This window comes from Ochotona princeps, chromosome X (assembly GCF_030435755.1).
Source record: "Ochotona princeps isolate mOchPri1 chromosome X, mOchPri1.hap1, whole genome shotgun sequence".
Taxonomy (NCBI): domain Eukaryota; kingdom Metazoa; phylum Chordata; class Mammalia; order Lagomorpha; family Ochotonidae; genus Ochotona; species Ochotona princeps.
Window position 1 is genome coordinate 6,615,443 of NC_080865.1, and position 72,089 is coordinate 6,687,531.

Consider the following 72,089-nt stretch of genomic DNA (forward strand, 5'->3'; position numbering starts at 1 on the left):
AATAAATAGCAAATTAATTGAATGCCCAGGGATCAGCCTGGCTGAGTAGTCTCCTGGCTTAGATTCCCAACCCCCCACCCCCGTGACATCCCTCTCTCTGAATTGAGTGAAAGCTGACCAAAGTATCAGCTCTGTATGGTGGCTCCTTAGAAAGAGTTCCCACCCCAGCCTGAGCACTTCCTCCAGAAGCCATCACGTGTGTGTGTGGTGGGGGAGAGTTTCCTAACCCTCTCAGCTCCTCCCATAGCAGATCCCCCAGTCTCAGTGTCTGTTCTCTGTGGTGGTCCAGTTGGTCCAGTTTCAGGAACACCTTGTTTGGGTTTTGGGGAGGAAACTAAGACAAAGTTGGGCATAATCCCTGGGGAGGGGGAGGGTGGCTTCAGACTTTGGGAAGAGACCAGGTTCAGGTTCTCAGCATCCCATCTCTCTCTCTGCTCAGGGTCTGGGCCGATGGTGGACACTATTATGGGACAGGAGTCTACCATCTTGCTACATACATATGTACAGTTTCTAAGCTTCGTCTCCAGAACACCCTCTCTTGCTGCAGCAAATACTCTAGTTTGTCTCCTCTCAGCTGTGTGTGTGTATGTGTGTGTATCCTGTGTATGTCTCCACAGACGGGCATTTGCTCACATGTGTGTACCAGGCAAGTTTTCCTCAGGGGTACTTTCCCACACAAAGTCACACAGACACACAGCATCTCACTCAGGCTGACCTCCCCACCTGTGATCACACAGACAGGACACACAACACACAGATGCAGACACACACACAGATACACAGACACACACAATACACGGTCAGAAAGAGAAAACATCCAATATAGCATTGTTCATTTCCATTTTTCCATTTACAAAATCCAATAGTGAATCCAGGCAGTTAGAAAAAAAGAAATGGAGGAAATCCCTCCTGAATGTGATCCTGTCTTACTCCCACCCGCCCGTGGTCTGCCCACCCCACACCCTTGGAAAGGCACCCCATCACTATCACTGAGAGAACAGGTGCATCCGCCCCCCTCCTGGCCTCTCAGCCACTCTGGCCTGCCTTTCCAGGGCCACTCTCCAGCCAGGCTCATTAATGTCTCTCCTGTGTAGAGCGCCCTTGTCATTTCTTTTAGGTCAAGGCTTCCCCAGTTTGGGGGCTGTCTTAGGATAAGGAGAGAGCTCAGGACAGGGACTACAATAAGAAGAAAAAATGGGGGTGGGTGTGGGGGTGAGGGGTGGATGAATATAGATCATCACTCATGTCCCTCAGGAAATGAGAGGGGGGGAGAGGGGGCTTCAGGAAAGAGCATCTGGGCACGCCCAGGCCAAAGATTAGCAGGTTGGCTCACCAGTCCATGGAACTGGTCTTGCAGTAAACCCAGCATTGGCTCTGCTGCTGGGAGGGACATCTTGGGGCTTCCCCACATCTGAAGTATCTGGCTGCAGGCTGCTCCACTTGAGGAGTAGGTAAAGGCAGAGGGAGGAAGCAGTGAGGGAGGACTGTTGGGAGGAAGGATGTATTGGGCTGAGGGCCCAGAAGTCCAGGGGTCATCCAGGAGGAAGGAGGAGCCTGAGACTGGGATGGCGGGGGGGGGTGGAGGTGAGTAGGGGGACAAAAGAAGTCAAATAGAAATGGACTCAAGTCTCTAATGCCTTGGAGTTTGTACCACTATCAGTTACCAAGACCCCAAAAAGAATTTCCATCTTCAGAAGAGTAGTGTGAACCCAGGCAGCAATTTGGGGCAGGGGGCAGGGGTTGTGTTCAATTATGACTCCAGGTACTAGGGTCTAGTTCCTCTGGGAGGACTTCAGCTCCCTCCCTACAACTCCCCCTCACCCCCAGGGAGCTGTTCCGGCCTGCAGGGCACCCACCACAGCCCTGCCTGAGCAGTGCTGCAATGGGATCTTGTGTCTTCAGGAAGATTTGGGGGTTGGGCATCCAGCGTTAAGAAAATGCAGCCAAACTTGAGGCTCTTCAGCTGGAAGAGTTCAACGCACATTCTGTTCTTCACCTAGCCTGGACCCATCCTGGGGGATGGCAGGGGGCCGCGGGTTCATCCCCTGCCCTCTTGGCTTTTCAAACAGATGTTGAAGATACACTTGGGAGGTCTGGACACGGGAGTGGGGGAGAGGGGAAAGAGGAGACAGGGCTTGGGACCAGGGTTAGCCAAAAACAACATTGCACAGCACATAGCAATTAAACATCCCTGCTCCCTGGGAGATCCAGACCCCCTGCTTTAAGGTCCCTCTTGTCAGTAGCCTTGGATCAGTTTCACCTCCTCTCCAACATCCAGGCCTTGCTAAAGGACATGGGAGGGGAGGGGGCGTGGGAGCAGAGGGGAGGGGGGCAACAGAGCTCTGGGAATCTATTTTACAGGACACATTTGCCCCTTCCGGACAGTGTCAGAAGGAGAGCCACTGAAAGCAAGAAAGCCTGTCTCCTCCACTGTTCGTAGAAAAACCTGCATTTTCAGTTTTGTTTTATTTTTCTGAATTGTCACTTCTGAAAGAGAGAGAGAGAGAAAAGAGAGAGAAAATGAGATTGTAGAAAGTGGAGAAGGAGGTGGTGGAGACAGACCCCACAAAACTAGGAACATCTCTTTCCCAGTCTCCCACCCTGGGGAGGTGTTGGGAAAGGTGCCTGGGTTCTGGGTGGTTCTAAGGACTGGGGCTGGAGCTCAAAAAAAGAAGGCTCCTGTGTGGGGCCCCATGTGGCCCTTCCTGGTGGCCCCCGTCATGGTGGCCATGACTTTTTCCCTGCCTGTCTGCCTAGCAGCCTGCTTCACATGACACAGTAGGGTTCTCTGGGAGCTGGGGCACCTCCTGTGCCCCAGCAGGGGGCGTGAGTCCTCAGGCACTTCTTCAGGTCCTTGTTGAGCAGGAAGCAGACGATCGGGTTGACGGCAGCCTGGGCGAAGCTCATCCAGACAGCGGTGGCCAGGTAGCGGTGGGGCACGGCGCAGGCTTTCACAAAAACTCGCCAATAGCAGGCCACAATGTAGGGTGACCAGAGGAGTAAGAAGAGCAGTGTGATCGCGTAGAACATGCGGCCTAGCTGCTTCTCACCCTTGACCTCGTCCATGCCCAGCAGCCGCCGGCTGGCTGCGTGACCATTCTGCCGGATACCCAGCAGGGTTGGTGGCATGGGTCCACGGCCAAAGCCGGCGATCCAGTTGGCAGCAGCCTGGCCGGTGGCCCCAGGGCCATGGAATGTCCAGTTCTGGCTGATGGCTGGTACCATCTGCACTGGCTTCATCTTGCGGTGACGATACTCGAAGAGGAGGAGTTTGCCATAGACAGCATGTGTGGCTGCCATGAGCACAGCCAACATAAGCATGAAGCCTAGTGTGTCATTGGCTTTGAAGTAGCGATGCTCAAAGATGCATTGGTCCTCCTCCCGGATAAACTTGTAGGTGCCGACATCGAAGACAGGTGGGAAGGCCATGGCCACAGACAGGGTCCAGGCCATGCAGATGACAGCTGCACAGGTCCAGAGTGTCATGCGCTTGGCGTAGAAGCGGTGGTGGGCAATGGCCATGTAGCGGGTGACACTGATGCAGAACAGCATGAAGGCCGCATGGAAGCAAAAGAGCACAGCCATGAAGGCCACGATCTTGCAGCTGAGCGCGCTGAAGGTCCACGAGGAGCCGTGGCGCACAGAAGCCAGCACAAAGGGGAAGCACACGGCAGAGCGTATGCCATCGGCCAGGCACAGGTCCAGCAGGAAGTAGTAAGGAGCCTTGTGCAGGGCACGCTCTTTGAGCACCAGCAGGGACAAGATGGCATTGCCTGCCAGGCTCACGCACATGATGAGTCCCAGCAGCACCAGCTTCACATAAGCCGACGCTGATGGCGGGGACAGGGCGCCGCTCGCCTCCTCGGGCTCTCCGGTGCTGTTGGCCATACTGAGGGGGCAAGGGCTGCTGTCAACCCTATGGGGTCAGCCAGTCCGGTACCTGATGGACCCTGCGGGACTCCATCAGTTATCCTGTGGGCTGCACCTGCAGATGGGGACAATGGTGGAGACACATAGAGACAAAACGAAAAACAGATACAGGTAGGTACACAGAGACGGAGTGATAGAGAACAGGAGACAGAACAAAGAGGAAAAGGGCAGGAAAGCTACACATGGATAGGAATTGACACAGAGACAGAGCGAATGAGAAAGTCACGAGAGAGAGAGAGACAGACAGACAGACGAGAGAGAAATTTTGTCAGTTTGTATCAAGGAGGAGTCCCAGTGCCCCAAAGGATTGGAGTGAGGTGGGAAGCAGAGAACCAGATGACCGAGGGAGGGGGTGGGGGACAGAGGGAAAAACAGACAGAAAGGGATGGTGAGGAAAGAACGGAAAGGTCAGGTTTGTCAGTCTTCCAAGTACTCCCGACTCAATCCCTGGCCTGGCCCACTTTCATCCCCTCTCGGCTGGCTGAAGATGGCCTCATCTCTCCAGATGTCATCATTCCCCATCACTGCCTCTGGGACCCGGGGATATTACTGTGTGGCTCTTCTGCTTTGTAAAGTCTTAAGGTCATGTTCAAACTTTTGACCACTGCTCATAATACAAAATGTATTTTACAGTGCAACCCAGTACACACACACACACACGCCAAACAGCACTAATAGCACATGCAATACACATGTATTGAGACATGCATTCACTGTGTTTACTACTATTCTATAATGGTTCGTGCTATTCTAACGCTTTATTTTATCTTTTAACAAAGAATAGTGGGCTGGTGCGGTGGCTCAACAGGCTGATTCTCCTCCCTGACTCTCCTCCCAGTATTCCATGTGGGTGCTGGATTGTGTCCTGGCTGCTCCACTTCCCATCCAGCTCCCTGCTTGTGGCCTAGGAAAGCAGTCAAAGATGGCCCAAAGTCTTGGGACCCTGCACCCATGTGGGAGACCCAGAAGAAGCTCCTGGCTTCAGATCAGCTCAGCTCTGGGTTTTGCAGCCACTTTTTTGCAGTGAACAGAAAAGCTTCCTCTCTGTCTCTCCTGTCCGTAAATCCGACTTTCCCATGAAAACACATAAATCTTAAAAAAAAAATGGAAATGGCTGGTAACTACTCATTATATAGATTTCTAGAGTGCTTGAGGCATAGTAGAAAGACTAATGTAACTGGAATGAGTGAGGGAAAGAGACAGGGCACAGAAGGGTCTGGGGCCAAGCCATGTGGGCCTGTGATTTTCACTTGACGTGAGGACTTCGGATTCTGCTTTAAGTGAAATCAGAGGTAGGCTTACGTACATTCCATGCTCACCAAAGCAAGCATTTGTTGCACATCAAGTGTGTGTCAGGTACTGAGAGGACAGCTGTGAGCCAGAGAGATGAGGACCACTGCTCCTTGGAGAGGGGACAAACTAGATCATCCAGAGGCGATATCGAAAGTATACAAGTCCAAAGACAGGCTCCTGAGAATAAGCACAATGAAGGAAAGGGAATAGGAAGTGCTAGAGGTAGTTGTGCTGCAGTTGCTGATGAGGTAAGTAAGGAAGGAATCACACTAATCAAGAACCAATGGGCTTGGCGCAATAGTGTAGCAGTTAAACTCCTCGCCTTGAACGCACTGGGATCCCATATGGGTGCTGGTTCTAATCCCACCGGCCCTGCTTCCCATCCAGCTCCCTGCCTGTGGCCTGGGAAAGCAGTCAAGGATGGCCCAGGGCCTTGGGACCCTGCACCCATGTGGGAGACCCAGAAAAGCTCTTGGCTCCTGGCTTTGAATTGGCTCAGCTCCAGCCATTGTGGCTGCTAGGGAGTGAACCATCAGATGGAAGATCTTCCTCTCTGTCTCTCCTCCTCTCTGTATATCTGACTTCCCCCCAAAAAAAAATCTTAAAAAAAAAAAAAAAAAAAGAACCAAAGGAGGCGGAGCAGGGAGACACGAGGGCTATTTGTGGGAACACGAGTCCCGGTAGGGGAGCCAGGCCCAGCCATGGGACTCCATGTTGCCTGTTGGGGAGAAAGAGCAAGGCATTTCTCAGGTATTGGCAGGGACCAGATGGCAGGAGGTTCCTGAGGAGTCCAGGTGAGAGATGAGAGCACCCCTACAGCCCTTTCCCTCCTGTAGTTGGCTTCCAAGAATTTCTCTTTTCTGTTGCATTATATGATTTCCTTTAAAAATTCTGTGTGCTGGGGCCTGTGCAGCGGCTTAACAGGCTAATCCTCCACCTGCAAGCACTGGCATTCCATATGGACAGTAGTTCGTGTCTCAGCTGCTCCACTTTCCATCCAGCTCTCTGCTTGTAGCCTGGGAAGGCCGTGGAAGATGCCCCAAGTCTTTGTGACCCTGTGCCCAAGTAAAAGACCTGAAGGAGGATCCTGGCTGCTGGCTTTGGATTGGCTCAGCTCCGGCCATTGTGAGCCAGCAGATAGAAGACCTCCATTTCTCCTCTCTGCAAATCTGTCTTTCAAATAAAAATAGATAAATCTTAAATAAATCTTTAAAAATAAGTATTGCCTGTATTATCCTATTACAATGAAAGCTTTAGACTCAGTTTCTTCTAGAAGGTCTCCCTATGCCATGGTGGGCACTCTGACAAAATGGCCCCTTAGTTGACTGAGGAACTAAATGGCTGGCAGGTCGAGAGCGCCCCCTGGAAGTCACCAGGTAAAATTGCCAAAGGAGTAGCTGGAGCATTGTATCTAGCAATAGGAACCACCCAGCTAAGCCTGGGGGTGGGGGTGGGGAATCAAGAGCTTCCAGTGTGTGCAGGCAGCAAGTGCAATGATGTGATTAAGCTAATAGGGCTGACCCCAGAGGGAAATCAGCCAGGCAGCGCGGGTGAAGGCGGAGAAGCTCAGGATTACTGTGGGGACAGGGGAGAGCCTGGCATCCCATGAGGTGGGGCTTAAGCAAATGTCTTCCCAGCTCAGGGAATGTCTCCCCTCTTGCACTGTTTTGTAGCCGCACTGTTTTTGGGGGACGAAGTCAGAGTTGGCACCAGTAGGCCATGGGAGGAGACCAGGGAGGGGCTGCTTGGGATAGTAGGGTTGGTGTCCCCCCTTTCAGCCCTTGCAGGCCCTATAGCCTCTTCAAAACTGCGGAACAGCCCTTGGCTGGTGGAGGGTAATGCGTGCATGTGTGCATATGCCTATAAACACGCACACACCTGCTCCTTAAGAGAAAACTGGGAGAAACTGATAGGAGAGAGACTGCATGTTACAGTCAGAGTGACGGAGGAGACGGGAGGGAGGGAGGGAGAGAACGAACAGCCCAGCAAAACAGCATGACAGAGAAGAGAGAGAAATAGACACAGAAACAGAAAGAGAGAGAGAGAGAGAGAGAGAACATGAGGGAAGAAAAAGAAATAGACAAACTGAGGGCAGGGAGCCAGAAAAAGAGAGGGAAGCCAGAGAAACACCGAAATAAAAAAGCAGATAGAAAAGGAAGCACAGAGACACCCCAAGACCAAGAAAGAGGACAATGTATAGCTCAGGGTCTCAGTGAAAACGAAAAGCTAAATCTCCACCAAACCACTATGTAACAACAGTGACAAGCAAACAGAACAGAAACACTGTGGTGCCAGCGGGGGAAGCAGTATAACTAAAAAGAGGGGTCTCTTGAGCACGGACTGGCAGCACAGGCTGGGCAGAGTCGAGGATAAGGATGTGTGCGAACACACGCACACCCCCCCCACACACACACACAGCCCACTGCTATGTAGAGACCTGCAGACAGCAGCAGCCAGCTCAGAGTACAGGCGGGCGCGCGCGCGCGCGCGCACACACACACACACACACACACACACACACACACACACACAGGGGGAGGTATAGCTTGTTCTCTGCACGGGAACACAGTGTACCCTGCCTCCGCACAGGTACCCAGCTTAAGTGCCAGAGCTGTGTCATCAACAAAGGCGCTACTGCCCCCTAGGGGACATTTGGGAAATTTGCAAGACCGTTTTGGCTGCCACTGGGGGCAGGAGATTCAACTAACTCCAGGGCTCACAATCCAATGACAGGTGGAGCTGTCCCACACAGCCAGCACAGCAGCCCACTTCACCTAAGACCTTGGACTTAAAGTTAACGTAATCTAGATCATACATAACTCTAGTTCATACATAAACAATGTATCACAACCCACCCCCCAGTTGTAATATATCTTGAGTGGCACAGAAGTGTGGTTGTCACGCAAGTCAAGAGGGGGATTATATTCTGGTTTGTGACACTCTTTCCTTGGAGTTATGAACCACGTTGCAAAATCTCACCCCAAGGACTGTCGATTATTTTGCTGTACTTTGTGCATCGGACTTTTCTCCTCCTAAATTGATATTTATTCACGATAACGTGTTACAAGCCTCTAATAACTTTCTTGTATTTCCTGGGCAGTGCCACTCTCAAACTTTCACCTGTTAAAATGAATTATTTCTTTATCAAGCACTTCCTTTTATTTCATATTTGAAGTTGCTATCACTACAATACAGATGTTATATAAATATGATGTAGATTTTCCTTTGAATTAGTGTGCAGAGAGGGTATACGATCTAAGAACTTAATTTCCAGAAAGCAAAAGGGTGTTCCAAAATACAACTGGCCCTCTGTATCTGTGGATTTGACCAACTGCACACTGAAAATATTTGGGAAAAAAAGCCCTGTGCCTGTAACAAATATGTTCAGATTTTCTTTTCTTATTATTCCATAAATGACACACTTTAGCAACTATTTACATAGCATTTGCATTTTATTAGGCATTATAAGCCATCTGGAGATGACTTAAAGTACACAAGAGGACTGCACATATACATATATTGAATTATGTTACATGCACATATTACACCATTTTATATAAGGGAATTGAGCATATCAATTTTGATAACTACCTCTACAGGAGGTGCTGGAATCAACCTCCCTCAGCTACCAAGGGACACTTGAATCTGTTACATAAAAAAGGATGTTGAGTACATGAAAATGGCAGTGGCCCACAAAACCACACTCTTGTATGTACCCACTGACCCAATACACTTGGTTATTCAAATCCTCTCACATTTTCAAACTCTCATAACAGTGACATATCTATCACCGTGTATATAAGTTATGTACTTAGATTCTGTCACATAGGCCAGTATGCGCACACACGTATATGTATGTATAGACAGAATTCCCCTAAGATACCTGTAGCTTGTTTGCACAGAGGAAAAAAAAAACAGGCAAATACAAAACTGCTCAGGTTAACCCACACAACGTGCTCTAACAGTGTGCTCTCAGAGAATGCTTCAAACCCTCTCACGTAGATCAGGTTCACTCACCAAAACAGACATATACATTCTACCACAAATACATGCACACCCATTTGCATATGTGCTCACTCATGCACAGATGGATAACAGCTCCAACACACACACACACACACACACACACACACACACAGAGCAATATGCAAGTGTAGTCAAATACACAGCTAAAAATTGCCACAGTGTGGCCAGTGGGGCTGGGTTTGGAAAGCTGGTTAAGATCCTGCTTGGGACACCTGCATCCCATGTAGCACAGCCTATGTTCACTTTGACTCCAGCTTCCTCCTAATGTGTACCCTGGGAGGCAGAAGGCAATGAAGCAAGTTCTTGGATCCCCATCACCCACATAGAAGAGCTGATTGGGTTCTGGGCTTCTAGCTTTGGTCTGGCCCAGTCCCAGCAGTGTGCAGGCACTTGGGGAGTGAACAAGCAGATGAGAAATTTCTCCTTCTCTGTCCATTTCAAATAAAGTTTTTTCATAGACTGCACATACCGATATATACTCACACAGCTGTGGGCAAACACGTGCACATAAAATCGCTCAAACTGATGGATACACTCTCAAAGACGCTCTGTTCTCTGTTCACAGACCAGTTAACTCCTCTTGCCTAAGTGGAAACGTTGCAGGGCTGCCCAGTTGGTAGATACTTATCACAATAAGGGGGCCAGAGCAACAAGGGCTCTAGGGAGCTACAGCTTGCAAATGTTTTTATTACCTCCTGTTGAAACAGCCCAGAGAGTTAGATTATTTGATGCTTATCATCAGCAGGGTTTTTTATTTGGCCTATACCTACACGTGCAATGTTTCTTTTATTTAAAAAAATTTATTTATAAAGCCAAGTTACAGAGAGAGTAATAGAGATATCTTCCATCCACTCATTCACTTCCCAAATGGTGGCCAACAGCCAGGTCTGGGACAGGTGCAAGCCAGGAATTTCATCTGGGTTTCCCATGGAGGTGGCAGGGATTCAAGCGTTTGGGCTACTCTCTGCTGCCTTCCCAGGGAGCTGGACTGGAATTGGAGCAGCTGGGACTTGAATCGGCATGTCAGCATCAGAAATGGCAGCCCAACACACTTGGCCATAATACTAGCTTCCAATGTTTCTCTTTTGATTTCATCTTATTTTTTCTGCAACATTTTTTTCCTGTAAGAATAGAAATGTTGAGTATCCTTTATCTGAAATGGTTTGGGGTACCTGCATACAGATGGGAACCGGAACCAGGTAGAAACCCCAAATTCATTCGTTTTTCATATATACCTTGTGCACACAGCCTGAAGGTAATTCTTTACATATTGTGAGTGTATCTGTATTTTGACTGTGACCCATCACATGTGGTAAGATAAGGAATTTTCCACTGCAGTTTTTATGTCTGTGCTCCAAAAATTTCAACTTTTGGAGCATTTGCAAGTTTTGAATTTTTACATTAGGGATGTTCAATTTGTATCGTATAGTATTAGGCATTCCTAAAGAGGACTGCATTATTTTGTTAATTGCCTTGATTGCTGCTTCTTTACATAAGGACTTTTTTTTTTTTAAATCACACTTGTAGCACTGCTGCAATGTAGCTCAGTGTAGCCAGGTCAGAGTCACTAATGATCTATCCAGAACCAGTCTCCTGTTGCCCAACTCCACCTGCCAGTATGCTGAAGCATATCTGTTATGCCATTTCAAACATAAGTACTTTAGTTTCTGCTTCCGAAAGATAAGGAATCTTTTTTAAGACATGACAACACTATCATTTCTATTAATTTTTAAACTTACTTTGCAATTGCTTTAATGACATTTGACATTAAAAATTAGCCAATTCTGATTCTTAGTGGGATTTCCTAATTAATTATTCTCTTTTGCTTCTAGATAAAATGATTTAACATAATTAAATGAAGCTTCACAATAGTTTAATCAAACTGATTCATTAAAAGGAACTTCAGGTCTTTGCAGTTTTGTTGCAGAATATTATTTTTTTTTCTTTATAAATTTTTAAAATTTATTTATTTTTTTTAAAGATTTATTCATTTTATTATAGCCAGATATACACAGAGGAGGAGAGACAGAGAGGAAGATCTTCCGTCCGATGATTCACTCCCCAAGTGAGCCGCAACGGGCCGGTACGTGCCGATCCGAAGCCGGGAACCTGGAACCTCTTCCGGGTCTCCCACACGGGTGCAGGGTTCCAAGGCTTTGGGCCGTCCTCAACTGCTTTCCCAGGCCACAAGCAGGGAGCTGGATGGGAAGTGGAGCTTATGGGATTAGAACCAGCGCCCATATGGGATCCCAGGGCATTCAAGGCGAGGACTTTAGCTGCTAGGCCACGCCGCCGGGCCCTAAAATTTATTTTAAAGATAGGACAACACAGCGAGAAATCTTCCAATCATTGGTTCATTCTCCAAAATGGCTGGAATGGCAGGGGCTGAACCAGGCCAAAGCTAGAAGCCCAGAGCTTCTGGGTTCCCCATGTGGGTAAAGGGGCCCAAGCACTTGGACCATCTTCTGCTGTCTTCCCAAGTGCATTAGCATAGAACTAGATTGGACATTGAGCACCCAGAACTAAAACTGATGCTCATATAGGATGCAGGTGTCATAGGCAGTGGCTTCACCTGCTTCACCACCACAACGCCATCCCCAAAGTATTGCACCCTTAAGAATGTAGAGAGGAGTTGTGGCTTAGCAAGTTGAGCCTCCACCTGCAACACCAGCTTATTTGAGACTCAGCTGTTCCATTTCTGATCCAGCTCCCTGTTAATGCACCAGGGAAGGTGGTGGAAGATGGCCCAAGTGTTTGGCCTCTGTCACCCACATGGAGACCCGGATAAAGCTCTTGGCTCATGACTTCAGCCTGGCACAGGGCTGGCCATTGTGTCTATCTGAGGAGCAAACTAGTAGATAGAAAAACCTCTCTCTCTCTCTATTTCTATCTCTAACTTCCAAAATAAGTAAATCTTTAAAAAGAGAAGAAAAGAGAGAATAATCAGTTTCAGAAGTTACAGAGGTCTGTTGAGCCCCTCAACAAAAAGACTTGGAATTTTTAAAGTATCTGGAAATGCAAATTAAGAAAGCAAGATCTTAGGCTGGTGCTCTGGCATAACAGGTTAAGCTTCCACCTGTGATGCCAGCATCCCATGTGACCGCCAGTTCAAGTCCTGGCTGCTCCAAATCTGATCCAGCTCCCTGCTTTTGGACTTGGAAAAGTCCAAAAAAGAAGATGGCCCAAGACCTTGGGCTTTGCACCCATGTGAGAGACTCAGAAAGCTCCTGGTTCTTAGCTACAGCTTGGCTTAGCTTTGGCTGTTGAGGTCATTTAGGGAGTGAACCAGAGGATGGAAGATCTCACTGTCTCTCCTTCTAGCTCTGTGAAAATTTGCCTTTCAAACAATAAATAAATAAATCTTGTTAAAAAGAAGTAGAAACTGAGATTTTTGTTTTAAAAGATTTATTTATTTTATTATAGAGTCAGATATACAGAGGGAGGAGAGACAGAGAGGAAGATCTTCCGTCCAATGATTCACTCCCCAAGTAGCCTCAACGGCTGGAGCTGAGCCAATCCGAAGCCAGGAGCCAGGAGCCAGGAGCTTCTTTCAGGTCTCCCACATGGATGCAGGGTCCCAAGGCTTTGGGCCATCCTCGACTGCTTTCCCAGGCCACAAGCAGGGAGCTGGATGGGAAGTGGAGCTGCCAGGATTAGAACCGGTGCCCATATGGGATCCCGGGGCGTTCAAGGCGAGCACTTTAGCCACTAGGCCACGCCGCCGGGCCCACAACTGGATTAAAACATTCTTCGGTAGATCGTGACCAGCTAGTGACAGGGTTTCTCAAAGCTAAGATGCTCCTCTTAGTAGGATTTCATGTCTTAGCCATCTGTCTGGAAATTGTCCACACTGTACTTGGGACCAGTGAAGGAAGTAAAAGGAGCAAGAAAGAAGCTTGTTTCAATTAGTGCCATTAAGAGACACATTGGTGATGAAATTAAAGGACATAAACATGACACTAACATGGAAGATGGTTGAGTCCAGAAAGTTTTAATTTTTTATCTCGATCATCTATGAACACTGACCATGTAAGTTAGAAGCCCTTCAGAGAAAAGTAAGAAGAACCAAAATAAACTAAGATTGAAATATGCAAAGGGATTGGGCCCAGCACAGTAGCCTAATGGCTAAAGTCCTCATCTTGCACTTACCAGGATCCCATATGGCTGCCGGTTCATGTCCAGGTGGCTCCACTTCCCATCCAGCTCCCTGCTTGTGGCCTGGGAAAAGCAGTAGAGGATGGCCCAAAGCCTTGGGACCCTGTGACTGCGTTGGAGATCTGGAAGAAGCTCCTGGCTCCTGGCTTTGGATTGGCTCAGGTCCAGCTTTTGCGGCCACTTGGGGAGTGAACCATCAGATGAAAGATCTTCCTCTCTGTCCCTCCTCCTCTCTGCATATCTGACTTACCAATAAAAATAAAATAAATCTTTTTTTAAAAGATCATGGCTATTTGGAGCTACTATGCACACTCTGCCTAGGTCTGTTCGCTGCTATGGTAGTGGCTGTGACAGCAGGAACCTGCTCTGGAAACACCAAGAAGCAAACGCTCAGCAGCCTCCCCTCCGAAAGGCTGACTGTAGGTCTAATTTCCACAGTAAATGGCGCTAGGTGAACTTAATTACATTCAATTCCCTCCCTAGCTGCTTTTTGGATCCTTCTGTGAAAACTTACGGTCAACACAATCTTTTTTGGTGGTTTTAAACCTAAATGTTAGGGAGGTTAAAAAAATTTATGAGTTAGAAGAGACACTTCAACATTTCTTTTAAAGAACTTTTTTGAAACTTATTTATTTGAATGGCAGAGTGACAGAGAGGGGGAGAGAGAGAGAGAGAATCTTCGATCTGCTAGTTCACTCCTCCAAACAGCTCAATGTACAGGTCTGGGGCAGACAGAAGCCAGGAGCCAGGAATTTCATGTATACCTCCCATGTGGATGCAGGGGCTCAAGCACTTGGCCATCTTCTACTTCTTGTCCAGGTGCGTTAGTGGGGAGCTGGATCACAAGCAGAATAGTTGGACTCCAGCTGGCGCTCTGATACGGAATTCCAGCATCGCAAGCGGTGACCTAATGCATTGTACCACAACACGGGCCCCACCATTTCAGCATTTTTTTGTGAATGATTCTCACATGGCAGCAACTTGTTTCTTATACTGGTTTCAGCAACTCTTTCTTTCTCTCTCTCTCTCTTTCTCTCTCTTTCTCTCTTTATTGGAAAGGCAGATTTACAGAAAGGAGAGACAGAAAGATCTGCCATCCACTGGTTCACCTCCCAAGTGCTGTAATGCCTGAAGTTGAGCCGCCCTGAAGCCAGGAACCAGGAGCTTCTTCCAGGTCTCCCATGTGGGTGCAGGGTCCCAAACACTGCTTTGGGCCATCAAGCAAGGAACTACATGGAAACTGAAACAGCTGGGACTCAAACCGGCTCCCATATGATATCCCAGCGCATGCAAGGTGAGGATTTAGCTACCAGGCTATCATGGCAGGCCTGCAACTATTTTTTCTTTAGCACATGAACAAAATTACATTAGAAAATTTAAAGGCAGTGAAAAATATTGTACATGGAGTATGCAGCACTGATAAAGGTTTATGGATTTAAAGCAAAGCTTAGACTCAGGAAAGGGGAGAATAAGTATCGTTCCCCCAGGTGAAATATATTTGCTGTTGCGATTTGGATACTAAAAAAGACTTAGAGGATGGGTAGAACAGCATCTGCATCTATTTAGGGGGAAAGCGCCATCATGATTCTGAGATGCTTAAAATGAGCACTTGTGACAAGAAATTTCCAATATCACATTTAACTGAAAAGAAAAAGAAGCATTTGATTTAAGAAGAATCTTCTGGGACTGGTGCCAGATGAAAGACTCATTCTCTCTCTCTCATTCTATCTCTCCCAGCACCCACCGCCCCGCTTTCTTTCTCTGTATATCTGCCTTTCCAACAAATATAAACCTTTTGCTTTTTTATTTTATTTATTTTTTTTTAGATTTTTTTTATTATTATTGGAAAGCCGGATATACAGAGAGGAGGAGAGACAGAGAGGAAGATCTTCCATCCGATGATTCACTCCCCAAGTGAGGTGCAATGGGCCGGTATGCGCCGATCCGATGCCGGGAGCCAGGAACCTCTTCCGGGTCTCCCACGCGGGTGCAGGGTCCCAATGCATTGGGCTGTCCTCCACTGCTTTCCCAGGCCACAAGCAGGGAGCTGGATGGGAAGTGGAGCTTATGGGATTAGAACCGGCGCCCATATGGGATCCCGGGGCTTTCAAGGCGAGGACTTTTAGCCGCTAGGCCACGCCGCCGGGCCCAATCTTTTGCCTTTTTTTTTTTTTTAGATTTATTTTTTTATTTTTATTACAAAGTCAGATATACTGAGAGGAGGAGAGAGAGAGAGGAAGTGGAGCTGCCGGGATTAGAACCAGCAGCCATATGGGATCAAGGCGAGGGCCTTAGCCACTAGGCCATGCTGCAGAGCCCCAATCTTTTGCTTTTAAAAAGACTTTTTTGAAGCACAAAATACAATGACCACGAAGTATGCAAGGTCTCATTATAAGTGAGAAAGGCGTTTAAATCAGTGAAAATGAAACACACTGTTTGAGCATCTGCTGTCATCTCACCCAATTTCTTGGTGGTGGTGACCGGTAACCAACAAGAGATAGAAGAGATCATGTAGCTTTTTCAAGCAAAAATCTGAATCTCTGCCTGGTCATTGTAAGAACAAAGAATGATGAAAGAGGATGGAAAGGAGAGACGGAAATAAGCAGCTGTTGCATTTCTAAGGAGAAGCTGGAGTGATGTGTAAGCGCCAGCCAATGTTAGAAACTGCACTTGATGCTTCAGAGAAACCCAATGGCATCTGATGGCCCCAAAGCCACTGTTGTTGAGGTGAGCTTTGCCAATCTGCCTGGACAACTCCCATGGAATATGATCCTATCTTCAAGAGTATGCCTTCCAAGATCAAGAAGTGGCAGGTCTTAAGTGAAGTTATACCTGCATGGGGAGCTTGGACACCAGTTTCTGTCCTGCCTGCTCCACTTCCCATCCAGCTCCCTGCACCTGGGAAACAGCAGAAGATGGCCCCAGGATTTGGGCCCATGCCAACCATATGGAAGAGTTCCAGGCTACTGTCTTCAGTTTGGCCCAGTTCATGCATTTGCAGCCATTTGGTGAGTAAACCAAATGATAGAAGATTTTTCTTTCTCTTTGTATCTCCCTCTCTCTAACTCTAAATTATGAGTTGTTATTTGCTTCACCAAGACCAAATCCAAAGCAAAACAAAACAAAAAAGCTACGATAACTTGGTCTGGAAGATATACACTGTAGGACAAACAGATTTACCAAATAAAGATGAAACTGGCCACCAGTGAGTCAAGTGACCATAAAATAATCAATGCCATCATGACCAAGGCTCAGAAGTGAGTACAAATGTTGACTGTTACAAATTCACATCAGGAACCACAGAATGTTCTGTTTCTAGAAGTGAGCTCAAGCATGTCATGACAAAATCCTGGAAAGACTTCATTTCAAAGTTGTATACAGATTCAATATTTAATAAAACCCTTAAAACTGCATTTTTGTTTTTCTTTCTACAATTTTTGTAATATCAAGAAAATGTAAGAAATTTATTTGGGGGGCATAGCACAATGGCTTAATTGGCTAATCTTCCCCTTCCAATGCCACGATATGAGTACCAGTTCATGTCCCAACTGCTTTACTTCCCATCCAGCTCCCTGCTTATGGTCTGGGAAGGTAGTAGAGGACTGCCCTAACCCTTGGGACCCACGTGGGACTCTGCCTCCATGTGAGAGACCTGGAAGAAGCTCCTGGCTCCTGGCTTTGGCTCATCTCTTGCCATTGCAGCCATTTTGGGGAGAGAACCAGTGCATGGAAGAACTTTTTTTTAAGATTTATGAATTTTTATCGGAAAGTCAGATATACAGAGAGGAGGGGAGACAGAGAGGAAGATCTTCCATCTGCTGATTCACTCCTCAAGTGGCTGCAACAGTTGGACCTGAGCCGATTCGAAGCCAGGAGCTAGGAGCCTCCTCTGGGTCTCATATGTGGATGCAGGGTCCCAAGGCCTTGGGCCTTCCTCTACTGCTTTTCCAGGACACAAGCAGGGAGCTAGATGGGAAGCAGGGCCGTCAGGACATGAACCGGTGCCCATATGGAATCCCAGCATGTGTAAGGCAAGGACTTCAGCCACAAGGCCACTGTGCCAAGCCTCTGAAGGAACAGCTTTCTGGGTCTCTCCTTCTCTCTGTAAATCTGCCTTTCCAATAAAAATAAAATAAATCTTTAAAAAAGAGAGTGTGGATCCTCGGAGCATGCCCCACATCAGGGACCTGGGGTGGGTGGGAGACTGGGTGGGGCTTCTCCCTTAAAATCCCCCTATACCTCAGATATATGAAGGAAACAATATGGAAATAATAGTCTTACCCACTTTCCTGTAGCCCTTGAACCTTTTTACCCTAATTAACTATGTAAAGATTGTCAAAAATATAATAATAAAAAAGAGTGTGGATTAAAAAAATTTTTTTCTTTGGCATTGGCACCATGGTGTAGTGAGCTAAGCCTCTGTGTGGCATCCTATATGGGCACCAGTTCCAGTCCCGGTTGCACCACTTCCCATCCAGCTCCCTGCTTATAGCATGGGAAGGCAGCAGAGGTTGGCGCAAGTCCTTAGGCCTTTGGACCCACATGAAAGACCCGGAAGAAGCTCCTGGCTCCTGGTTTTGGACTAGCCCAGCTCTGGTTGTTGCGGCCGTTTGGGGAGTGAACAGTGGATGAAGGACTCTCATTGTCTCTCTCTCACACACACTCTATCTGTACAATCCTGTCTTTCAAATAAAAATAAATTAAAAAAAAGAAATGTCTTTTTACCAAACTCTAATATCCCTAGATTCTTTTCAGTTTACTCCACATAGTAATTTCATTTTCTTTGTTTGCTGAGTTGTGAAAGCCCCAACACATTCACATTTAGTCACATGGCATAGAAACACCTGCACACAGAGATATGTGCACATCACATGTGTGCATGGAGACTCGAATTGGCATTCATATGCAGACTACACTAGCTGACAAGTATAATTATACACACACACACCCTTCTGCATGTACACACATAGTTTAACATGCCCAGAAGTGCCGCCAAAACTAAAAGATAACACATATGTGCACAGATATAACCGCCTTTCTATAGAAATACAGGCATAAGCCGAGACACAGTCAGCATTCAAACAGGGTGCTAGCAGACACACATATATACAAAACACACTGCATGGACCTACACACTTTCAAATATAGTACTAAGGGTTGATATTCGTAGGTGAAGTCCCACTGACATCCTATAGATGCTCTGCTCCCATGCCACTGGCTCTTACACTAAGACACCAAAATCCATGACCTCGGTACAGACATCCACACTCAGTACAGGCATGCTCATGTGTAGAGGCATCTTGCTCATGCTCACTGCTACCTGCACAGAGGATAAGCAGGCCTGGAGAGCAGGGCACACTGCTGCAAACACACTACCACAGCCACCGAGTCTTACTCACACAGACAGGCATAAACCCTCAGCTGCGCATCTCCATTCACACCTACACATATACCCACATGTCACTGACACAAACATCCTAATGCATGGCTTTATAGACACAAACCTTTTATGCTCACACACACATCTGCATTATCATGTATTGGCCTGGATGCCAACTTTCTGGCATTTCCAAGCACTCACAATGGAGATTCATGTACGCACACAGAGACACACACACACACACACACACACACACACACACACACACACACTTACAGACATGTCCATATGGTCAGATTAATGCTGGCTGGCATGCATATACACACATATGCACACAGACAGAAATATGATCACATGTGTAGGCATACCAGCAACGCAAGCAGCAAGCACCTTCACTCACAAACAAAACCAGCTACAGGGACCAGCACAGTAGCCTAGTGGCTAAAGTCCTTGCCTTGCATGCATCAGGATCCCATACGGGTGCCAATTCATATCCCAGCTGCTCCATTTCCCTTCTAGCTCCGTATTTGAGGCCTGGAAAAGCAGTCGAGGATGGCCCAAAGCCTTGAGACCCTGCACCCACATGGGAGACCTGGAAGAAGCTCCTGGCTCCTGGTTTCAGATCGGCTCAGGTCCAGCTGTGCAGCCACCTGGGGAGTGAACCAGTGGAGGGAATATCTTTTTCTCTGTCTCTTCTTCTCTCTGAATATCTGCCTTTCCAATAAAAATTCATAAATCTTGAAAAAAAGAACAGGTACAGATGTGTGCCCTCATACTTCCAGATGTGTGTCCTACTGGGAAAGATGTTCAAAGGTCCAACCCTCCCCAAACTGTTCCCTGGACACACCTTTCGTTCCTTCACACTTGTGCTTTTATAGGCACACTGGAATATATATATATATATATATTATCTCCACTTTGGGGAGAGAACCAGTGGATAGAAGAACTTTTTTTAAGATTTATGAATTTTTATTGGAAAGTCAGATATACAGAGAGGAGGGGGGGTTTCTCTCCCCCAAATATATATATATATTATCTCCACTCTCCAATATATATATTTACAATTTCCTGTGCAAACACACTCACATATTCCTAGGATGAACAAACTCGTTTTCTCACTAACACATGGACATGGATAATGGGGCAAATAGGCCTTTAGCAGCCTCCCTTTGCACTTGCAACTGGGCACATTCTGTTACTTAGACACTGGTACAGATAATTATCTTAATAGGTAACATCTTCTATGGCACAGAGGCCTCATTACCTGCCAGGCACTGTTTTGAGTGCTTTTGATCTGTTAACTCATCTGATCCTCACCCTCTGAAATAGGGAGTATTTTTAGCCCTACCTGAAGATCAGATACTGGTCTGTGTTGAGGTTCGGGGACGCACCCAAAGCCACAGCTAGTCCATGGCAGAACCAGGATTCAAACTCAAAATCTGCCTCCAGAGGCCCTGTAGACTCACTTTCTCCTATGGAGAAATACACTTACCCCAGGCCCAGGTACAGACACATCCCCCTCTAGTCCAGGCATACACCCACATGGGCCAGTGGCCACACACTGACCCCCTCTGACACCCAGTCACACAGTCACATACACAGACCAAGAGGGACATGTCGATATTGACAGCCATTCCAGCAGAGATACACTGGTATGTGTCATTGAAGGTACATTCATGCACACGTTCATAATCACATACTATCCAGACATAGCCACGCTGCTGGCCACACAAAATATCCAGAAACACCACCGACAAACCATACAGATCAAGTCACACTCACATACCAATATGCCCACTTTGCCACATACAGTTCTCATCCAGAGACAGCCAAACATCCACATACATTTTCCAGTCACACCCACATGAACACCTGCCCAGATTCATTCAAATTCACATCACCCCCACACACAAAGTGACCTAAACACACTCGGTCTCACACCATCCTGATACACCTGTATTATCTCAAACACTGTCTAGAGAGAACTGAATACATCCTGCTTGGTTACTCATGCTTTTCCATAACCCAACTAAGATAAGCTTACACATTCCTTCTCATAGAGACCATTCATACATATATATTCATACTCCCAGTGCCAATGGACTCACACCCTTTCACACATATCCCGTTTAAACACACTTCTCATATGTGTGCACCTTACATGTGTAACCATTCCATCCAGACACAGCCACATAAACTCCCAACTCAGTACACCTGTACTCTCGAGTGCAACACCCACAGATACCTCATCCAGGTACTCCTACAACCTGTCTTTCACACACAGAGTATCAAAACACACCCAAATGATACACTTCTCAAAGGTACCACACATACACACACCCCACCCAGATACACTGACACATTCTAAATCCAAAAACACCCACAGACACACACACGTAAATGAGGTGGATACCCACCCACACATAATCCAGAGAACCCAGTCACGCATAAATCTTATCCAGATACACACCCAGTTTCTCATGTCCTTCTCTGTTTTGCATGCACATGCACATATTACACATGTACACCATAAACACAGCCCCACTCAGATAACACCTTCTCTCTCATAAACACACCACCATTCAGACTCATCCCTTTTACACTACTGAGATCCTCTCAGATCCACACACATTGTCTACATACATCCACGTCCACGCCCCACCCACACATATCCAGCTTTCATTTTTACCAACCAGGGATAGCCTCCTTCCCCCCAGTTCTCATCCCCTCTGCACCATTTGGATGCATACACACACTCCATCCAGATGTACCCCAAAATGATCTCTTTCATATGCCCTATATTGAAACACACATATACAAGCACATACATACACACACTCTCCACCCAGATACACAACCCAAGGTCTCACAACTTACTGTGCAGATATATTTTATGACACATGCTATCATCCAAATACATTCATGCTCTTACCTGTCCGTCATCATTCCAATTTTAGTATATGTGCTGCTGAAGCTAGCACCTGTCCATTATCAAGGCATGCTTACACACAAAACCACCCCATTTCAAGTGTGTAAACACATAGTCTTTTACACAAGTCAAATGTATCCACACACTTTCTTACACAGTATGCAAGGCTATGTATGCCTCACACACACTGCTATCCCGATACACACACTCCCACTCCTATTGTAGCCCAGTTTATCCTCAATTCAGACACACATGCACATTCCTCTCACCAGAGACACCCATGCTCTCACATCCTTGCTACGCTAAGCCACCCACATACGCACACCAAACTACCTATTCTCTCAATCACCTTGATCCAGCTCTTCCCACACTCCATGCACACAATGCAGACACACCATATTCTCTCACACACCATACATACACATAATCTACACACACCTAATTATATACACACTCACTATTAAACATGCTCATCCTCACCCAGATGTACCCAAATTCTGTCTTACACACAGAATCTGGATACATTCCACCAAACACTTCCATTACATAGACACACTTGTGCTCTCACCCACCTCACATCATCCAGATAAGCCCACACTTGAATACCCACACTCCTAATAAATTCACATACCCTCATACATAAACTCTATTCAGAAACAACAACTCCCTCTTACACAATAGATACAGACACTATCAAACACATACACCATCCAGGAAATCCCTGCTCTCAATCGTACCATCCAGATACACACATATTCACATATCCTTCACGTACACACGTCATTACACATATTCCTTCCCCAAACTCTCACTCATATCATTCTCTATCCACATAGGCCAGCTTACACTGACACTCACCCCTTTTCTCTTAAACACACTCAAATATCACACACAAACATCCTGCTCCAAAATATTCATGTTCTCTCTTCTATGCCACAGTGTGTATTCTCTCTCACTTGACATATCATAGCACACACATATACGTCCTACTAAGGTAAACCTTCACTTACAAGTGCATATTTGTATCTAGGTTTCTGCCTGAATGGTACAGTTTGGGTGCTGTCTGTGAAAACCATTTACCAACTTTAGACATTATACAATGTCATTCTGTCCTGGACCTTTGGTTGTAGGGACATTAGAAGAATGGATACTCTTTGCGTTCAAAAGAATCCTTTTATTTTAAAAAAAGATGCATTTATTTTGAAAGTCAGAATTCCAGAGAAAGATAGAGGGAGAGACAGAGATCTTCCATCTGCTGATTCACTGCCCAGATGGCCACAAAAGTCAGCACTGGGTAGGGAGAAACCAGGAGCCTGGGGCTTCATCTATGTCTCCCATATGGGTGGCAGAGGACCAAACACTTGGATTGTATTTCATTGCTTTTCACAGGCCATTAGCAGGGAGCTAGATTAGAAGTGGATCAGGTGGGACTCAAATTGGTGACCATGTGGAATGCTGGCATCGCAGGCAATGGCTTTACCTGTTGCACCACAACGCCAGCCCAAAGGAGTCCTTTTCTAAAGAAGTCACATGCACCTATCCACCAGGACATCAGCAATGACTGGCTTCCACTTAACGAGTTTGACTATTGATATAAATTATTCTACCAGAGGGACTGGCATAGCAGGTAAAGTCACCTGCAACACTAGCATACCACATGGGAGCCGGTTTGTGTCTGGCTGTTCTACTTCCAATCCAGCACCATGCTAATAGCCTAGGAAAAGCAGCAGAAGATAACCCAAGTGTTTTACCTCCTGCTACCCATGCAGGAGACCCGGAAGAAGCTCCTGGCTTCAGCCTGGCCCAATGCTGATCATTGTAGCCATGTGGAAAGTGAACCAGAAGATGAGAGGTTCATATTCTTGCCTTCCCTCTCTCACTTTTTCTTAAAAGTTAAAAAGGAGTTATCATACCAGGAGAAACCCCAGGTTAATGGAGGTGAAGAGATGGGCAGAACATGAACTTTTCAAGAGTTACAGCTTGCCAACTTGTAGGGTGTATACAGTTATAGACAGACATGGTCTAGCAGGGCACCACTGACGCTCAGAGATGCATAAGAAGTCGCACCAACTCACAAGAACCCTTATCACCCTCAGCAAGAAGGCCCTTCTAAGTAGGCCAAATGCCAAGTGTGTGTCTTTCATACACACCATCATACAAGCACATGCCTGCAGACAGGCAGACTCTGCATCACACCCAAGGAGATAATAACCAAATATGGACACACAAAGATGAACTGCCAAAGGTGTATACACATATACATTCAGAGATGACCACCTAAATATAATCACACACATTCATACATCTTGTGTAGTATGTAGACATATTCACACAGATACCCAGCTACACACATGCTCAAAAGGTGATGATGTATACATACACGGGCACTTTAACACATAGGCTTGTATGCACAACTGGGCATGTATGCCTACAAGCATAATCACACACATGTTTATTTTACATCAATTCTTTCCCATCTACACATAATCAGATATGAAAATACAAATGTCCTCACAAAACAAAATCACACTATGACAGCCAGACACGCACACTGTGCACAGTCACACAGGTTATATGTCCCCATAAGAAGTTATGCAAACAAGTCATTTAGGCTTACATTCCCACAGGCAAACATGAACACAAAGGCATGTTTATACACATGTACACACGCATATCTTCTCAGACACACACCACCCTCATCACAGACACACCCATGCAAAGACACTGATATATATATATATATATACACCCAAATGTGTTTATGGGATCAGAATGTCATACACACATTTGTTCACATGTTGGGTAACATATGCTCCAGAGAAAGCATACAGAAATCCAAACACACATACGCAAGCAGAGAGAATTATGCAAAATGGTACACATGCACACCTGTGCACTCAGTCATACAGATAGGCATATTCACACACAGATGAACATGAACACACGTGTGTGTGTATATATATATACACACAAATATGTTCTTTCACACAAAAAAACAGATGTTTATTATACACTAATGTTCACCCATGATGACACAAAGGCATACTCCAGCACACATATCACACATGCTCAAAAATTACAAAACATGAGACACACACACCCAAGTATTATGAAATGTAGTTACTCAAGCGTGCCGCAACCAGACATGCACTTACACATCACAGTGTACACACAGATAGAATTAGACATATTGAAATGCATACATTCACCTGTGCACATAGCCTTTGGTGTATACTCACACATACAGGCATACACATCCCACAGCCACAGTCATCTACATGTTCAGACATTTGCACATAGGCATCTCCACACGGTATCTATTCATTTACACACTCCCTTATCCCCACAATTAGTTCTCCTGATCCTAGTGTGCCAATCTGCCCTAACATTGCTTAAATCCATGTGGGTAATTAGGATTGTCTACAGACAATATACACTCAGATGGGCACACACAAACACCTAACTTAAAATGCTAGAGAATCCATGCATATGCTTACTCACAAATACATGACAGGCACACTTACATAGAAGCATGTTTTCTCTCTCTCTCTCTCTCTCTTACATAGAAGCATGTTCTCTCTCTCTTTCTCCCCAGCAGCCACACACACATATATGCCCTAACACCATGTAGATGCACCCACAGTCATGTGCACATGTGAGCATACATGAATATACACAATTAGGTACACTTGGGTATTCACCTGATTGGCATTCTGAAGCCAATTATATGCATAGAATTAGGCATGTGTGCTCAAAGGCAAATTCACAGCACACATATACACAACTAGACATGCAACAGGCCTAATGGCTAGAGAAACACACCCACATCCAAGGCAGAATGAAACGTACCCCTTTGCTCACCTAGACACACATGCTAAGTCATACCCACCCCTCGTTATACACACACAAGCCTACCAAGGAACTCACACACTCTTACATAGCATCACACAGCCTGATCATACAGACTCAAACACACCTAGTCCGTGCCCATGAAAAATCACACACACACAGTTTCAGTTGCACACAGGCACCCACACTCAGGCCCAAACACCTCTGGACCACAGACTGGTTCCTCTCCCTTTCCATACTAAATGCTTCTTCAGGAAAAGCCTGTGCCTCAAAGTCCAAGCCCTTCTTGCCTCCATTGGGGGTGGGGGCGGTAATCTTCTGGGTTTTAGCCTCCAATTTCCCCCTTTCTCTCCTGACCCATGACCCCTCACCCCATGTTCCATCACATCTTCACACCCACAAACCAGTGAACATCCCGCACTCCAGGCTCTAGGTGAACAAATCTCTGGGACCCAGTCCCCATAGACCTAGCAGCTGCATGGGCCACACCCCAGCTCCATTGGAAGCCCTGCGAGCACAGAAGCTTCAGCCTTGTCTCCAGGCCCTGCCAACCATTGACCACAAGCCAAACTCTTGCCAAGTCTCCCCTCAACAGGGAGACACATATATCACCAAGGCCAGGAATGCTGCAGGCTCTCAAGGACACAAGCTTGTGTGTGTGTGTGTGTCTGTGTGTGTGTATGTGTACAGAGGTAAGAACAGGGAAGGAGACTGGACTGAGGCGGAGACAGGAGGCTGTGTCCACAAGCATCACTCATCAGTCCCTACAAACGAGAGCTAATCACACAGAACTGCTCCTGTCTCCCCTCCACTTCTCCGATTTGCCCACCTGCTGCCTTCCACAGATGCTTGCTGAGATTCTGGCGAGGAATGGACCAGTCTCTCTCCCAAATAATCAATAACAGTATTAATCAGCAACAAACATAGATGGCGTCAGTACCACCTTGAAGCATGCCCCTTAGTTACTTACAACAATTTACTTAATCTCTTCACCCACCTATGAAGGAAGGATTACCAGTCTCTTGGACAGAGGAGAAAACTGAGGCTCGACAAGTAGCATGCTCGACTGAAGTTAAAGAGAGAGCTAGGAGCTGGGGAAGTGGCCCTGGTAGAATCCATCTTCTCCATGTTCTAGGTTTTCCTGCCTTTCCAGATATAGGGACCTCTGGCCACTGTATACAAGGCCACAAGATCTGAGGCCCCAGACACAACATGGACAATCTGAAACACACAGAAAGCCATGTGATGGACCCACAATGTCTCCGTCACTTGCTGTGTGGCTTGGTCCTTGTCTCCCACAGAGCCATCAAGGCCACCAGGGCCTGGAAATGCTCCCCACCCCACCTCACCTTCCTCCAGCCCTACAGTGGCTTCCCCCCTTCCCACAGCTGGGCATCACAGCAATGTCTCCATTGGTGAATGAGCAAAAACCTGTGCTACCTGTGGGGAGAGACAAGGGAAGGAAGGAAGGGATGGAGGCAGGGATGGAGGCAGAAGGGAGGGAGGAAGAAAGGGAAGGGGGAGGGGAGGGAGGAAATAGAGAAAGGGAAGGGAGCAGGAAAAGAGAAAAGGAGGAAAGAAGGGGTGGTCTGGGCTGGGAGCAGCTTCTCTGTCATGTCTACCCACCTGCTTGCTATCCAGGTGCTCACACACACAAAGACATACACACACGTGCACACATGGCAAGCAGGCCAAGGAACTCGGAGAGTGGAGGAGGGAGAGAGAGAGAGGGATGGGGGGGGGGAGAAGAGGCAGCTGCAGGAGGCTGAGCCTGCCCAGGGTGCAGGCATTGTGAGGGGAAGGCAGGCCTCCTAGGCTTCCCTTCCACAGTCAGCACAGCCTCAGGCCCACATGCCACCATAATGACCAAAACAGACCCTGTGAGGGGAAACAGGTGGTGGTTCCCTTTCTCATGGGACAACATTGAGAACTGAGGAAGATGGGGGGAAGGTGAGGAGTCTCCAGGCTTGGGTGCCCAAGTAGCCCCGTGATGGAGCAGAAAGAGAGAGCGAGACTAAAGGGAGTCAGAGACCAGCAGAGCGCAGCAGTGATGGAGACTCTGAAAAAGGTGTGGGGAGGCACAAGGGAAGTCCCAGCCAACATCCTCCCCCGAAATCCAAGCTGACTGCTTACCTGGGCTTTCTCAGCAGGAATGTCTTGGAATCCAGGAAGAGGGCTTAAGCTGTCTCCACCCCCAAGATCGGTCACAGCCCAGGCCACATTGTGGGACCCTCTGTGATGGGAGGCCAGTGACTCTCCTGCTTTGGTTGCCGTGGATACAGCTGGGTTGGTCTAAATCGCAGGCATCAGGGGAAGCAGGCACCGGAGGGGTGCACTCGGCAGCATCGGGGGTGTTGGGGAATACCAAGTGGGCAGCATATTGCCTTGGGATGCCCAACTAGCTGGCAGGTGGGGGTCCCAGAAGGTGCTTCCCCCATTACACACTCTCACCCCATCTTCAAGCCTTCGCCGAGCTGGGAGGGGGGCTACCGCTGTCCCCTGCTGCCTGTCTGTCCGCCTGCCGGGCCCCCTCCCCCCACTACCCCGTCTGCCTGCTGGCCGCCGCCTTTTGTCCTCAGAAGACACAGTCCCAGCGGGGCCTCCGCCAAGCCTCTAGCAGATGCTCAGGGTCCGGGGCTTCTCCCTGGGAGCACCCGGGCCATGGCCTGGGAGAGCCCCAGGTTGGTGGGGGGGCTCCCATCCAGGCTCACCCCGCTCCCCGGACCTGGCAGGGATGGGGAAGAGGTTCAGGTCCACAGCCAGAGGCAGCAGCAGAGGTGGTGTTGGGGAGGGGATGGACGCCAGAAAGAGGGGGTGGGGTAGAGAGAGAGAGAGAGAGAGAAAGAGAGAGAGAGAAAGAGAGAGAGAGAGAGAGAGGGGGGCTGGCCTGACAGCTATGTCCCGGGTTTCAGATCCGGGTTGAGGAGGGTGGCTGAGAGCATCCGAGGGGGGTCCTGATGGAAAAGGAGGGCACAGAGGGGTTGCCGGAGGGACCCCTCTGGTCGCGGAAGTACCGCAGCTCACAGATATCCGGGCTCCGAGATGCTGGGAACACTCAGCCCCAGCAAAGCCTCAGTGGGGAGTCGGAGGTCCTCAGCTGGACCCCATCCTGCCGCTCCGTCCCCCCTCTCCTCGATTTGAAGGATCCCTGCCTCAGGGGCGGGCGGAGGAGGGAGGGAGAGAGGCAGGGAGGGAAAGGGAGGGATGGAGACAGAGCCGACAGGGAGACTCCCAGCCGCCAGCCTGGTCCTCCCCGAGGCAGGGCGGGGCGTGGGGGTGGGATGGGGGTGCGCTGAGGCACGGGAGCCAGTGGTGGGCTTCACTGGGTGGGGGTCCTGGTGTGGTGGCTGTGTCGCGAGGACAATAGCTAGCTGGGCAAGTCTGGCCTGGCCTTGTTGAGCCGCTCCAGAGAGGCATGCGTGGAGGTGGGGAAAAGTGGCTGAGAGGCTGCCTTGCCAGCAAGCAACTCACGTGGGCTATAAGTAGAGGAGGCGGGAGGGGGTGGGAGGGGGTTCTGGGAGGGACGGAGGTCCTGTAGAAGTTTCTCAAAAGCTGAGAACTCAAAGAAGTAGGATAGATCATAGTATTTAGAATGGGGTTCTGTAGGCAGAGGCTTTTTTGCCGGGAGGAGGTTGGGGAGGTTGAGGGATAAACACAACTCAACTCCAAAGAACCCCTTTCAAAAAATATACCTGATCACCCTTACTGTTTCCAGCAGGCAGACGCAAGCCCATGCTGAAGGCCAGGATCTGGAGCAGCAGAATGGGGGGGAGGGGGGAGAACACTTGAAAGGTTGACCTAAGATAAGGAAACACTAGTTCCACTCTGAGTGGGATTAAGTCGAGACCAAATGATGCCACAGTGATTCTGCTTATTTACAGCACTCAAGAATTCCAATGCTCTAGATAGATATAAGAAATTTTCTTTTTTTGTTTTCGCTTATACATTGATTCGTTGATCTATTCCACAGGGCTTTTTGTGAGGTCCAGACAGGATTCTGATCAGACAGGTGATTCAGACCTATTCCTTTGTCCTTTAGATAACCGGCAACCCTCTACCAAAGTGTGGGCCTGCAGTCCATCTGCATCTGAATCCCCTGGAGAAATTGTGAGGTGTAGACCCCAGACCTACCTGCCAGGAAGGCTCATCTAGTAGTTTTGAGATAGGACCGCCAATTTGCATTTTGACCAGATTCTCAGGTGGTTAAGGTCCTTGGGAGTTTATGCACCATGCTTTGTGAAGAGACACACACGCACACAGAGGAAAGTGCAGATTCACAATGGAAACTAGACAATATTTTGGATGAACTGATAATGAAACTATTATATATGGATTTCAGTGGGATTCTGATGAGACCACGTTTCCAGAAGTTTATAGCATTGAATACATATATTATAAAAAGAGAGATGGGATATCCATCTTCAGAAGTTAGACAAAGAGAACAAATTACACTCAGAGTGTATATACACACACACACACACACACTCATATATATGATATCATAATGGAAAGGACAGAAACAAATGAAGTAGAAAAAGAACAAAATGGAGAGGATCAACAAAGCAAAAAGTTGCTTTTCTGAAAAAATAAGAAAACTGAGAAATCACTGAGAACAATCCAGGAAAAAAAATGTAGGGAGTGCATAAAGAGTATCAACAACAAAAGGAGACACCATGATACAGGTCACAGAGACATGAAATAGTAATTTTAAGGAAGATTTATTTTATTTTTATTGCAAAGTCAGATATACAGAGAGGAGGAGAGACAGAGAGGAAGATCTCCCATCCGATGATTCACTCCCCAAGTGAGCCGCAATGGGCCGGTACACGCCGATCCGAAGCCGGGAACCAGGAACCTCTTCCGGGTCTCCCACGCGGGTGCAGGGTCCCAAGGCATTGGGCCGTCCTCGACTGCTTTCCCAGGCCACAAACAGGGAGCTAGATGGGAAGTGGAGCTGCCGGGATTAGAACTGGCGCCCCTATGGGATCCTGGCATGTTCAAGGTGAGGACTTTAGCTGCTGGGACACTGTGTCGGGCCCAATAGTAATATTTTATACCAGCATATTTTAAAAGATTTATTTGAAAGGCTCAGGTACACAGAGAGGGAGGGAGGGAAGGAGAGAGAGAGAGAGAGAGAGAAAGAGAGAGAGAGAGACCTTTCATTTGCTGGTTCACTTTCCAAATTGCTACAAAGTCAGGGACTGGGCCAGGCCAAAAGCAGGAGCCAGGAATTCCATCTGGGTCTCCCATATAAATGACTGGGGCCCAAGGATTCAGGCTGCTTTCCCAGGACATTAGCAGGGAGCTGGTTAAGAAGAGCAGCCAGGAAGTGAGCCAATGCCCATATGGAATGGTGGCTTTGCAGGCAAGAGCTTAATTCAATAAATGGTAATGTTCCATCCCAACAAATTTGAATATTTAAAAAAAAAAGCTGGGCCAGGTGCAGTAGCATAGCAGCTAAAGTCCTTGCCTTGCATGCACTGGGATTACGTCTGGATGAGTGCCCCACTTCCCATCCAGCTCCCTGCTTGTGGCCTGGGAAAGCAGCTGAGGATGGCCCAAAGCCTTGGGACCCTGCACCCGCGTGGGAGATCGGAAGAGATTTCTGGCTCCTGGCTTCGGTTTGGCACAACTCAAGCAATTGTAGCCACTTGGGTAGCGAATCAGCAGATAAGATCTTCCTCTCTGTCTCTCCTCCTATCTGTGCATCTGACTTTCCAATTAAAAAATTTAAAAAATAGAAAACTACAGTTCACTAAATCTTGTACAAGAAAAAATAAAGTCTGAACAATATTGTAACTATTATACATACTTAATAAATTGAAATTATAAACGAAAGACTATTCACAAAAAACCTCATTTTACAAAATATTTAAAGGATAAAACCCTCTATTTTCTGAAGTTATAGAGCTTCTTCCTAGGAATTGGAAAAAAATATATGATCGATTCAAAAGATGCAGAGAAGGAAAACCCAAACATGACACAACTTAAGTTTGCTAAGAATACAGAGGTATTTCTATTTTTAAAAGTATACTGAATATCACACCTGATGAAGAAATACTCAGTATTCTCTAACATTAGACATGGATGACTCACTGTAATAACTTTTAATCAAATTATACTGGAGGTGCTGATCAAAGAAGGAAAATACTGGAAGACATAAGGTGGAGAAAGAAAACATAAGTATGCAAATATTTAGACATGATTTTTATTTGTGGGAAGTCAAAAGGAAATTATACAGAAATTATGATAATAAGTTAATCAGAGTTGTGAGACACAAAGCCAATGTCTTTATTTAAGATTAATTTATTTTGGGGGCTGGCACAATGGCTGAGTGGCTAAATCCTCACCTTGCACGCACTAGGATCCCACATGGATGATGGTTCGTGTCCTGCTGCTCCACTTCCCATCTAGCTCCCTATCTGTGGTCTGGAAAAACAGTAGAGATTTATTTATTTTTATCAGAAAGACAGATGAGATTTATGGAAAGAAATTTATGGAGAAAGATTTTCCATCCACTGGTTCACTCCCCAAGTGACCGCAATAGCCAGAGCTGAGCTGATCTGACCTGAAGCCAATAACTTGTTCCAGGTCTCCCATGTGGGTGCAGGGTCCCAAAGGTGGGCCATCCTTTACTGCTTACCCAGTCCACAAGCAGGGAGTTGGATGGGAAGTAGAGCAGTGAGGACATGAACTGGTGCCCATATGGGATCCTGGCATTTGCAAGGTGAGGATTTAGCCATTGAGCCATCGCACCAGGCCTGAGATATTGAAATTCTAACAAAATTGCAATGTGTTTCTGTGTGTGATTTGATAAGTTCATTCTAACATTTTTATAGTATTTCAGACATTCAAGAATAGACAGCACAAGAGAGACTTTCCTCTTCTAGATGTTAACACTTTTAAAGCTACACTATTGGGCCCGGCGTGGTGGTCTAGCCTCGCCTTGAACACGCTGGGATCCCATATGGGCGCTGGTTCTATTCCTGGCAACCCTGATTCCTATCCAGCTCCCTGCTTGTGGCCTGGGAAAGCAGTTGAGGATGGCCCACCTTTGGGACCCTGCACCCACATGGGAGATTCGAGAGACCTCCTGGCTCCTGGCTTTGGATCGGCGCTGTACCGGCCGTTGCGGTCACTTGGGGAGTGAATCATCAGACGGAAGATCTTTCTCTCTGTCTCTCCTTCTCTCTGTATATCTGACTTTGCAATAAAAATAAAATAAATCTTTTGTTTTTGAAGCTACACTATTTGAGATGGAGCAGCATTGGTGCAAGGATAGAAAATAGAAGAGTCTAGGAGGCAACCTATGCATATATGATCACCTGATGTATGATTAAAGTAGGCACTGTAAAGCAGTGTGAGCATAGTCTTTTGGTTATTCACATTAAAAAATTTTTTTTGACTCCTGCCTCATAGAAACACCACTAAAACCATTTTTTATATGTTGAAATACTAATATAAAATATTAAACAATAAGGCTTCTAAAATATGAAATATAAGAATATATTTTTAAAGATTAATTTATTTATGTTTTTATTTAAAAGTCAGATATACAGAGAGGAGGAGAGACAGAGAGGAAGGTCTTTTGTCCACTGATTCACTCCCCAAGTGGCTGCAACAGCCAGAGATGAGCTGATCCGAAGCCAGGAGCCAAGAGCTTCTTCTGGGTCTCCCATGTGGGTGCAGGGTCCCAAGGCTTTGGGCCGTCCTCCACTGCTTTCCCAGGCCACAAGCAGGGAGCTGGATGGGAAGTGGGGCCACCTGGACACAAACCAGCGTTTATATGGAATCCTAGCGCTTGCAAGGTGAGGGCTTTAGCCACTAAGCACTGGGCCCGAGAATGTTTTAATCACCTTGGAGTAAAGAAAGATTTGAGTGAGACAAAAAGTAGTTACCATAAAGATTGATACTTAAAAAAAACATTAGATTAAAACATCTGTTCATCAAAAGACACCATTAAGAGAACGAAAAGGGAAGTAACAGGATAGGAGAAAATATTTCCACAACGTATATCCAACTAAAGAATCACATCCAGAAAATCCCAAAAACTGAGAAACGGAGAAACATAAGAAAAAAGATAAACCACCCACCAAAAACAAGACAGGCAAAACACTGGAAGACAGAGATTAAAAAAAAAAAAAAGGTATCCAACTGGCCAAAGCATGGAAAAATCTGCTTGTGTGCAGTGACTAGGATTCTTAGACAATGCTGGTAATTGTATCAACAGATATCGCTTTGGAAACTGGTAGAATCTACTAAAGGTGATCACCTATGAACATTATAATGTAGTAATTCTACTTTTTGGTATATGCCCATCAGAGACCTGCCTATGTATTTACCAAAAGGTATTTCCAATTAGGTGAATACAAGCACTATTAGTAGCAGCAGAAACTGGAATCAACCCAAACGCCATCAACAGAAAAATGATACATAAATTATGTTCTATTCTCATAATGAGAATCGTGAGAAAATGACTCCACGACCACTTACAACAACATGGATGAATCCTGTAATAAACTGGATGCAAAAGCAAACCTATTATAGGATTCCATTTATACAAAGGATTTTTTAAAAAAGATTTATTTATTTTTATCACAAAGTCGGATATAGAGAGAGGAGGAGAGACAGAGAGGAAGATCTTCCATCCGATGATTCACTCCCCAAGTGACCGCAACGGCCAGTGCTGCGCCGATCCGGAGTTGGGAACCAGGAACCTCCTCCACGTCTCCCACGCGGGTGCAGGGTCTCAAGGCTTTGGGACAGCCCAAAGCCTTGGGACCCGTCACCCATGTTGGAGACCAAGAAGAGGCTCTGGGCTTCTGGCTTTGGATTGGCTCATCCCTGGCTATAGCAGCCACTTGGGGAGTGAATCAGCAGATGGAAGATCTTCCTCTCTATCTCTCCTCCTCTCTTTATATCTTACTTTCCAATAAAAAATAAATAATAAATCTTCAAAAAAGAAAGTAATATCTGGAAAGTGTTCGTAACAGTGGCAAGACTTAATCAACACCATGCACCTCTTAAAGTTTTAGAAAGTGCCTAGGGGAGTGAAACAGCCTTACAAAGGCTTGAATGGGGATTCTCAGAAAGCAAGATGTGTTTGATGTATTTATAGAAGCAATTTGGTATAGGCTGGTAATGGTGCTCGTCAGGCAGGTGGCCATCCCCGAATGGTAGTCTGTAAGTTTATCTCAAAAACAGAAACCTTGACATGAACTCTTGTTAACTCTGTTTGCTCTTAGATAGCCATCACCTGTAAGTTTCCAAGACCCTCAACAGAAGGGATTATTCTGTTGAGGTTGCAGGCAATGGTGAGGATGAATGATGAGGAAAGGAGTGGCTTGCAGTGGAGGGTGACAGAGGCTTTGGGGACTTGGGGGGCGGGGAGGGGTGTGTCAGACTCAAGCCCCTTCAGGCTTGATCTGCTAATCCTCCCCCTTCTCACTGAAGTAGCATTCCTCCTTTGGCAAATGGAAGAAAGAATTCCCCATAAGACTTGCCCCCTCTGTAAATCTGCCTTTCCAATAAAAATAAAATGAATCTTTTTTTAAAAATATCAACTTTGTAGAAGTGAGAGTTTGACCTGGTGATTAAGAGCCATGTCATATCCTGTCGTTGGTGTTCTGATTCCAGCTCTGGAGTCCAGCTTCCTGCTAATGTGCACTGTGAGAAGCAGCGGGTTTATGACTCAAGTAGTTGGGTTCTGTCACTCATGTGGGAGACCTGAATTAAATGCTTGGCTAGCAGATAGGAACTCTTTGTTTCTGTCTTTTAAAATTGCAATATATGAGGTACAGCTAGAAATGTACATAGGAACAAATTAAAAAATATAGAGCACACATTCAATGCAACCACTACTCAGCTCAATAAATTGAAAATTAACAGTATTCAGAGTTCCGCAATACAAATGAGTTTCTTATTTTAAATAATAAAAGCACATTCCTATGATAAGGAGTTTTCTGTTTGGTGTATGAACAGCTGGGAATGGCTTGTACATGGTTTGGTATCCATTTTTACTGTCCAAACTACCAAATCAGAACAAGGTATTCATCCAAGGCTTGAATAAAAATGCTTGTTTCCATGGTGGACATTGATTGAGCAGTTAAGACACTGGTTGAGATAGCTGCACATTACAGTGCCTGGTTTCATGGCTGTCTCCAACTCCTGACTCCAACTTCCTGACAACGCACATCCTGAGAGGCAGTGGGGATGGCTCCAATGATTGGGCTTCCACCACCCATATGGGAGACTAGGGTTGAGTTTTCAGATCCCAGTTTCAGCCACAGCCCAGCCCTGGCTGGCATGGGCATTTGGGAAGTGAATCAGTGCATGAGACCACTCTATCTCCATGCTTCTCAAATAAAGAGCTTAAAAAAAAAAAAAGCATTTCTTCCCAATTTATTTGAGGATATTCTAAGAGTCATGATCTTCATTTTCTCAAAAATTTTAATTTGAAAAGTTATGAGCATTTTAAACATACAGAGAGTGATTCCATAACAACATACATGTACACACACAAAAACGCTAAGAAGGAAGAACAAAACAAAAACAAAAACATGTCACTGAACATGATTTGATTCCCAGCCTCATGAAAGTCTTTATACTGAACAGCCGTAAGTCGATGGTACAAAGAGGGATGGAGCTTTAATGAGTTCTGGTGTTTTATTGGTTACTCATTACTATGTCAATTAATTCCATAATGATGTAAACTTTTGCTGATGGTATGTTGGAGCTTTCAATTGACTGGGATGATACTCTGCTGGCTCTGTCATCAGACCAGAGAGGGTATACCTAAGAAGCCGTTGAACTTGACTGGACAACAAGATGCTGGACTCTATGTTTGGTATACGCTTGCAATGGGGAAATCTCAACTGAACTTGAGCTGTGGTTATGCAACAAGGTGGAGGAATCCACCATGGTGGGAGGGTTTGGGGAGGGGTGGGGAGAACCCAAGTATCTATGTAACTGTGTCACATAATACAATGTAATTACTGAAGTTAAATAATAAATAATTAAAAAAAAATGAGTTCTGGTGTTTGGCAAGTGGGCCTAGACAATAATCAGGTCACAGGGGGCTTGCCCTTGGAAGGTAAACGAGGGACGGTTACAATAGCCTGATTGGGCCCGGCCATTCTCTCTACAACCTGGTTTGCCATGTCATCCTTCTTCACGTGCTCTATCTTCCACCGCCCACACCAGATGTCAAATCCATGGGGCAGCCCCAAATCGTGAGCTAAATAAATCTCTTTTTCTTCAGAAGTGGCTTTCCTAAGGTACTTTTAGAATGATGGAAAAGCTGACTAATATGACCATCCTGATTAGACAGTGAAAAAGATTTCACCATATTTACTTCATCTGTTCTTTTTTTGTATTCTGTGGCAGCATTTTAAAACAAAGCCCAAGCATCGCATCACTTGCCTGTGTGCTTCAGTATGCAATCTTTCATCGTTCCCTGCTTTCTCTTTGCCTGTGTCATTTCTCCAAGGACCAATGGCGCCTTTTAGCTGGGATGTATTCTTATTAAAGAATTGAAAATGGAAGTGGTTTTGATAAAGCAACTGTGCTATTATCACACTTAAGCAGAGTAACTATTACTTGGTAATACCTAATAATAGCAAGTCCACAATCATCCAACTGCCTTCATAATCACATGGCTTTATGCATTGGCCTGTTCTAATCAGAACACATTTAATTGTTCAAAATGTCTCTAGAGGGTCTCTTAACCTGGAGTAGGTCTTCTCTTTCTACTATTGTGTTTTATGCCACTGACTCATCATAGTTGTCCTTTGGAAGGACTCATTTTCTGGATTTGTCTGCTTCCATGTGAAATTATGTAACATGTTATCTGTTTTTCCAGAGATAGGAGCAGGCTCTTAGAATTCTATGGCACTTGGGCCCGGCGCAGAGGCCTAGCGGCCAAAGTCCTCGCCTTGAACGCGCTGGGATCCCATATAGGTACCGGTTCTAATCTCGGCAGCTCTACTTCCCATCCAGCTCTCTGCTTGTGGCCTGGGAAAGCAGTCGAGGACGGCCCAAAGCTTTGGGACCCTGCACCCACATGGGAGACCCGGAAGAAGCTGCTGGCTCCTGGCTTCAAATTGGCTCAGCTTCAGCCGTTGTGGCCACTTGGGGAGTGAACCATACGACAGAAGATCTTCCTCTTCTCCTCTCCTCCTCTCTACATAGCTGCCTTTTCAATAAAAATAAATAAATCTTTAAAAAAAAATCAAATGCCCATCCAATCAATAACCCTTACCAAGCTGGGAATAGAAACATTTCTTCAGTTTGCTAAAAATTATCTATTGTAAAAAGCCTGCAACTGGGCCTAGCAGCTAAAAGTCTTCAACTTGCATGTCCAAGGTTCCCATATGGGCGCCAGTTCTAATCCTGGCAGCCCCACTTCTCATCCAGCTCCCTGTTTGTGGCAGGGGAAAGCAGTCAAGGACGGCCCAAAGCCTTGGGACCCATCATCCACGTGGAAGACCAGGAAGAGACTCCTGGCTCCTGGCTCCTGGCTTTGGATAGGCGCAGCTTTGACTGTAGTGGCCGCTTGGAGAGTAAACCTTCGGACAGAAGATCATCCTCTCCGTTTCTTTAGCTTGGTCCAGCCCTGGCCCTTATAGTCATTTATGGAGCAAAGCAGTGGGTGGGAGGTCTCTTTCTGTTTGTCTCTCTGGTTCTCCCTCCCTCACTATAACTCTGCCTTTCAAATAAAATTTTAAAATCTTTAGAAGAAAACCATTTCCAGCATTCCAGAAAGCCTTCTTGGGGCTTCCTACTTCAGACCTCAATGTTAATCACTCATCCTACTTCCATCACCACAGTAGAGTTCTTCCTGTTTTATAACTTTATATAAATGATACCTACAATATCATGATACACTTAAATATCAGGATGATGGGATTGTGACTGTTGCTGAAGGACTATAGGGGAAACAGTGGGGGTGAGAGATAGAAAGGGTGGCAGGGGAAATTCCTAAGTCTATGGAACTGTATCATAAAAAATTAAAAAAAAATCTTGAACCAATGCAGGAAAGAAAAGATTGTCAAGAAAGGTATGCTATTCAAAATGTGAATGCCAGGCCCGGCACAGTATCCTAGTGGCTAAAGTCCTCACCTTGCATGTGCCAGGATCCCATATGGGAACTGGTTCATATCCCAGCTGCTCCACTTCCCATCCAGCTCCCTGCTTGTGGCCTGGGAAAGCAGTCGAGGACAGCCCAGGGCTTTAGGACCCTGCACCCATCCATGTGGGAGATCTGGACGAGGTTCCTGGCTCCTGGCTTTGGATTGGCTCAGCTCCAGCTGTTGCAGCCACTTGGGGAGTGAATCATCGGATGGAAGATATTCCGCTCTGTCTCTCCTCCTCTCTGTATATCTGACTTTGCAATAAAATAAATAAATCTTTAAAAATAAATAAAGAAATAAATAAAAACTAAAAAGCCAACAGTTAACATCATACCCGAGGAGGTGGGGAAAGGCTGAATGTTTTCTCTTTAAGATTAACAACAGGGCAAAAACACCTGATTTTTCCGCATTTCTGTTCAACCTTGTGCTGGACATGCTAACCCATGAAATATGCTACGAAAAAGAAATGAAAGCTATCTGGACTGCAAAAGAAGTAGTCGTTTAATAATATATTATTGTCTGGGGCCAACATTCTGGCACAGCTTGTAACACTGTCATCCCACATTGAAGTCCTGGGCTGCTCTACTTCTGGTCCAGCTCCCTGACAAGGCATTTAGGAAGGCAACAGATGACGGCTCAAATGCTTGGATCACCTACTAGATTCAGATGAAAACTACTATAATAAAATCAAGTACAACTCCAAGAAGAGACAATGGAGAAAAACTGACCTGAATTTACAAGGAATTGCAAATTGCAGTGTATACATATTTATATCAAGGTCACTATCAGCATAAAACAATGAAAATGTCATCACTGTGCAAAAGAACATGTTTTATTGGGAAAATGACTTTTCTCTCTGTCTTTATGTCCTACACTAGGTAGGATAATTCAGTAAGAAATATGTGAATTTTTAGCAAGATCTATTTATTTCATCGGGAAGTCATATTTACAGAAAGATCTTCCAGTCACTGGTTCATTCTACAAGTGGCCACAATGGCAAGAGCTGAATCGATCCAAAGCCAGGAGCCTCCTCCAGGTCTTCCACATGGGTGCGAAGTCCCAACGCTTTGTGCCATTCCCTGCTGCTTTCCCAGGCCACAACAGGGAGGTGGACGGGAAGTGGAGCAGATGGGACACGAACCAGCACCCACATGGGATCCTGGGCATGAAAGGCAATGGTATATATATATATATATATATATATATATATATATATATATATATTTTTTTTTTTTTTTAATTTTTTTTTTTTTACAAAAAACTTTGCAAGGGCCCAGTGCAATGACATAGTGGGTAAAGTCATTGCTTTGCACATGCTGGGATCCCATATGGCTGCCGGTTTGTATCCCAGTTGCTCCACTTCTCATCCAGCTCCCTGCTTGTGGCCTGGGAAAGCAGTTGAGGGAGGCCCAAAACCTTGGGATCTTGCACCTGCTTGGGAGACCCAGAGGAAGCTCCTGGCTCCTGGCTTTGGATCAGCTCAGCTCCAGCCATTGCAGGTACTTGGGGAGTGAACCAGCAGGTTCACAGAGGATCTTTCTGTGTCTCTCTTTCTCTCTATAGAAATCTGCCTTTCCAATAAAAATACATAAATCTTTAAAAAATTACATAGGTACTGAACAGGCACAGATATTTTTCTTTTCATTTATTCCCTGAAAAATATGGTGTAATAGCTATTTACATAACAGTCATATGGTATTGGGTATTACAAGAAGCCTAGAGATGATTTTTTTTAGATTTGCTTATTTATTCGAATGACAGATTTACAGAGAGAAGGATACACAAAGAGCAAGGTCTTCCATCCTCTGGTTCACTTGTCCAGAGCTGAGCCGATCCAAAGCTAGCAACCAGGAGCCAGGAGCCTTCTCTGGATCTCCCAGGTGGGTGCAGGGTCCCAATGCTTTGGGCCATCCTCCACTGCCTTTCTAGAGCACAAGCAGGGAGCTGGATGGGAAGTGGAGCTGCCAGGACACGAATTGGTTTCCTCATGGGATCCCTTGCACTTGGAGATTGAGGATTAGCAAATTGAGTCATCGTTTTGATACCAATATTTGATTATCTCTTATTTTTCACTGATGAAAGTAGAATGAATTTTCAGGGTTTTTTTGGTGGTACATTGCTAAGTATTTGAAATATACAATCTAATAATGCTTTATTGATTATGGGGAATTTAAAACATTTAGGAAATCCTGACAAGTTCAATACAAGGCACATTACAATATTATCAAATACAGAAAATATCCTATAAATACATGCGGCAATTCCATACTTGTACCAAGATGAAGATGGTGCTCATGCATTATTGTTATGTAACTGAAAGAATATGAACAAAACTTATAATAAAAACTGCAATAAAATAAACAACAGCATACATACATTTAATAGTAAACATAGATTTAAATAAATGGATTATTTTTTTAAAAAAAATAAATAAAATTTACATAGTTGAGAGTGAAGCATGCACATCAGGGCTTCTGATTGGTGGGAAATAATTGAGGTCCAGAGGAAAGTGTGTGGGACAAATGGTTCCAATTTTCTTTTTCTTTTTTTTCCTATGTCTACAGGGTAGGGAAAGGGGACTGGGCCAAATCTTGTTGCCAATCTATATCAGCATTCAGGGATAGGGGACAATCATATATCATTTTAGAGACCCTGATATGAGGAATAGTGCTCCAAGGATGGTACTTGGGTGGTTTTGATAGTTCTGAGACTTTTTTTAAAAAAGATTTTATTATTATTGGAAAGCTGGATATACAGAGAGGAGGAGAGACAGAGAGGAAGATCTTCCATCTGATGATTCACTACTCAAGTGAGCCGCAACGGGTCGGTGCTGTGCCGATCCGATGCCGGGAGCCAGGAACCTCTTCCGGGTCTCCCACGCGGGTGCAGGGCCCCAAAGCTTTGGCCCGTCCTCGACTGCTTTCCCAGGCCACAAGCAGGGAGCTGGATGGGAAGTGGAGCTGCCAGGATTAGAACTGGCACCCCTATGGGATCCCGGGGCGTTCAAGGCGAGGACTTTAGCAGCTAGGCCACGCCGCCGAGCCCAATAGTTCTGAGACTTTGTCAGTTACGCTGCTCCAGAATTCAGAAAATCTTTCTAATATATATTGGTTGACAAAATCTACCTTATTGTGTCCACAGACTCAGGAATGAGTCTGTGCTCATACGTTCAGCAAAGCTTGGCCAGCAGAATTGTCTAATATGTTCTGCTTTCCACCCTCTGATGAGGTAGTTGATGTCTACTGCTGGCCTGGATGAGCTGGCTGTCATGTCCCCAGTGTGCATCTGGGCATGCTGTCCACCACACACACATCAGCAACTAAGAAGGCCCAGGCCTGACACATGTACTCCAACACTGGACTACACATCTTGTGGTTTTCCCTGTGGCTGGAGTTCGAGTCCGGTTGTCCAGTTGGGGATTCCCCCCAAGAAACTTTGCCTGGGGTGACCTCAGACTTGACTCTTGTGTGTACCAGTTAGTGCAAGATCAGGTTCAATCTGTCTGTCACCTGCAGCAGCCAATACACATATTGCATATCAGTGGATGTCTGGTCAGTTCTGCCCCAGCCCCATATCTCATGCAAAAGTAGGGGCGCTGCCAATACGTTCAGCAAGCCTTCCACAGCCCCAATTTTTACGCATGCCAGTGGGTGCCGTGGCCTAGTCGAGGCAACCCCCAGTACCCCCATGAGGCCTGCCTCAAGCCCAGTTTTGCACATGACAGCCTCTGCTGAATCCCATCTGTCTGTCATGCACACGCATGGTTGCTGTGGCTTGGCTCAGTCAGAGCTGCCAACACGTGCTGCTGCCTTGTCCAGTCTGTCCCATTCCCAGCCCTGGCTCTTGTGCTCATTAGTGATAGGTACAGTCTAGCAGGGGAGTGCCCACAGTTCCTTTGCCATGCAGTTCCCAGCCCTGGATCTGCACCTGCCAGGGGTACTGCACTCCAGACTGACACGACTTTTGCACCCTCTTCTGGCAACTGCTAGCACTAGCTGGCAGCTGACGCAGCTGTTGCAGAACCTTGGCCCATTTGACCCACAGCTGTTCTGGTTCTTGTGTGTGCCAGTGGTTGTGGTAGCTTAGCCCAGCCTGGCCCACACCCAGACTGGTTTTCCCATAGCTCTCTCACTCACAGTGAAAGCAGCAGACCAAAAGGAAGTCCTTGAAGTTCCCCCACAAGATCTACTCCCAGCCCTGGGTCTTGTGTGTACCAGCAGATGGTAAGGCCCAGTCTGATATGGCCTGTCTCCAGTCTTGGCATTCACCAGACATTCTACAGCCTGTCTCAGCTTGGCCTTCCCCCAGTTCCGGTTCTTATTGGTGGGTGCTGCAGCCTACCTCAGCCTGTCTCACACTCATTCTGGTTCTTGCCAAGTTACAGTGGGCACTGGAGCCTAGTCCAGTATGGCCCACCCCAAGACCCAGTCCATATATATGCCTACAAGTGTTGCAGCCTTACCCACCCCCAAACACCCACAATCCCAGCTCTTTATCACACACACACACAAACCCCAATAAGAGCTGTAGCCCAAGAGGGGTATCCGCAGAGTTCTCGCGTCAGGCCTGGATGTGGTAAGTGCTTCAACCCAGGCCCTGGATCTGGTGAGTGCTTCAACCCAGGCTGGCATGGTTCACCCACAGTTTCAGCTCTCTCTAGGGGGTGCTGCAGCCTGGCCCAGCCATGCATAGCCCACACCCTGTCCTGGCTCTCCTGCGTGCCAGCAGGTGCTGAGGTCTGGTCCAGCCAGCCTGGCCCTAGACCCAGCCCATACAAACACTGAGACCTACAGACTTGCCTGGCCTGACCCTCCATCAGCTCTGGCTCTTGTGCTCCCTGACAGAGGGCTGTAGCCTAGTAAAAGAGTTTCCCAAGTTCCCCTACTGGGAATGCTGCTAGCCACAGATCTCACATGGGCCAGCGGGGACAGAGGCCCTGCTTGGCATGGTCTGTCCTCAGTCCTGGCCTATGCATGTGAAGGCAGATGCTGCAGCCTGGCTCCACCTGGCCTCTTTTCAGTCCCAGCTCCTGCGTCGGGTGGATTCTTGTCTGGTTCAACCCATAACTGTCCCCGGCTCTCTGCGTACACTGGCAGGTGCTACAGTCCCACAGAGGCGAGTCCACAAGTCCCCTACGGAATCTTCCCCCAGATATGGTTCTCTAGTATTCTAGTGGGTACTGGGGACCAGCCTGACATGGCCCATCTCCTGCTCTGACACTTGTGGGTGGACACCGTGGCCTAGCCCAGCCAGGTATGGCCCTGAGCCCCAGCTTTTACATGCATCAATGGGCAGCAGGCCATGTTATTTAGCTCAGTCCAGGTCTGCCAGGTGGGCAAGTGCCTTGGCCTGACTCAGACATACTCTCTGGTTTCCCCCCTCAAAACCATTCTGTCTCAGCTCCCATGCCTACCTGCAAGTGCAATGGCCTGGTTCCTGGACGACCCCAGAAGTTATTCCTTCCCTGTCAAACATGCCCTTAGCCACTCCCATTCCAATAGTCCCCAGACTCCCTTCCTAAGGCAATCTACCTGGTCAGGGTGGTATGTCCCAGCCCAGAGTTTCCTGCTGTCCCCAGAGTTTCCTGCTGTCCCCAATTATCTTAAAAAAAAAAAGAAAGAAAGAAAAGAAAAGAAAGTAAGAAAGAAAAACTAACAATAAGCAACTATGCTGGCATAATGGTATAGTTAACACATTTGGCATTAACCAGACTCAGAGTGTCTGCAGCTATTGGCTGCTTTTCTCCCAGCAGTGTAACACTTGCCTAGGAACAATGCAACCTAGACAGTTGCCTACAGCTGGGGGAAGCAATGATTTTTCTCAAGTACATTTCTGCCTCTATTGACTTGTTCACATAGATTTTTATTTTGTTAATGTGGTGAACTGGAATATTAATTTTGGAATATTAAACCAACTTTGTAATCCCCAAAAAACCCTCTTTTGATTATAAGAATTTGCATATGTTTTTGAATTATATTTGTTAAATATTTGGTAATTTTTGAATTATTTTTATTTTTAAAACACATAATAAGTTGTGACACACCACCCTTTCGTGCTATAAAATAATTGAACTAATTCCTCCTTGCTATGTTTTGGTGCTCCCCTCCCCCACTCCTAGCCTCTTTTGACCCATGTTCCAACATTTATTTTTTGAGATTGATATGTTAAGTTTCACAACTGAGTAAAAACATGCAATGTTTGTTTTCCTGTGTCTTATTTGTTTCCCTTAGCATCACGTAATCCAGTTCCATCCATGCTGGATGAGTTTCAGTAGTTTATGTATTTCATGGATTATATGTTTTTTTCTAGGTTGTCAAATTTGTGACCTAACATTGATCACAATATTTTACTGTTATTCTTTGAAAAAATGTAAAGATACGCTTATTTACTTTGAAACTCAGACTTCAGGTGGCCACAATGATCTGTTCTGGGCCAGGCAGAAGTTAGGAACCAGGAGCCTCATTCAGGTCTCTCATATGGCTGCAGGGGTCCAAGGGCTTTGACCATCCTCTGCTGCTTTTCCTAGGCCATTAGCAGAGACTCTAATAAGCAGCCATATGAGATGCTAGCATTGCAGGCAACACACTTATTCGCTATGCCACAATGCTGGCCTTAAACCTAAAATTATTTTTTAAATTTATTTACATTTTATTTGAGAGACAGAAGAGACCTTCTACCTGCCATTTCACGTCCCAGATGCCCACAAGAGCCAGGGCTAGACCTGGTCAAAGATAGAATCTGAAACTCAATCTGGGTGGCAGAACTCAAGTGCTTGAGCCATCATTTGCTGCCTTGCAATGTGCACAATAGGAAGTTGTATCCAGAGTGGGGTAGGCAGGACTTGAGCCAGGTTCCAGTGACTTAGCTGCTGTAACACACACCTGCTCCCACTGCTATGGGAGTCTGTGGGACCTATTTTCATTCTCAATATTGGTAATATGTGCTTTCTTTTTTTTTCTCATTATTCTGTCCAGGAGTTTATCAAATTTATTGATCTTCTAAGAGAATCAACACTTGACTCCATAAATTTTTTCTACCACCATTTTCTTTTCTGGAGGAATTCTAGTCTTATTAATTTTTTTCTCCCTTTTATTTTGGATATTATTTGCTCTTATTTTTCCAATTTATTCTGTCATAAGCTGAGATCATTGCTCTGACTGGTTTCTTTTGTGATTGACTTATTTCATTTAAGATAACATTTTCAAGGTCACACATACTGTAGCATGTATCAATATTTCATTATTTTTCATTGCCAAGATAGTTATTTTGTTAAATTGATATAGCAAACATTATTTATTCATCAGCTAAGTTCTTTATTGTTTCATCTTTGAGGTTATTATAAATAATGCTGCCGTAAACATTTGTGTGAAGTTTTTGTGTGGACTTTATGTTTTCAGTTTTCTTGAGTATATGCCGAGTTGTAGAATTTCTGGGTCATATGGTGATACTATGATTAATATTTGAAGACTTGCCAGTCTGCTTTTTTTTTTGAAAGATTGTTTTGGAATTCATAAGAGAATTTGGCATGGTAGCAGGGTATAAAATCAATGAGCATAAATCAACAATCAATATACACAAACAACTCGATGACTGAGAAAGAACTTGTAAGTACAATCTCCTTTAGAATAGCAGAGATGAAACTTAAATAGTTTGGAATAAATATAACCAAAGATGTGGATGAAAATTAAAAAACATTTAAAAAAGAAATAGAAGACATTAAAAGATGGAGAAATATATCATGTTCCTGGATCGGTAGTATCAAGATTATCAAAATGTTCATATTACTGAAAGCAATATACAGATTCAAATGTGATCCCAATCAAATCCCCAACAACATTCTTCTCAAAGCTAGAGAAGATCACACAAAAATTCATCTTGAAACACAAGAGACCACGAAGAGCCAAAGCCATCCTGAAGAATAAAAATCAAGCTGAAGGAATCACAATTCCAGACCTCAAGACATACTACAGGACAAAGGCAATTAAAACAGTCTAGTACTGGTACAGAAACAGAGAAGATAAATGGAGCAGAATAGAAACCCCAGAAGTGAGCCCACATGTGTGCAGTCAACTAATCTTCGACAAGAGAACTGAAAAATAATAATCCAGGGAAACAGGGTGGTCTTTCAACAAATGCTGTTGGGACAACTGGATAGTAGCCTGGAGAAGTGAGAAGCAAGACACCCGTCACCCTATACAAAAAATAGCTCTAAATGGATCAAGGACCTAAATCTGCACCCAGAAACCATCAAACTATTAGAGGAAAACATAGAAAGCACTCTACTAGATAAAGGCATTGTAGAGACTTCCTAGTCTTTTTTTAATTTATTTTTTAAATATATTTTTATTTTGAATTTTGAATTATGTGGTACAATTTCATATAGGCTGGGATTCCCCCCTAAACCCCCAACTCCCGACAGATTTTCCCCATTTTACTACAATGGTGTAGTCCCTCATAAGGAATCATAATTCTATCAGTCCGTTGTTTAAGTGTACCCCGACATTCCTGGTACAGACAATGTCAGGCAGTCCAGCATCCCATTGTCTGCACATGTCCAACAGTTTCATTGGGAGTCCATCTTTCATCTGAAAGCAGGGATGCATGTTTCATTGTTCCCCCACATCTGTATGTGATAGACCCCAGTATTCCATAACTGTACATTTCCATAATTGAGAACCCATGAAACAAGGTCAACAACTGATATGAGTTAGAACAGCCACAACAACAACAACGTCAACAACAAATTACAGCACCATGAAAAAACGCGCACTGAGTAACCAACACATGACAAAAAGGAAACACAAAAGTCTCTTGGGAAAAATGATGCCACCATGTAATCCATGAGCCAGTGATGAATTCAACAAGAGAAAAGGAATTATTTGGAATAAACAAAACTGAAATAAAAAACATCAAGAGACTTCCTAGTATTAATCAAAAGCACAGGCAGCCAAAGCTAAAATAAACAAATGGGACTACATCAAACTAAAAAGCTTCTGTATAGCAAAGGAAATCATCAACAAAATGAAGAAGCAACCAACAGAATAGGAGAAAAATCTTTGCACACTGCACAACCAATAGGGGACTAATATCCAGGATTTACATACAGCTTCAGAAACTCAATGACAGCAAAACAAACAACCCTGTGAAGAAATTGGCCGAGGAAATGAGCAGACATGTTTCTTTTTTAAAAATTATTACTTATTTTTAGTTTTGGTGATTTGTACGTAGTTGATTAGGGTGATTAGGATCAAGGGCTACAGGAAGGTGGGTGAGATTACCATTTTCACCTTCTCTTATTTTTCATTCCTGTGTCTATTGGAAGTAGGGAGAGAAGGAGAGAAGCCATACCCAGCCTCCCAAGCACCTCTGCACCCTGGGTTGAAGGACAACCACCTGACACAACTCCAGGGTCCCCGATGTGGGGAGCAGGTGTTTTTCAAAAGAAGAAATTCACATCGCTAATAGACATGAAAAAATGCTCAGGCTCCCTAGCTATTAAGGAAATAAAAATAAAAATAACATTTAGGTTCCACCTAACTCCAGTGAGATTGGCCTATATTCAGAAATCAACTACCACCACCCACTGGCATGGACGTGGGAAAAAGGTTGTCTTCTCCACTATTAGTTCTAATGTAAGCTAGTGCAGCCACTGTGAAAGTCAGTATGGAGAGTGCTAAGTTAGCCAAAAATCGATTTACCATATAACCTAGCTATCCCAGTCCTGCAACTATATCCAAAGGAAATGAATTATGCATCACAGAAAATGACCTGCAACACTGTATTGATAGCACCACAATCCACAATAGCAAAGACATGGAAATGACCCAGATGCCCATTGGAAGAGAACTGGATTAAGAAATGATGGTATATCTAACTCATGGGATACTGTTGAGCCATTAAAAAGAATGAAATTCTACTATTTGTAACAAAATGGTCCCAACTGGAGATTATGCTAAGTGAAATAAACCAATCCCAAAAGGACAAATATCGTATGTTCTCTCTGATATAAAACAACCTTCGTGCAAAATGCAAGATAAACATATATAAATAAACATGTATATACATATATTCATCTAGAGGAACTATAAAATGGAGACTAACATATTAATAAGTGAAGATACGTTCTAGCATGCATCTCTACTCCTGAATAAAAGGACTCTCAATGAAACTGTTAAATACATCTTGACAATATACTAGACTTTGTACCATTTCCTATACCACAATGCCATGATACACTTAAACAGCAGAATGCTGAATATGTGACTGTTGCTGAAGGCTATACTATCCTAATAATATGGAGGAAAAGGGTAGTGGAGGGAGAATGGGGAAGAGGGAAAGGGAGGTGGAGAGGGGAATCTCTATACCTAAAGGTAGCGTTACAGAGAGGGACAGATCTTCCATCTGCTGGGCACTCCCACATTGGCTAAGGATGGGTCAAGCAAAGCTAGAGCCTGGAACTCCATCCAGACCTTCCATTTAAGTGGCAAGAACCTATGTATTTCACCATCCACTGCATTCCCATGCACATTAGAAGGGAGCTGAATTGGAAGCGGAGTCGCCAGGACTCCAACCAGCACTCCGATATGAGATACAGCACTCAGAGTGTGGGCTTAACTTGCTATTCTACAGCACTGGGTCCTAAGCAGATTTTTTTTTAAGGTAACACTTTTTTTATGTTCTATACTGTTAGGACATTTTTTTGGAAATTCACATTTAAAAAATTAATTTTGGATTATCATGAAATATCTATATATTTTATGAGGCATAATGTAGTATTTTAACAGATATATACTACATCAACCAATCATATCAGGCGATAAAAAGTTGTACTTTTGTATTTGAGAGCCAGAGAGAGAGAGAGAAAGAATGATCTTGTTTGTTCACTCCCCTAATATCCACAATGAGCAAGATTGGATCAGGTTTGAAGCCAAGAACCTCCCACATGGTGGCAAGAAACCAATTACTTGAGTCGTCATGATGGCCTCCCAGGTTCTACATTAACAGGAAGTCAGGAGTCAGAATTGGGCATTGAATCAGGAACTCCGATGTAAGACACAGGGATGTTAACTAACATCTTAACCACTAGGCTACATGTTCACTCTATGGAAATTTTACACTTGATCTTAGCCAAAAGGCCGAGAAGCAAACTATGGAAATTTTAAAGGAGTCCCTCCCTACCCTCATCGCAGGCTACTTTACAAATGTTCTCCTGTTCTGTTTCCTACTTTTAAACATTGTGATTATAATGTGCCTTAATGTCATTTCCTCTATGCTTCTTGTGCTTGAACTATTCCAATGTGTGGGTTTGCGATTTGCATCGAATTTGGGAAAATTTCAACTGCTATGCTGTACATACATTTTTTGTGTCCACCTCTTTTGAACAATTCCAATGAGATGTATATTAGGCTACTTGAAGTTGTTCTCTAGGTCACTATTTCTCCATTCAGTTTCTACCCAGCTTCCATTTTCCTTTGTGAACTTTATTTTAGATATGTTTTTAAAAATCTAATTATGTTTTTAAGTTCACTAAGCTTCTATTAAATAGCAATGTCCAAACTGCTATTAATTTCATCCAGTGTATTTTTCATCTCAGGTCATTTATTTTATCTCTATGAGTCCAATTTGAATCTTTTTATATAACTTCACGTCTTCTCATGCTCACTGTTTCTTCTTTAATACATTGAATACAGCTACATTAGCTGTTGCAATGTCCTTGTCAATTAACTATCACCTGTGTTCCTTTCTACTGATTAATTTTTCTCATTATTGGTTGCAACCTTTTATTTCTGTGCCTCCTTAAGAAATTTTTTTTATTGGATGCCAAACATTGTGAATTTTTCCTTGGTGGGTTCTGGATTTTATAACAATAACAATTCCATTAAGCGATTTTGAGCTTTGTCCTGGGACACAGTTAATTTACTTGGAAACAGTTTAATCCTTTTGAGCTTGCTTTCAAGTATTGTTATAAGGGGCCAGAGCAGTCTTCAGGGCTAATTTTTTTTTAAAGATTTGTTTTATTTTTATCCTAAAGTCAGATATACAGAGAGGAGGAGAGACAGAGAGGAAGATCTTTCATCCGATGATTCACTACCCGAGTGACCACAACGGCTGGTACTGTGCTGATCCGAAGCCAGGAGCCAGGAACTTCTTCGAGGTCTCCCATGCAGATGCAGGGTCCCAAGGCTTTGGGCTGTCCTCGACTGCTTTCCCAGGCCACAAGCAGGGAGCTGGATGGAAAGTAGAGCTGCCGGGATTAGAACCTGCGCCTATATGGGACCCCACTGCTTTCTAGGCTAGGACTTTAGCCACTAGTCCACCACGCTGGGTAGGGCTAATTTGCTTTACCACTGAGGTTACCACTTGCTAAGTACTCTACCTAAAAAGATTGTGTTATGAGATTTTTGTCCCCCTCTCCGTGGCAGGTGAGAGGATCAACTGTTTCCATCCTTTTGTGAGCTCTGGCCTTTTTCCATCCTCTCCTTTGGATGGCTCTTACACTAGGTTGGGTAGTTTCTTCACATGCTTATGCTGATCAGTTGAAGACTTGAGGGAATCCTCTGTACATTTCCAGATCTCTCATGTTTTATCCACGTGTCTCTCTTCTCCACACAGCCTTCTAGTAGGAAGCAGAGAGGCACGGTATGTATGCCATCGCTTCCTACCACATTTTCTCTCTCCCCAGCTTGCCACTGGAATAAAATCTAGCCAGATCCTTGCGTTTATTTATTTATTTATTTTTATTTTTATATTTATTTTAAGCCTGTCATGGTAGCCTAGTGGCTAAACCCTGACCTTGCATCTGCCAGGAACCCATATGGACACTGGTTCCAGTCCCAGCTACTCCACTTCCCATCCAGTTCCCTGCCTGTGACCTGAGAAAGCAGTAGAGGATGGCCTAAAACCTTGGGATCCTGCAGCAGCATAGGAGAACCAGAATAAGCTCCTGACTCCTGGCTTCGGATTGACTCAGCTCGGACCATGACTCAGCTCTGGTCATTTTAGCCATTTAGGGAATGAAACAATGGAGGAAGATCTTTCTGTCTTTCTCTGTGTATCTGCCTTTCCAATAAGAAAATAAAATAAAATTTAAAAAAATATATTTTTATTGGAAAGGCAGATCAGATTTTATATAGAAAAGGAGAAACAGAGTGACAGATCTTCCATCCACTGGTTCACTCCCCAAATGGCTGCAGCAGCCAAGAGCTGAGTCAATCCAAAGCCAGGAGCCAGCAGCTTCTTCTGGGTCTCCATGTGGGTGCAGGGTCCCAGTACTTTGGGCCATCCTCGACTGCTTTCCCAGGCCACAAGCAGGGAGCTGGATGGGAAGTGGAGCAGCAGGACATGAACCAGTGCCCATGTGCAATCCCTGTGCATGCAAGGCAAGATTTTAGCCAATCAAGCCATCGTGCCAACCCCCCTTTCTTTCAGTGGTATTTGTATTGAAACAACACATGCATGCACAAACACGTGGGTCCCATTCTGAGCATCTTCTCCTTGCTTTCCTTCCTGCCACAGTCACAGCATTTTCTGAAGATCCCTTGGCTCAGTCCACATTGGTCTCCTCATTGTTTTCCAGTGGGTGCTCCGTGGAATAATATGAGTACCACATCATATTTATCATCATTTAACACTCAATAAGTGGTGATTGTTAGTGGACCTTTAGAGTTTTTCCCTGGTTGTTTGCTATTGCCTTACTTCTATATACAGCCTTGTGCATGTGTGGCTCTTTGCTGTGCATTTTAAAAAACATATTTTAATTTGAGCTAACAATGTGGCGCAGATGTAAACACGGATTCATTGAGTGAATTGGGGGTCAGAGGAGAGAAGGCTCAGGCACTGCTGAGGTCAGCAGAGGGAGAACACAGGGCCAGAGCGTTGGCTCAACTGGCTAATCCTCTGCCTCCAAGCACCTCCATCCCATATGGGCACCGGTTTGTGTCCCGGCTGTTCCACTTCCCTTTCAACCCCCTGCTTGTGGCCTTGGAAGGCAGTGCAGGATAGCCCAAGTCCTTGAGACCATGCACCCATGTCAGAGACCTGCAAAACACTCCTGACTCCTAGCTTTGGATCGGCTCAGTTCCAGCTGATGCGGCCATTTGGGGAGTGAGCCAGGGGATGGAAGATCTTTCTCTGTGTCCTTTCTCTAAATGTGCCTTTCCAATAAAAATAAATAAATCTTTAAAAAGAAAAAGAAAGGAATGACAAGGAAAAGGGCAAAGGGAAAGATTTCATCAGGGTATTAATACATGTTTAGCTCCCTTAAGGACCTAATGCTGGTATGTGTGTTTTTCTGTTCCTCTAATACAGCCATTCTGAGTTACAACATTCAATGGTCACATGATCAGTGGGGGCTATGGCATGAAGCAGAGAGCTCCCACAGCAAATGTAGGGATCCCTGTCTCCCCTTCTCCTTTATTTCCCAGTGCTCACAGCAGAACAAAGATGTGAGGTGGTTTGAGGACCCTTATGTACAACATGGGCCTCCTCATAACCAGAACTTGTGCTTAACAGAATAGTTGGAGGGTCCTGATGCATGCCAGGGCAGAGGGGAGTATCTTCCCTCATGGCTGAGATCAAGGCCAAGAGCAGCTGTGCATCTTTAGAAATAGTCCCAGAAAGAGACCACCTTCCTCTGTAAAGATAGGTACAGCACCCAAAAATGTGGAGAGGGGTCCAGAACTGTGCATACTAATTCAGGTATGACAGTGAGCAACCAGAGAAATCTTTCTCTCTGGAACTCTCTCTCTCTCTCTCTCTCTCTCTCTCTCTCTCTCTCTCTCTCTCTCTCTCTCTCTCTCTGTCTCGATGGGGCTGGAGGTGACCTTGCTCATGCTATGACGGCCTTTGCTCAAACCTCTCCTGAGGGTATCATCCACTGCTGTGGATTGTTGTAGCGGAATAGTGAGGAGAGAATCCCCTGAGAATAAAGAATTGTCCAGGCATGTTTGGACATAGAGGGGCTGGGGAATGGTTCTTCCTTTGGGGAAAGCCAGGCACTCTTCCGTATACACTGGATGACCTCAACGCCCATTCTGGCCTCTGCAAAAGGCTTGCACTGGTCCTTACCTCTGCCTAGAATGCTTTACTCCTACATGTTCCTCTCCCATAGCTTTCTGCTTCAATTGCTCAGGCTCAGAAAGGTCTCCCTTGGCCACTGTTTCTAGAACTGTTCCTCTCTACTTTATTTCATTCCCTCGACTTCATCTCCATTACTACCACCTGGCACCAGTTACTACCACCTGAAAAATTATGGGCTTAGATTTGTGTGCTGTGTGACCCCAATGGAATTTAGGCTCCAAGAGGCAAGAGGTTTTTCTTTTTCTTCCTTTTTTTTCCCCACATGGTGGAAGCACTTTTAACAGTAACTGGTATGTCATTTGAATGCAATGAATGAATGAATGAAAATATTTAAAGTCATGATGACAGACATACTTAAGCAGATGAAGGACTCTCTTAAGGATCATGATCAGGGGTTATATAAGATTTATTTGATGCACCCCGTGTCCTTGGGGACCTGGACAGATGGTCCTTTCCCTAACCAGACCACAAGGTTCTGCTGTGGCTCTCACCTATTCCTGTCAGTCAAGGACAGAGGCTTGGCTCACACCAGCCCTCTTGATCCTTGGGGGAACTGCAATCGCGTTCCTGGGCCAGCGGATCTCTATTAGACCTACTGTATGAGCTAAGGAGGCAGAAGTGAGCTCATACCCAGAGTTTGCTAACACTCCTTCATTGTAATGGTAGAGAGTTCAGGAAAATACATTTCATCTTTAAAAGAAATTTCTATGTCCAAGACTTCAGCAAACACACAGTCAGGGTTTTAGTGTTAACTTTGCCCTCCTCACTCTTTGGGGAGCTGCCTGGAATAGAGCAAGACCAGAAGCACCGGCCAGCAGTTCCCTGATTCACCACCAAGGGGCACTCGGGATAGATCTACTGGAACGCACCACTAAAAGGTGCGCAGGCAGGAGAGTCCACTTCGGAGGTACACGGGGAGGGCACTTCTATTTTGGAATACCTTGTGTGCTTGACAACACTCGGAGTCCTCGAATACGCCCGTGGGGCATCAGTCATAGCTCTTGTTGAGGTATTAATGGCTCTGGTCGGTCGGTCCCTACTGAGGTCCTTCGGTTTTGCTGGCCAATTCGAGACCGCGGCAACCAACACCCCTTTGATGCTACATAGACTTAGTCAACTCCAATCAGGGAGCGAAAACCGGGCTAGCGTTTGGCTCCGGGATGTGTGGGTGGGCTCAAGGGCCGTCCTGGGCGATGATTGGGCACCACGAGAGCGCAGGACTAAGCCTTTCCGGGGTGCAGGGCGGCGCCAGGTGCAGACCTAGTCCCTGCCTCCCTCTTCAGATACCTGGTGCCCATTGGCCGACTGTTTGGGGTCTGCGCGGTGGTTGCAGAACGGAGTTCAGGCGGCAGGATGAGGGTCGTGTGTGAGCATGGCCATTCAGACTGTAGAATTCACCGGACGACTCATCAACTGATTGTCCCAAAAGAGGCTGAAGATGCTGTCCTGCAAGGTTTGCCCTAGTCATTGGCCTGTAGCCACAGTCTGACTCTGGTTGCCGGGATGACGCATACTTTATTCACGTGAGCCCTTTACGTCTTGTTTACCTGTAATCCCGTCCCAAGCCTGGTCGGGCACTTCGGGTTCCCAGCGTGATCCTACAGATTCTGGTTCCATTCACGTCCAGGGAACGACCTCTTAAACTGGTTTCTGTCTACCTGGGAAGTGTGGAAGAGTTTTGAGGGTGGGTAGCGCTAGGGTGGATATCCCAGATGCTGTATGTGTCTGTTGGACCACTCTGAACCATTTGGGGAATTGTGTCTGAATGGAATATTCGGTTTGAATGTATTTTGTGTGTCATAGTGTGAGGTTTCCAGATTTTTGTGTAGTTATGTCTGGGTGTGCATTTTCTGAGTTTTTTGGGGGGGTCGGTAAGGGGGGAGGGCATTTGTGTTCCTCAGTGTCAGATCTCTACGTGGGTATCTGAACCACAGGATGTGAAGTCACTGGGTTCCAAATTGTGATGGCTCTGAGTGACTGGGGTGGGGGAGGGGGGTTGTCATAAGATGTAAAGTGTTTTACGTCTTTGTCCTGGGTGTTGGATCTCTGATTGGTCTGGAAACTTTATCTTAAGGTCATGCGATGTTTCTGAGTTACTTGAACTTCTGTGTTTTTGTTTTAGGGTCTTTCTGTTAGGTTGGAAGGGGCTGTGTTGTTTGTGGGGGCCTGTCTGTATAGAGTGATATATAAACAAGTCTGATTTTATTCCAGAGGTGAGAACTGTGGTCTCTGTGTGTGTGTGGGGGGAGGGGGTTAATCTTTGATGCAGTGTTTGTGGTCTCTTTTCTGCTTGGGGATCTGTGTCTCCAGCTATGTGCTGTCTATAGGGATTTTTGCAGTCTGTCTTTGGCTGTGAGTTCAGGGAGCTGTTTTTGATGTCTGTGGCTATCTGAGCTAATTGGGGTCTCTGTGTTGGCTCTGTGAGCAATTGTAGAGTTTGAAGCCCACCAAACATGATTTTAAAGCCTACCGCTCTCAAATTCCAGTTGTGTGATGTTGAGCAAGGCCTTTGCCTTCTCAAACGTCAACATATATAATTATCACTGAAACAGGACCAGCACTCAGAACAGAGGACGAGTTAGCAATGTGAGAAAGGGGTTCTGTTCCCATGGCAACTTGGGGGAGTGAACCATTGGATGGTCTCTGTGTGTCTCTCCTTCTCTCTGTAAATCTGCCTTTCCAATAAAGATAAATTTTAAAGAGAGACAGAGGCTGGGGAAAGGAGGTGAGAGCAGGATCACCTCCCCAACCTGCATACTACACAAATGGTAGCACCACGTATGGGTGCTGATGTATGTACTAATTTATTTGACTCATAATGACCACACAGTATATAGATAGATAGCATCATCAGATTGTGTGCCAATAATATATATGACTTCTATTTTACAGTTAAATACTTTTTAAAAAAGATTTATTTATTTTTATTGGAAAGGCATATTTACAGAGAGAAGGCGACACATTGAGCGAGGTCCTCCATTTGTTGGCTCACTTTCCAAATGGTCACAGTGGCTGAAGCTGAGCCAATCTGAACCCAGGAGCTTCTTCCAGGTGTCTGAAGTGGCCATCCACTGCTTTCCCAGGTCACAAGCAGGGAGCCGAATGGGAAGTGAAGCGGCCAGCGCACAAACCAGCGTTCACATGGTATGCCAGCGCCGCAGGGTGGAGAATTAGTCTGTATGTCGTTGCACTGGCTCCAGTTAAATACTTTTTAAAGAAACAACACAAAATATTATAAGGTTGACATTTGGAGTATTCATTCTTATAAATTAGAGCATATGTATAGCTTACTTATAACCACCGCACACACGCACACACACCCAAAACAGAAGTGTTCCCTGCCTCAAAGACTCCCTTTAACTCCCCTCTATCCCTAAGCCCTGGCAAACATTTATCTTTCATCACTGTGTTGCTATCATTTTATGAGTGTCATATGCATGAAATATAGCATTAACGTTTTGCACATTGGCTTCGTTACACAGCATAATGCCTTTTGAGTTTCATCCATATTGTTCAATGAATTCATTTTTTTCTATTTAAAACTTTTTAAAATTATTATTTGAAAGGCAGAGATACAGGGAGAGGGAGAAGTAATTCATTCTTTTTTTAGAAAAAAAAAGATTATTTTTTATTTGAAATACAGAGTTACGGGGGTGGGGAGGCAGAGAGAGAAATCTTCCATCCTCCTCCAGTTAATCCCTTAGATGACTACAGTGGTCTGAGCTGGGCCGGTCTGAAGTCAGAAGCCACTTCTGCATCTGTCACATGGGTATCTGTCACAAGTGCTTGGGCCCTCCTCCAATGCTTTCTCAGATGCATTAGCAGGGAATTGAATTGGAGGTGGAACCCCCAGGACATAGACCAGTGCCCATATGGGATGCCAGCAATGCAGTCCTCAGCTTTACCTACTAAACCATAGCATAGGCCCTCAAGTAGTTCATTCTTTTTATTGCTGGGTAATATTCATTGTATGGATGTGCCACAGTGTCTTTGACCTTGGCCCATTTAAGGGCATTTGGGTTCTGTGTTAATGATATGAGCAGTGCTTCCATAAATGTTTGTAGAGGGGTTTTTGTATGAACACAAGCTTTTGTTTCTTCTGGAAAAACAATTTGGAGTTCTAAATGTTCCAACAGCATTTGGAAGTACTATCATTTCTCTATTGTATTTGATAAAATTCTACAATTTTCTCCACACAAATTGACCGACTGGTTTTTTTTAAAGATTTATTTGTTTTTCTTGGAAAGACATTTACAGATAGAAATATCTATCTGTCTGCTGATTCACTCCCAAGTGGCCGCAACAGCCAGAGCTAAGCCATTTTGAAGCCAGGAGTCAAGAACTTCTTCCTGGTCTCCCACGCAGGTGTAGGGTATCCACGTTTTAGGCCATCCTCTACTGCTTTCCAAGGCCATGAGCTGGATGGGAAATGGAATAGCCGGGATATGAAATGGTGCCCAGATAGGATCATGGCATTTGCAAGGCAAGGATTTAGCCACTGAGCCAACATGCTGGACCCTACCAACTGATTTTTTAAAAGAAATATTTATTTGAAAGTCAGAGTTCTAGAGAGACAAAGATTTCTCCTTCCACTGATTCACTTCCCGGGTGGTCATAAAGGCTGGGGGTAGGCCAGGTGGAATCCAGGAGCTTATTCTGGGTCTCCCATGTAGTGGTGAGGGCCCAAACACTTGGACCATGTTCTGCTTTTCCCAGGAATATTAGCAAGGATCTAGATCAGAGGTGGAGCAGCTGGAACTCGAACCAGCGCTCATTTGACATGCCCACATCACAGGAAGTGGTGATACCCGCTACGCCTCAGTGTTGGCCCTGGCCTATTGATTTTTTTTTTAAAGATTTATTCATTTTTATTACAGCCAGATATACAGAGAGGAGGAGAGACAGAGAGGAAGATCTTTCATGCGATGATTTACTCCCCAAGTGAGCTGCAACGGGCTGATGCGCGCCGATCCGATGCCGGGAACCTGGAACCTCTTCCGGGTCTCCCACGCGGGTGCAGTGTCCCAATGCATTGGGCCGTCCTCGACTGCTTTCCCAGGCCACAAGCAGGGAGCTGGATGGGAAGTGGAGCTTATGGGATTAGAACCGGCGCCCATATGGGATCCCGGGGCTTTCAAGGCAAGGACTTTAGCCACTAGGCCACGCCGCCGGGCCCAGGCCTATTGATTTTTACAGAGGTATGTCTGTTTGCCAGTACCATGGTATCTTGGTTATTACAGCCTCGTGGTGTGACTGGTGTCATTCCTCCATTTTGTTCTTTAAAAACAATTGGCTGGTTCAGTTCCTTTGTCTTTCCACAGAAATTTTTCATCAGTTACTCGCACAGAGATTTTTGATAGGAATTGTATTAAATCTGTAAGTTAATTTGGGGACTGTTGACAATTACATTGCATCTGTCAACTTGTAAGTACAGTTTGTATCTCCATTTATTGGTGTCTTAATTTACTTCATAAGCTTCTAGCAGTTTTTGTTTAAGATTTCTGTTTTTAAGTTTGAAAGGTGTAATTACAGAGAAAGGAGAGACATGCAGTACAGGCAAGAATTTCATCATGCCTGACCTGTGGCTATACCACTTAGCTGCTGGATCACACTGAACAAGTCACACAACATTTTTGTATCTGATTTCTCCATTAGTAAGATAGAAATGCCACTAGTAACTTTAGCTACTTCTTGGAGGCAGTTTAGAGTAGCAACTATGTGAAGAATGTCAACTTGCCAGGATAGTGCCTGCCATAAGGTATATTCCCAATCAGTTCTAACTGTTGTTATTAGTATGTCTATTCCCATGCCTCCCTGCAGAATATACCAGAAAATGAATGCGGAGAGACTGGCTCATTTGGTGACTTTAAATGATTACCAGAGCTGTTTGGTTTGTTGTTGTTTTTAAGATTCATTCATTTTTATTGGAAAGGCAGATTTACAAAAAGGAGAGACAGAAAGATCTTCTGTCCACTGGTTCACTCCTCAAGTGGCTACAATGACCCTAACTGAGCTGATCCGAAGCCAGGAGTCAGGAGCTTATTCCAGTTCTCCCATGCTGGTGCAGGGTCCCAAGGCCATCTTCTGCTGTTCACCAGGCCACAAACAGGGATCTGGGTGGGAAGGGGACATGAACCCAGCCCCATATGTGATACTGGCACTTGCAAGGCCAGGGTTTAGCCACTGAACCATCGCGCTGGGCCCCCCGGAGCTCTTCAGGAATTCTAATACTGAGTCTGGGGTGATCGGTCATCTAGGGGGAAGGAATATTTTTGTTAGCATAATAAAAAATTCAACTCTTTCTAGGGTTGTTAGGAAATCTAAATGCATTGTTGGGAACTTGTCTTTATGACATGGAATAGAAAAGTGACTGAAAACTTCTCTAGAACATTGACCAATGAAAGGCCTCTTGATGTGATTCGTGTAATGTTTGAAAAGGTAAGTGGTCACTGGATAATGATGGAGCATACATCTATAAAAATTAAAAAACCTCTTAATGCACTTTAAAGACCTGAAGAACCTCATCATATGGCTCCTTTTGTGACTGTTAGTTCTGTCACCCAGCCCTGCTTCAGGTTGTCAAGATCCGAATTTGGTGAAGATAGGAAACTATTGGCAATCAAACTGGCATCAGTGGCAATTTATTTCTTGTGTACTTTTCACACTGACAGGTTTGTTTTTAATCTTGTGTTGATGATTCCTGCCATTAATATTTAATACGAATCAAACAAAAAGATGGATGATACCAGTATTTTCTGAGAGAATTCATGAGGAGGTGTTAATTTTTTTTTTTTTTTTGGATTGAGAGTCTGAGGAAAGGGGAGAAGGGATGACATTTGAGAGGAGGAGGTCAGGGAAGGTGTGAGGGAGCAGAGAGAGATGCCAGACAGGTTAGAAGGGAAGACAAATAAAGGGAAAAAGCAGAAAATGGAAGAGATGTGAAAGGGCCTACCATCGTGGTGCAAGCTGCATCTTGCGATGCTGGTATCCCATATGCGTGCTGGTCAGGCCCTGGATGCTCCATTTCTGAGTTAACTCCCTGTGGATGCAGCTGGGAGTTAAATCTTTCGGACTCTGCCACTTGCATGGGAGACCCAGATGGAGTTCTTAGTACCCGACTAAAGCCAGCCCCAACCCCACCCATTGTTACCATTTAGTAGTGAAAGATCAGCAGGTAGAAGATGTCTTTCTCTCTGTAACTCTGCTTTTCAAATAAAGAAAATAAATTTTTTGAGAGAGACATGAAAATTAAAAGATCATGCTTCTGGACACTTCCTGTAGGCCACACATTGTTTCTAGTGTTCATTCATTCTCTCTCTTTCTCCAGCCCCTCCCTCCTTTTTTTCCTTTCTCTCTCTCTCTCTCTCTCTCGCACACACACACACACCATTTTTATAAGGGTTCTTCCAAAAGCTTCTGGAAAATGGAATTAAAAGATAAGGTTATTTTGGTGGCCAAAACTTTGAAATCCACGTGCAATGTTTTCATTGTATGCATTTTCCTTGAATTGTTTGAAAATCGCCTGTGTACATGGAGTTCAAATTTTTTGCACCAAAGTAAACATATCTTTTTATGCCATTTGCCATAAATATTATGGAGTTCCCTCAGGTGTTAAAAGTCCTTTAGTGATTGCTTTGGTTTGAATGGATCTGTTCCCTCTCCAAAATCATGTTGAAATTTAATGACCAATGAAATGGTACTGTGAGGAATAGGGGTTTTAAGAGGTATTTGGTACATGGGGGCACTGCCCTCAGGATTGGATAAATGTAATTTTCAGATCCAGAGTGATAGCCTAATGGCTAAAATCCTCAGCTTGCACGCTCTGGGATCCCATATGGGACTGGATTCATGTCCCAGCTGCTCCACTTCCCATCCAGCTCCCTGCTTGTGGCCTGGGAAAATATTCCGGGATGGCCCCAAAGCCTTGGGACCCTGCACCCACGTGGAAGACCTGGAAGACGTTCCTGGCTCTTGGCTTCACAGCAACTCAGCTCTGGTCATCGTGGCCACTTCGGGAGTGATGCATTGGAAGATCTTTCTCTCTGTCTCCTTCTCTCTATAGGTCTGATTTTTTAATAAAAATAAATCTTTAGGCAGGTATAGACCAGAGTGAAAGCTAATAGCTAGAAACTCTATGCTGGTCTCCCACATGGGGGCAGGAACCCAGGTGCTTGGGCCGTCTTCTGCTGCCTTCCCAGGCACATAAGCTGCTGAAGCTGTGGAAGCTGGGTCAGAAGTGGAGCAGAGGGAACTTGAACCAGTTCTGTGATGGGATGCCAATATCACAAACAATGGCCTAACCTAATGTGATGTCTTGTGAATGCATTAAAAAATATGAGGTAATATTATGAGGTAAGCAGAAAGGATAGATTCTGGTATGCATCAAGCTTTGTATGTTTTTCCTGCCATTGATATCAGCAGCAACATCCTTGCCAATGTTGATATGAAAAATAGCTTTGGCATAAATGATAAACAAATGAAATAGCAGAGGGTCTGAGGTGATGGCTGAGTGACTAAATCCTCGCCTTGTACACACCAGGATCCCGTAGGGTACTTGGTTCATGTCCCAGCTGCTCCACTTCCCATCCAGCTTCCTGCCTGTGGCCTGGGAAGCACTGGAGGATGACCCAAAGCCTTGGGACCCAGCACCCGGCTGGAGACTCAGAAGAGGCTCCTGGCTCCTGGCTTTGGACAAGTTCAGCTCCAACCATTTCAGCTACTTGGGAATAAATCAGCAGAAGGAAGATCTTTCTGTTTCCTCTCGGTAAAAAAACAAAACAAAACAAGTTCAATGTCAAAGATGTTATGTCTTGCTCTAATCTCATAATTTTTTAAAAAATGCACTGAAAATGTAAAAGTGTTTTTCTCTACATGTAAGATAATTTTTCTGGGCACAGCGCGGTGGCCCAGCAGCTAAAGTCCTTGCCTTGAACGCGCCAGGATCCCACATGGGCGCCAGACCTAATCCCGGCAGCTCCATTTCCCATCCAACTCTCTGCTTGTGGCCTGGGAAAGCAGTTGAGGACGGCCCAAAGTTTTGGGACCCTGCACCTGTGTGGGGGACCTGGAGGTTCCTGGCTCCTGGCTTCAGATCGGTGCAGCAACGGCCATTGTGGTCACTTGGGGAGTGAATAATTGGATGGAAGATCTTCCTCTCTGTCTCTCCTTTTTGTATATCTGCCTTTCCAATAAAAATAAATAAATCTTAAAAAAATAATTTTCCTTTTTAAAAAAGATTTATTTTTATTATAAAGGCAGAGCTGCAGAGAGAAGGAGGAGCAGAGAGAAAGGTCTTCCATCTGCTGGTTCACTCTGCAAATGGCTACAGTGGTCGGAGTTGCACTGATCTTAAGCCAGGATCTTCTTCAGGGTCTCCTATGTGGGTTCAGGATCCCAAGACTTTGGGGCCATCCCTGACTGATTTCCTAGGTCACTAGCAGGGAGCTGGATGGGAAGTAGAGCAGCTGGGACAAGAACCTGACCCCCAATGTGAGGCTGGTGCTTAGAGGTGGAGCTTAGCCAGTTTAATCAACGCATTGGCTCCCAGATAAATTTTTCTTTCTTTCTGGTTTTTTTTTTTTTAAGATTTATTTTTACTGGAAAGACAGATTTACAGAAAGTAGGAGAGACAAAGATCTTCCATCCGCTGATTCACTCCCCAAGCAGCCACCATGGCTGGAGCTGAGCTAATCCAAGGTCAGGAGCCAGGAACTTCTTCCAAGTCTCCTACACAGGTGCAGGGTCCCAAGGCTTTGGCCCATCCTCTGCTGCTTTCTTAGGCTACCGGCAGAGAGCTGGGTGGAAAGTAGAGCAGCCACAGGATACAAAGAGGTGGCCATATGGAATCCTGGGGTTGGAAGGCAAGGACTTCAGCCACTAGGCTATAACTCTGGGTCTGCCCCAGATTTGAAATAACATGATTTTCACTGCTTTGTTTGCTTTTTACTCATTATTATAACTCAACCACTGTTTTTCTATTGTAATTTCTCAAAAGTGTTTTCTGAAGATTTACTCTTAGGTGTCTTAATGCTTCAGAATAAAAAATTGTTTTAATATCCTTGTGAGGTGAAACACCAATTTGTGATGAGAGGCAGCATTTGAGAAAGATTTAAGTTACAGTGGAGAGGAGCAGTGAGGGAAGCAGCAGCCCACATGGAAGGTGAGCCAAAGTCTGCAGGTGTTCTAGAAAATGCCACAGTTAAAACAGAAACAGACTGACATACAAACAAAGCACCCTATGTATACAAAAGAAGGGCTGTGCCAGGACCAGCAATGTTGTGTCCTGATTAATCCATGCCAGAAGCACATATGAGCATCCATTCAAGCCCTGACTATTCTGCTGCCAATACCACTCTCTGTTAATGTGCCTGGAAAAGCATCAGAAGATCCAAGTGCGAGGGCCCAGAAGAAGTTTCTGGCTGCTGGCTCCTGGCTTTGTCCTTGCCCAACTCCGACAATTGCAGCCATTTGGAGAGTGAAGCAGCAAATAGAAGATTCTTTCTATGTCTCTGTGTGTGTATTTCAACTTTTAAAAAATCTTTTTTTAAAAAAGTTTACATTGTATAAAAAATTTGAAAAACATGAATAGTTTTTTCATGATACATGATTTTCATGAATTCTAAAAATGATGTATTTGTTATATTTGAAGGCAGAGGTGGTGGTGGGGGACAAAGATCTTCCATCTGCTAGTTTATTCTCCAAATGACTGCAGCAGCCAAATCTGACCCGGGCTGAAATCAGGAGCCTAGAACTCCTACGTGTGTGACAGGGACCCAATTTCTTGGGCCAGCCTCTGCTACTTTCTCAGGTGCATTAGCAGGGAACTAGATGTGAAGTAGAACTAGTTCCCTAGTTTGCCAGTACTCAAACCAGCTTCCTGATAAGGGATGCCAGTGTCACACGCAGTGGCTTAACTTACTATACTACAATGCTGGTCCCTTTCATCAGCTTTTTATAAAGGATTTATTTTTATTGATTTGAAGGGTAGAATGACAAGGAGAGACAGAAATAGACACAACAGCTGGAACAGAACCAGGCCAAAGTCAGGTGCCTGGAACTCCATCCAGGTCTCTCCATGTGATTGGCTAGGGCCTGAGTACCTGGGCCATCATCCACTGCTTTCCCAGGCACGTTAGTTCAGAGCTAGATCAGAAGCAGAGTAGCCAGGACCTGAACTAGAATGCCAACATCACAGGTGGCAGCTTAACTTGATATGTCACAATATTTGTCCCTCCTTTCATGAGTTTTTTTTGAAGACTTCCTTCCCCAGTATGTGAAATTATAATTAATGATCTCCCAAAATAAATGTAAAAATTACTGGCAGCGGGAACAGAGTGGAGGTAGGGTGGGGAGGGGGGCTGACCTTACCACGATCTGAGGGAAGTCTTACCTGAAGGGGCAATGCTTGCATTGAAATGCACAGGGCCCAGTGTGATGGCTCAGTGGCTAAATCTTCACCGTGCAAATGCCAGAATCCCACATGGACGCTGGTTCATGTCCCAGCAGCTTCACTTCCCATCCAGTCCCTTGCTTGTGACCTGGGAAAGTAGTGGAAGATGGCCCAAAGCCTTGGGACCCTGCATCCATGTGGGAGACCCAGAGGAAGCTCCTGGATCCTGGCTTTGGATTGGCTCAGATCTTGCTGTTGCAGTCATTTGGGGAGTGAACCAGCAGATGGAAGATCTTTCTGTCTGTCCTTCTCTCTGTTAATCTGACTTTCCAATAAAATATAAATGAATCTCCATATATACCTTACTTGGTAGGACACAGAGATTAGTTACTCCTCACTAGGGTATGGAAGATTTCTCTGCACACCCCTCCTAAAACAGTTCTACACCTCAACTGTTGACATATGCCTTGCTAGAGTTATAAGCCAGTTTAAACTATCCTAAAATCTGCAAAGTTCAGTAGAATTATGCTTCAACGGTATAGACTGCTAAATACTAAAATGAAAATAGACACGAGACAGCTGAATAGTACCCTATAGACATTTTAAGGTGTTAGAAGCTGGTTGTATATAAACTAAAATTGAAATGTCAATGAAGTAGTCACAGGATGTGGTTAAGAACTTGCATTTTTTAACACATTGGTTACTCAATACCATGTTGATTAATTCCATAATGTTGTAAATTGTTGTTGATGTTATGTTGGGACCTTTAATTGATCAGGATGATACTCTGCTGCTCTGCCTTCAGACCAGAGATGGTCTTCCCAAGAAACTGTTTATCTGGACAATAAGATGCTGGACTCTTTGCTTGGTTTATGCTTGCAATGAAAGAATCTTGACTGAATTTGAACTGTAATACTGTAACAAGGTGGAGGAATCCTCCATGGGGGGAGGGTACGGGGAGGGGTTGGGGGATCCCCAGAGCCTATGAAACTGTGTCACATAATGCAATGTAATCAATAAAAAAAAACATCTCAAATAAAAAGAATCTCCTAGTTTCCTAATCTACTCTTCAAAATATTAAGAAAAAAAAAAAGAAAAATGTGCAGCATACCCAGGCGTTAAGTTGTCCAGAAAGTCTCAGGAAAAGGGAAAAGTTTGGGGAACCAAAGGATATGAAAGCCCAGGAAGAGATTTGTAGAAGAGGCAGCGCTCCTTTCCGTATTGCTAAAGAGGGAGGCAGTGAGCTAGACCATGCCTTGAAGACCTTGGCTAGGAATGTGGTCTTCATGTCAAAAACAAAAGGGACATCCTTGTGTGGTTTCAAATGAAGTGTGTGTGTGTTAGGGGGAGACAGAGAAAAGGGAGGACAAAGAAGGAGGGAAATGGAGACAGACATAAGTATGGTGAACATAGAAGAAAGTAGAATAGACAGATGTTTGGGGAGTGAAATAGAACTGGACAAGGATTTTGACCTGAAATAAAGATGAGGGAGATATAAATTATTATTTCTGTGTTGCATTGCAAGAGTAGGGATGATGCCATTGGCTGATGCAGGAAATATGGAAGAGGATCGGGGTTGTGAACAATTGTAAAATCAAACCTTTAAAACTTTTTCATTTAAAGACGCTGCGACAGACAAGGAATGAGAGAGAAAATCTCTATCAGCTAGTTCAGTTCCTGGGGCTGAGCCAGGCTGAGTTTAGGAGCCTGGGACTCTGTGTAACAGTCTCTCACATGGGTAGCAAGGGCCCAAGGACTTAGGCCATCTTCTACTCCCTTTCCAGATCCACTAGCAGGGAATGGATCGGAAGTGTAGCAGCCAGGATTCAAACCAAAGCCCTGAGGTGGGATGCAGTTGTCATAGGCAGTTGGCTTAGCCTGCTGTGCCAAAACACCAGCCCCTCCACAAGCATTTTGAAGTACTCTCGTATTTTACTGTTTCATATTACTGCCCCAACAATATATTATATAGTACTTTTTATATTTATATGTAGAGAGTGCTCCCATCTGCTGTGCTGTTTCATTTCCCGGAAATCAACTGACAGGGCTGTGCCAGACAGCCAGGAGCTCTGCACTCAATCTGGGTGTCATGTGGTTTTCAGGAACCTAGCTGCTTGAGGCATCATCTGTTGCCTTCCAAGAGGTGCATTAGCAGGAAGCTTGACCAGAAGCAGAGCAGCTGGGACTCGAACCAGGCACTCCGATAGGCAATGCAAGTGCCCCAGGCAGTATCTTAATCATTGTGCCACATGCCTGCTTCTATAAAATTATTTTTAAGAGAGTTAAGAAGAAAGGGAAAATGCATATTTATTTTGTTTTATTTTTATATAATTACATTTACCTATGCCCTTTTCCACAAAAATTTGATTTATACCCTGAGGTCACTCATTTCAAATCCCCTTTAGGGTTTGTCAGAAGGAAGGTATGCTAGCAATAAATTCTCTTTGTTTAATTGGAATAAATTTATTTGCATTTTAAAGAGAGAATTTTCTGGGGGAAAAAAGGAGGCTTGATTGACAGTGTTTTCTTTTTCTTTTTAAAAAAGATTGATTTTACTTGAAAGCCAAAATTATAGAAAGAATGAGGGAGAGACAGAGATCTTCCATCTGTTGGTTCACTCCCCAAATGAACGTGATAGCGTCCAAAACTGGGTGTCAGAGCTTGTTTCAGGTCTCCCACATGGGTACAGGGACCCAAGGACTTGAGCCATCCTCCATTGCTTTCCTAGGCTGTAAGCAAAGAGCTAGATAAGACGTCGAGTAGCTGGGACGTGAACCACCACCCATATGATTTGCAGGCACTACAGATGAAGGATTAGCCTACTATGCCACCACACACGTGACTATCTGTGGCTCTAGCTCTTGGTCACACAGGCTCCCCCAAAAGACAGAAAAATAAAAACTCCAGTCATTTTTTCCCTTGAAAATTTCTAATATTATATAACTAAACTTAAATGTACTCATATTCTACTGCTAGGGTTCCACAACAAACAGAAAAAGTCATGAACCAGAAAACCAAAACCACAAACACAGAGAGAAGCTTATAAAACTAAATATGTATCTCAGCATTTAGAGCTAAACAGAATGAAGAATGAAAAAAATTTTTAAAGATTTGTTTTTTATTGGAAAGGCAGATATACAGAGAAGAGAAAGAAAGATCTTCCATTACTAGTTCCTTCCACAAGAAGCCTCAATGACTGGAGCTGAGTCAATCCAAAGCCAGGAACCAGGAGCTTCTGAGTCTCCCAAGCAGGTGCAGGGTCCCAAGGCTTTGGACCATCCTTTGGATTGCTTTCCCAGACCACAATAGGGAACTGGATGGGAAGTGGAGCAGCTAGGACATGAACTGTTGCCCATATGGGATCTTGGCACTTGCAAGGCAAGGATTTAGCCACTAGACTACCGCGCCAGACCCAGGAATGAGAATTTTTAAAAATCATGAATAGGGCCCGGGGCGATATCGTAGTGTTTAAGGTCCTCGCCTTGAACGCACCAGGATTCCATTATGAACGCCGGTTCTAATCCCATAAGCTCCACTTCCCATCCAGCTCCCTGCTTGTGGCCTGGGAAAGCAGTCGAGGACGGCCCAGAGCATTGGGACCCTGCACCCTCATGGGAAACCTGGAAAGAAGTTCCTAGTTCCTGACTTTGGATCGGCGCAGCACCGGCCGTTGTGGCCACTTGGGGAGTGAATCATCGGACAGAAGATCTTCCTTTCTGTCTCAGTGAGTCATCGGATGGAAGATCTTCCTCTCTGTCTCTCCTCTTCTCTGTACATCTGCATTTCCAATAAAAACAAATATTTTAAAAAAATAATGAATAGGTGACAAAAGTGTGTAATAACTGAACTTTTTTAAGATTTAGTTTTATTGGAAAGGCAGATCAGATTTGTGGAGTGAAGGAGAGACAGAAAGGTCTTCCATCTGCTGGTTCACTCTCCAAATGGCCACAATGTCTGGAGCTAAGGCATTCCAGAGCCAGGAGCTTCTTCCAGGTCACTCATACAGGTGCAGTGTCCCAAAGCTTTGGGCCATCCTCTGTTGCCTTCCCAGGCCACAAACAAGAAGCTGGATGGGAAGAGGAGCAGCTAGGAAAGAAACCGGCAGCCATAGGGGATCCTGGCACTTTCAAGGTCAGGATTTAGCCATTGAGACATTGTGCCAGGCGCTGTAGTAACTGAACCTTTACAGACTATTTAAAATCTGGAGTTCTGTTTAGAAACAGATGGACCTTAATGGGTGATGAACAACACAAGGGATTATGGATGGTTTTGTATCGTTCAAGTGACTTCTCGTGCTACTCACCTCCACAGAAAACCTGATATTGATTAGATACTGAGCCAGGCTAATGTTGGCAGCAAATCCTACTGTTGGTAACCTGCCTGCCAGTAGTCCCTTCTACTGGGGTCACAGTTTGGATCTGCAGCCCAGACATTTGATGAACCTCACTGGTTTTGGTGCTTAACACAATAGCCTCAGTTCCGGGCTTGCCTTCTCCAGTGTGAACCCAACTGAGTCAACGTGAATAAGAATTATACTGTTTTCAGTAGTGCTGCATTCAAGGTGGGCCTCCATCCTTCCCCTGGGATGAGCTTGAAGGGGAGGGATCCTGCGTCGCAATTGCACTTGCCTGGAACATAGATTTAGTGACAGACCTTGGGGGAAGGATGAGAGATACAGACACTTTGCCATTCTTGGAGTAATGGCTGTTGGACTGGGAATTGATGGACAGAGGCAGAAAGAGCCTTTTTCATGCTTGCCTACACAGGTCTGGAGTAGAGTTTACTTCTTACAAAGTGGGATGGTGGAGGAAGAGAGCCAATATTGGCTTATACATTGTGAACACTAATGCTCTTCTGAAACTGTAGTAGGTTTCCTCAAACAAGTGTTTTTTTCAGGACTGGTGCTATGGGGTAGCACTTTAGGCCTCCACCTGCACTACCAGCATCCCATATAAGTACCAGTTTGAGTCCTGGATGGTCCACCTCTGATCCAGCTCCCTGCTTATGGTCTGGGAAGGCTGTGGAGGATGGCCCAAGTGCTTGGGCCCCTGCAGCCACATGAGAGACCTGGATGATGCTCCTGTCTCACCTTCTCTCTGTAAATCTGCCTTTCAATAAAAAAAAAAAATTTTTTTTAAAGCATTTCTTCATTTGCCTCATGTCCACAGGACAGTTTTCAGAGACTTTAACTAGATAACCTTATAATTTTCTCTAGTTTCACAGTAGACTGGGAGAATGGAACCCCTCCTGCTGGCACACCAGAAATGGGATTTCTTGATTATACAGTCTTCAAGTGAATCTTGAATCCACATAGTATGAGTTCCCCAACTTTTTTTTTTTAGTGACAAAATGACTAGGCTACTCAAGTTGCTTCACCTTCCATGTGCATTTTAGATTCAATTAGTCAACTACCTCGAAAAAGGCTGCAGTGGGTATGGTGGCACAGCAAGTTAGGCTGCCATTTGGGACATTTGGGACATTCCACCTCGGACTGCCTGGTTTTAATCCCGGCTACTCTACTTCCAATCCATATTCTTGATAATGCAATCCTGAAGGGTAATAGATGATGGCTCAAGTGGTTGAGTCCCTGGCACCCATATTGGAATCAGCGGTGAAGTACCAGGTTCCTGGCTTTGGCCTGGCCCAGTCCTGTGGTCATTAGGGAAGCAAACCAGCAGATGGAAGATGCCTTGTTTGAAAGACAGAGAAAGAGAGAGAGATAGAGGGATTGATTGACTTATTCCCCAGTCCACTGCTGAAATGGCTGCAATAGCCAAAGCTAGGCCAGGCCAAACCCAGAAGGCAGGACATTTTCCTGGGTCTCCCATGTGGGTGTCGGGTCCCACGTTCTGCTGATTTCCCACATGCATTAGTAGGGAGCTAGATGGGAACAGCCAGGACCTGAACCAACGTCCATACAGGATAGTGTTGTTACATGTGACAGCTTTACCAGAGCATCAGCCCCCAATAAATAAATATATTTTTAAACGTAGAGATTAAATTTTAAAAGGCTACAGAAATTTTGATACAATTTTCTGTGAATCAAGGAGAGGATTGAAATATTCACAATCTTGAATCTTGAGATTTACAACCCGTTAAATTGGTAGACATATTTTTTTAAGATTTATTTATTTTCATTACAAAGTCAGATATACAGAGAGGAGGAAACACAGAGAGGAAGATCTTCCGTCTGATGATTCACTCCCCAAGTGAACACAACGGCCTGTGCTGTGCTGATCTGGAGCCAGGAGCCAGGAGCCTCTTCTGGGTCTCCCACACGGGTGCAGGGTCCCAAGGCTTTGGGCCGTCCTCAACTGCTTTCCCAGGCCACAAGCAGGGAGCTGGATGGGAAGTGGAGCTTATGGGATTAGAACTGGAGCCCATATGGGATCCAAGCATGTTCAAGGCAAGGACTTTAGCCACTAGGCCACGCCGCTGGGCCCAAGACCTATTTTTTTGTGCTTAATTTTATTAACCATGGCTGTAGATTTCTGTGTTCAGTTCTTCAATATATTGCCATTTTAAAAAGATTTATTTATTTTTTTAAAACAGATCTTTCATCCACTGATTCAATCTCCAAGTGGTTGCAACAGCCGGAGTAGAGCTGATCCGAAGCCAGGAGCCTGGAGCTTCTTCCGGGTATCCCAAGTGAGTGCAGGGTCCCAAGGCTTTGGGCCATCCTCGACTGCTTTTCCAGGCAAGAAGCAGGGAGCTGGGTAGGAAGTGGAGCAGACTGAATTAGAACCGGTGCCCACATGGTATCCTGGTGCATTTAAGGCGAGGACTTTAGCTGCTAGGCTACCATGCTGGACCAAAAGATTAATTTTTTATTTTAATGTTCAGGAACCTCAAACTCCCTGTGGAGCTACCCTATGGTTGGCAGGTGTCCACGTTTTTGGGCTATTTTTCACCACTTTCCCAGGCCCATCA

The 72,089-nt window shown here is 45.1% G+C and overlaps 2 protein-coding genes across 4 annotated transcripts in view; one reads left to right on the top strand and one right to left on the bottom strand.

The window, feature by feature from the left end:
* Window positions 1–1,597: 1,597 nt before the first annotated feature.
* GPR173 (G protein-coupled receptor 173) lies at window positions 1,598–28,390 on the bottom strand. The gene is made up of 2 exons (XM_058658526.1): window positions 27,696–28,390; window positions 1,598–3,985 (listed from the first exon to the last, which is right to left on the bottom strand). Exon 2 carries the CDS (start codon window positions 3,886–3,888, stop codon window positions 2,767–2,769), a length of 1,122 nt encoding a protein of 373 aa, XP_058514509.1. The 5' UTR covers window positions 3,889–3,985; window positions 27,696–28,390; the 3' UTR covers window positions 1,598–2,766.
* Window positions 28,391–55,022: 26,632 nt separating this feature from the next.
* The window catches only part of FAM156A (family with sequence similarity 156 member A), a 42,436-nt gene continuing 25,369 nt past the window's right edge, over window positions 55,023–72,089 (top strand). For all 3 annotated transcript variants that reach the window (XR_009244527.1, XR_009244529.1, XM_058658646.1), the window contains exon 1: window positions 55,023–55,293. The gene's annotated coding sequence lies outside the window, so the exon portion shown is untranslated. The remainder of the gene's footprint in view (window positions 55,294–72,089) is intronic.

Excerpts from the sequence above, each read along its gene's own strand:
- GPR173 (XM_058658526.1), bottom strand. The coding sequence starts at position 3,888 with ATGGCCAACAGCACCGGAGAGCCCGAGGAGGCGAGCGGCGCCCTGTCC.